At 44.9% G+C, this 72,089-nt stretch overlaps 4 long non-coding RNA genes across 4 annotated transcripts; 3 read left to right on the top strand and 1 right to left on the bottom strand.

The window, feature by feature from the left end:
* Positions 1–59,518: 59,518 nt before the first annotated feature.
* On the bottom strand, positions 59,519–60,739 carry LOC143818421 (uncharacterized). Its single transcript, XR_013224532.1, has 4 exons — positions 60,695–60,739; positions 60,538–60,605; positions 60,370–60,454; positions 59,519–59,650 (listed from the first exon to the last, which is right to left on the bottom strand). It is a non-coding gene; the product is annotated as an uncharacterized LOC143818421 (long non-coding RNA).
* Positions 60,740–61,793: 1,054 nt separating this feature from the next.
* LOC143818420 (uncharacterized) lies at positions 61,794–63,552 on the top strand. Its single transcript, XR_013224531.1, has 3 exons — positions 61,794–61,854; positions 62,922–62,985; positions 63,108–63,552. It is a non-coding gene; the product is annotated as an uncharacterized LOC143818420 (long non-coding RNA).
* On the top strand, positions 62,176–62,604 carry LOC143818419 (uncharacterized). Its single transcript, XR_013224530.1, has 3 exons — positions 62,176–62,305; positions 62,395–62,462; positions 62,546–62,604. It is a non-coding gene; the product is annotated as an uncharacterized LOC143818419 (long non-coding RNA).
* A 3,738-nt stretch (positions 63,553–67,290) lies between the features above and the next one.
* Positions 67,291–68,352, top strand: LOC143818418 (uncharacterized). The gene is made up of 3 exons (XR_013224529.1): positions 67,291–67,357; positions 67,441–67,525; positions 68,245–68,352. It is a non-coding gene; the product is annotated as an uncharacterized LOC143818418 (long non-coding RNA).
* The last annotated feature ends 3,737 nt before the right edge of the window (positions 68,353–72,089 follow it).

Genomic DNA, 72,089 nt, shown 5'->3' with positions numbered 1-72,089 from the left:
CATCATGCGACATTTCTCCTCCATGTGCGAGCGTTTTTCAAGGCTATATTTATATATATATATAGAATATAGAGAAGCATCAAGCTAAATCAGTTATTCCATGCAAAGAACTAACATCCATCTTCTCTCTTCACACAGGTAAAAAATTCCCTCCGCTTGCTGTCTCATCTCCTGCAATATATTCTAATGATACAAATTCCCTCTGCTTGCTGTCTCATCTTCTGCAATATATTCTAATGGTACAAGATCCCTCTGATTGCTGTCTGTCATCTGCTGCTTTACCATCTATAAGCATATGTTAATGTGCCTGCTAAATCACTGGTATAATTCATTTTGTGCATTGTACTTAAAACTCACTGTTGCATATCCATCACTGGGATCAGTCTAGATGTTATTTGGTGGAAGGTGCTATAGCAAATAGATGAGAATAGAGCTAGACCTAATGTCTTTGATCATCTAATCACCCCCTGGTGTGCTGGCCCCAGCTGCCACATTATCCCCAACCAGTTCCCACAATCCATCTTTCCTGAGCCTGGATTGTGGTCTATAAATTTAGAAACATAGTTAGATGTGCACGCATGTGGGGGTGCACGCAATCATCCCCAAAGCAAAGCATGCCAGAAGATAGGCATCAAGATAAAGCAGTTATTTCATGGCCGTTAGTCAGGGCAGGAGTCAGGTAACCCATACTCTGCTCTCCCTTCTATCCATATGCTTTATTCCTATCCTCCTATGTTCCCTTGCCATCCACTTCACCACACCATCCCCCCTCCATCATTACTCATGTACTTCAGCTCCTCTCTCCTTTTCTCTCCCATGTACAGCTCCCATGCACTTCTCACCTTCCTGAAAAACCTCAGCCCATCTTGCCCAAACACACTGCACAAAAAAGCTTCGTACAATTCCAAAAACTACATGCTCTTTATCTTCCTACTCTTACTGATTTGAGGGGACATCTCCCCAACCCTGGTCCACTATCCACTAACCTCAACACCTACCCTACCTCAAATCGAAACCTTACTATCCTTACTAATATTAGTTGCACTCCTTCATCTCTTTCTTTTAACTGTGCCCTTTGGAATCCACAGTCTGTATGTAACAAGCTTCATTTCGTACACAATTACTTTCTGAAACACTCTCTTAATCTGTTGGCCCTCACGGAAACCTGGATTCTGACACTGTAAGTCAGGAAAATAGCGGTCTCTTAGGAGCGCTGTGAGGGCAGCAAGGGAATTGAAAAGGGAAAGCAGGATTCAACGCAGCTCCAGCCGTGCACCTTCGAGAAGTAACAAATGAAACTTGAAAAAACAAGCACGGTCACAGGAGCGCTGAAATGAAGCCATGAAAATGGAAAGCAGGATTCAATGCAGCTCCATCCATGCACCTTCGAGAAGGAACAAATGAAACTTGAAAAAACAAGCACGGTCACAGGAGCGCTGAAATGAAGCCATGATAAAAATATTGGTGTAAACCACAACGTGTTTCAATGGTACCCCATCTTCATCAGGTGGTTGTGGTTTACACCAATATTTTTGTCTTGGCTTCATTTCAGCACTCCTGTGACCATGCTTGTTTTTTCATGTTGGATTCTGACACTGTCTCTCATGCTGTGATTTCCCATGGTGGCTTACAATTCTCATATTCCCCGAGACGCACAAACGAACATGGTGGTAGAGTCGGCATACTCCTGTCTCCACAATGCCCTTTTCAGGTCATCCCCCAGTTCCATCACTCTCATTCCCTTATTTTGAGGTCCACACCACCAGGCTTTTCCGTCACCTCTCCCTGAGAGTAGCGGTCATATACCAGCCCCCAGGCTCGCCAACCCACTTCCTGGACCATTACTCTGCTTGGCTGCCACACTTCATGTCCTCTGAACTACCAATCCTTACCCTGGGAGACTTCAACATCCCCATTAACAGCCCCACTTCCACATCTGCATCCCAGCTTCAATCACTAATCACTTCTCTAGGCCTCTCACAGCTCTCAACCTCTGAAACACACAAAGACGGTAACACCCTTGACCTGGTCTTTGTCCAGCTCTGTTCAATCTCCTACCTAGATAACTCATTGCTTCCCCTCTCTGACCACAACATTCTCTCCTTCACGCTCACATTTCCTGGCCCACCCCATTACACCCCTACTTACCACACATTCAGAAATCTACTATAAGCTAATCTAAGCTATTAACCCTCACACACTTTCAGACTCCCTACACTCATCATTGTCCCCAATCTCATCTTTTTCCTGTCCTGATCTGGCTGTACATCACTACAATGACACTCTTAGAAGCACCCTTGACCAAGTAGCTCCCCTCACCCTCAGAACCGCCAAACGCAGAGTAAAACAGCCCTGGCTCACATCAGACACCCAATTTCTCCTGCGATGCTCTAGGTGTGTTGAACACTTGTGGAGGAAAAGTCACACACCAGAAGACTTCATACACTTCAAATTTATGTTAAGAACCTATAATTCTGCCCTTCACCTTACCAGACACACCTACTTCACCACCCTGATCTCCTCACTATCCAACAACCCAAAGAAACTTTTTGACACCTTTCACTCTTTCCTCAGGCCAAAAGCACAAGCCCCTATCACAGACATTTGTGCTGATGACCTGGCCTCTCACTTTATAGATAAAATAGATAATATCCATCAGGAAATCTGCTCCCAGCCACTAAGTGCTGTGACTCCCATCTCTCCCTGCATTTCCTTTGGCTCACTCTCCACATTTGATCCCATCACAGGAGAAGTCTCCAAGCTCCTCTCTTCTTATCATCCAACTACATGCACTACTGACCCCATTCCCTCTCATCTCCTCCAGTCTCTCTCTCCAGTCGTCAAAACTCACCTAACTACAATCTTTAATCTCTCTCTTCTGACATTTTCCCCTTGTCCTTCAAGCACTCTATCATTACTCCATTACTAAAAAAAAACCACCCTCCACCCATCCTGCACAAACAATTACAGACCAGTCTCAAATCTCCCCTTCATCTCCAAACTCTTGGAGCGCCTGATCTACTCCCGCCTTACCTGTTACCTCTCCAGTCATTTCCTCCTTGACCCTTCACAGTCCAGTTTCCGCCCCCTACATACGACAGAAACTGCACTCATCAAGGTGACGAACAACCTTCTGACAGCAAAATGTAACTGTGACCACTCTCTGCTCATTCTTCTTGACCTTTTTGCAGCTTTTGACACTGTTGACCACCCTCTCCTACTCTATAGGCTCCAGTTACTAGGCATTAAGGACACTGCTATCTCCTGGTTCTCTTCCTATCTTTCTGACTGCTCCTTCAGTGTTCTGTTCGCTGGCTCCACTTCATCTCCTCTTCCTCTCACAGTTGGGGTACCTCAGGGCTCAATCTTTGGTCTCATTCTCTTCTCCCTCTACAATTGGACAGACCATCAGCAGATTTGGCTTTCAGTACCATCTTTATGTTGATGACACACAACTATACACGTCATCTCCTGACCTTACCCCCGCTGTACTACAGAACGCCAGTGACTGTCTTTCTGCCATCTCCAACATCATGTTCGCTCTCTATCTGAAACTGAACCTCTCCAAAACTGAACTTCTTCTTCACCCGCCATCTACTGACCTCCCTAAATCTAACATTTGCCTCTCAGTGGGTGGCACCGTAATAACACCCAGGCAGCAGGCATGCTGCCTGGGTGCTATGTTTGACTCCGATCTCTTCTTCACACCCCATATACACTCTCCTGCCCGCTCTTGCTGCTTACACCTAAAGAACATCTCTAGAATATGCCCTTTTCTCACCATGGAAACAGCAAAAACCCTCACTGTTGCCTTGATCCACTCCTGCCTGGACTACTGCAATGCTATATTAATTGGCCTCCACCTTACTTGACTTTCCCCTCACTAGTCTATCCTTAATGCAGCTGCCAGGGTTGTCCATCTAGCTAATTGGTATTCAGACATGTCCTCTCTTCGCTAGTCATTATACTGGCTGCCCATTTATTAAAGAATCCAATTCAAAGTACTTGTTCTCACCCACAAAGCTCTCCACAGAGCGGCACCCCCTTACATCTCCTCCCTCATTTCGGTCTATCAGCCTTACCGACCACTGCACTCGGCAAACGACTTTCGACTAACCTCTGCACAAATCCATACCTCTCACTCCCAACTCCAAGACTTCTCCCTTGCTGTGCCAATCTCATGGAATGCTCTACCCCAAGATATTAGGACCATCCATGTTAGGTGTTGAGTTCCCGCAACTGCACAGGGGAATCTCGAACCATCTCCTCTGCGGTCTCCCATTCTCCTCCAGCCACAGTGGAGCCTGCTCAGCAGAGATGTTGGTCCAAGCGTCTGGCTCAAGCTGAGACTGTGTGGCTGGTTACTGTTGTCCTTCCAGGCTCAGCCATTGTAACCAGTACTGATCAGCGGCGAGCAGGCGTCCCTGGGACTAAGTCCTGCTTTTCTTCTTCTGAGCATGCCCAAGGGATGACCTCTCATTGGAGGTCGGGGGTCACATGTTCAGGTCCTGTGGCAGCTCCTATTGGACCACTAGGAATGTCCTGAAGAGCTTCCGCTATAAAAAGTTTGCATGGCCACATGTAGTATAAACTTATTAATGTGCGTGTGGATGTATGCCTGTCGATGGATGAAAGCGCTGAATCATTCCCATTTATAGTGTTGTTGACTGTTCGCGAATGGTGGAAGCTACCTAGCGCCTGACAGTGCTATCCTGCACAGCTAGCACATGATACAGCGTCTGATAGCAGTGACTGCAGTGAGGCACCGTGCGCTAATAGAGCGCTTTCCTGGCCCAAGTCTGGATGGTTAGTGGCATCCACCAGAGCGGCACTGCACGCAACCTTGTGCAATAAATTATTTGTTCTATTTATCTCTGACATTCCAGTAGTGGTGTCGAGCGCAAGAGGTCTAGAGGAACTCTTTCCCTGAGTCTTGGGACAGAGTTCTGTGACTCTTTGCTTGCGCTCTTTGTGCGGTACCGTGGCCCTGTGACAAAAAAGGGTTCACTTCCTACATACCTGTTGAAGCTAACCTGTGTGTGTATCCACATTATACCGCCATATAGTCGTCATTACTCAGCAGCAGGTTCCATCTCTGCACGATGGACCCCGGGCTGCGAACGCACCTTATACCATCCTTATAATTATTTGGTGCATTCTGCTAGCCCTAACAATCCACAATTTGCATAGTTTTAGGCGCTCCCTCAAAACACATTTGTTCAGAGTGGCCTATCATGTTCACTAATCAAAGTCATTTTATGTTTGTGTGTGTGTGTAGCCCATTCACTACTTCCATCTATCCCACACCCCCTGATGATGGCTGGACCATCATTGTATATACATCATTATAAATACACCCCTGTACTTTGTATCTCCCCCACCTCATTGTAGATTGGAAGCTCTCATGAGCAGGGTCGTCTTATGTTGCTTTGATTATTGTATTGTTAACGTTGTTACTTATGACTGTTGTGTTTGAAACTGTTAAACTGTAAAGTGCTGTAGAATATGTTAGTGCTATATAAATAAAGATTATTGTTGTTATTATTATATGCTGTATATACAGTGAATATGGAAAATACTCAGACCCATTTAAATTTTTCCCTCTTTGTTTCATTGCAGCCATTTGGTAAATTCAAAAGAGTTCATTTTTTTCATTAATGTAAATTATGCACCCCATCTTGACTGAAAAAAAACAGAAATGTAGACATTTTTGCAAATTTAATAAAAAAGAAAAACTGAAATATCACATGGTCATAAGCATTCAGTCCCTTTACTCAGACACTCATATTTAAGTCACATGTTGTCCATTTACTTGTGATCCTCCTTGAAATGATTTAACTCCTTCATTTGAGGCCAGCTGTGTTTAACTAAACTCATACGACTTGATTTGGAAAGTCACACACCTGACTATATACAACAGAATTTCTGGAGTACTCAAGGTTCCTAAGAGCGAAGTGGCCTCCATAATCCTTCAATGGAAGAAGTTTGGGACCACCAGAAGTCTTCCTAGACCTGCTGTCCAGCAAAACTGAGCAATCGTGGGAAAAGAGCCATGGTGAGAAAGGTCAAGAAGAACCCCAAGATCACTGTGGCTGAGCTCCAGAGAAGCAGTAGGTAGAGTAGGTAGATGGGAGAAAGTTCCACAAAGTCAACTATCACTGCAGCCCTCCACCATTGGGCCTTTATGGCAGAGTTGCCTGATGGAAGTCTCTCCTCAGTGCAAGACATACAGTATGAAAGCCCACATAGAGTTTGCTAAAAAACACATGAAAGACTCCAGGACTATGAGAAATAAGATTCCCTTGTCTGATGAGACAAAGATAGACCTTTTTGGTGTTAATTCTAAGTGGTACGTGTGGAGGAAACTAGGCACTGCTCATCACAGAAGCATCATGCTATGGTGGTGTTTTTCATTTGCAGGGACAGAATGACTGGTTGTCATTGAAGGAAATATGAATGTGGCCAAGTACAGAGATATCCTGGATGAAAACCTCTTCCAGAGTGCTTTGGACTTCAGACTTGACTAAAGGTTCATCTTCCAATAAGACAATGACCCTAAGCACACAGCTAAAAAACACAGCAGTGGCTTAAGAACAGCTCTGTGACCATTCTTGACTGGCCCAGCCAGATCCCTGACCTAAACCCAATTGAGCATCTCTGGAGAAACCTGAAAATGGCTGTCCACCATCCAACCTGATGGAACTGGAGAGTATCTGCAAGGAAGAATAGCAAAGGATCCCGAAATCCAGGAGTGAAAAACTTGTTGCATCTTTCCCAAAAAGACTCATGGCTGTATTAGCTTAAAAGGGTGCTTCTACTCAATACTGAGCAAAGGGTCTGAATACTTATAACAATGTGATATTTCAGTTTTTTAAATATTTCAGTGTTCATTAATGTGAAAAAAATTAACTTTTTTGAATTTACCAAATGGCTCTAATGAAACAAAGAGTGAAAAATTTAAAGGAGTCTGAATATTTTCTGTACCCACTGCATATATACATACACAAAATAATCTTTTTTCTACTTTTTAGATTTTTATTTTATGAAACACATACACAAAGTCCCTAAACCTGTACCAACAATAATTTCCATAATAACACTAGCCCTAACTAACTATTTGTAAACCATTTGCCCCACTAACTAACACCCTACACCCAACTAAAGCTACTGTCAGTTTAACAGACGGACAAAAAAATGGCTATGGAAAAATCATATATATATATATATACATATATATATATATATATATATATATATACAGTATATATGGAGCGCCCCCACCGCCGCAGGGCCGAGGGGTACCCGGTACCGGGCCTCTGAGTCTCTGCTCTGGGGTTGTCACAGTGGCTAGGCCCGGTCCGTGGCCCTGCCTGTCAGGGGGGGTCGTCCGGTGAAAGAGTGGTGAATGATGGTGGTGGTGAGGCTGTGGTGCGATGCAGTAAATAACGAGGACACCAGGTTGCAGTCTCCTTACCTCTTTACTGAAGATCTCTGGATCCTCAGTCCGGAATCCGGATAACCAGGCTACGCAAGTCCGGCCGGTCCAATGGCACCTCCAGAGTTCTCTTAGCAGGTGGAAATCTGTGCCTTCCTTCTAGCGCTATGTGTTGCGGTCCTTCCCTGCTGTGCTTACAGAAAGTCCCCACAACTGTTGTGTCTGTTTCTTAAGTTCCTTCACAACTCGATTAGATGATGTTCTGCTAATCCTCTGTCCCTCCCTGGTGTTCTGGTTGGGACGGCACCCGTTTGACGGGTAGGGTCGGAGCTCTTCCGGGACCCTAGAGTCGCCCCTCTCCACAAGTTGCCCCCCAAGACTGCATAGGTGATTTAAGTTAGACAGCCCACCTTAGACTGACTGCCCTGCCGCTGTTTAGAGTGTTGCTTGAAGCTGGATGTTGAAATACCCTCTCGGCGTTCCGGCCACCGGTAGTGCGCCTCAGTAGGGTGTTGCTTCGGTCTTACAGCACGACCCCTACTGGTGTTCTCCTATTGCTTGATCTTGTTTCTCACTCAGCACAATCTATCTCGCTTCTGGTCCTTCCTTGGGCACCGCCGCTATCCTGAGCAGGCACGGTCCTGTTACGTTCGTTCAAGTTGCCAAGCCTCTGTCAGGATCCCACCCCTGACAGAGACCCTACTGTATCTTCCCCCACAACACCCTCTGCCACAAGGTGTTGCCTGGTTCCAACCCAGTCAGCTTTCTGATCTAACTTCCTGCCTGATCCCCAGTTTACCCACTATGGTGGGGAGTGGCCTAGTGAATAGAACCCTTAGCTCCCCCCGGAGGCCTGGCTGTGAAATGTATTGGTGTCTATGATACCTGATCAGATGAACTCCTTCAGTGCCATCAGACGCACCATAGCTCCCCATAGTGGCGGAGCCACAGTACTGCAACGACCAGGACTCTGGGGCGCTGCATATATATATATATATATATATATATATATATATATATATATATATATATATGAATTAAACAGGATATGGGGAGAGGGACAGGGAGACTAGGATGGCATTGGGGGTGGGAGGTAAAATGGATTCTCAATTTCACTTTCTAACAGGAGCACAGCTCTGTTCTATAACAATGTCACAAACAGAGAGACAAAATAAAGCTGTGTTGCAGTTTTCCCTCATTTGAAACATTTCTGTGATTGGAAATTTAAAATTAATATCCAATCACAGCATCATAGATGCAGGGATATTGTTATTTTTCCCTAGATCTCATCAAAACCTTCCAAATGTTTTGATTGTGGCATCTGGAGGTTTAATCAGCAAGGGCAGTGCTTGGCACCGCCCCTGGATGTCCAAGCACCGCCCCGGCTCTCATAGCAGGAGCTCGGCAATTAGCAGCGCCAATCTTTTTTGTGGTTGTGCGAGAGGTGCTGATATTTCAGCACCTCCTGCACAATTATGCTAATCACAGTGATCTGAAAGCGGGGACCGCTGACATGCCTCAAAGTTTCACAACCCAAGCATACTGGATGCTAAGGAACATACTACACTAGAAAAACTTCTTTCAGTTGATATTTTGAAACATATCAACAGTCAGTCTTTGATTTTGGAAGAAATTGTACTTGAGTGGATGGACAAAATGTTTCCAATGCCAATCTGTGCAGGGTCCGCAATTCGAGTTTTTAGGTAGACTGTATAGTAGAAGCACTCTGAGCCAAGGCAAACCTTGAGGTGGGAATCAGGTGGAAGGACAAAAAGCGCTTGCCATTTTACACACAGAACAAACAAATAAAATGACACTTTGTAGTGCTATAACATGTAAAAATGAAATATATGAAATTTGAACTGCATTACTGCTCTACCTCATAAGAAAAAATGGTGATGCTTGACATATAATCTGGTCAGTGTATCCATGCCCATCAGCCAACAACAAGGTGATCTCCAGTTGCTGGCAACATATCTAATGTGAATCCACTCCTAGGCTGAAGCCTGCAATTATGGGTAAGTAGGATCCTCCTGCAATTAAAACCACCAAGGGCTGTTGGGTGTAATGGTCGGTCAGAGAGCCAATATACAAATAACAAAAGACCTGTTAGCAGAATAATGGTTGATAAGATAACGATGTACAGTTCAGGTAATCAGAATAGGAGGTTGCTGGCTTCGTCAATGCACAATGCGGGTAAGCACTTCATGTAACATAGCGCTAGACATTTGGGCAACACATGGGTGCAATTACTATTTAGCAATAAACGTGTCTCTGGGTATTACATTGTGAATGTCAGTCTGCACCTTGATGCGATTGCCTCTGCCTTCCTATGTCATACTATTTACCTGTTTCATCTCCGTGGTGTGCTGGCTATGTCTCCTCCTCACTGTATCTTTGATTGACCTTTCATTGTAAGGTCATATATGTTTGTTTGTATGATGAATCAATAAAGGAACTTTCTTTTATTTGTTAGTGGTGTTTTTCGTTTACTCCTTTTTTTGTGTTCAATGCTGCACACGCTGTTGTTGGAGGAGGATTTACAGCACCTGAAAGGTCTGGTGGAAAGTAATACATGTGGGCTTCTTGTGTGTGAGAGGTTCTGCAAGAGGAAAATAAGCCGTGAACATCCAAGCTCTTATAGACTAGAAACTATGGCTCGTTATCAACACTTGAAGCAACATCACCTGTTAATTTGGCAAAGAGAAGCCCAGACAGCAATCGGTGCAAACCTTAAGTTTTCCTCCTCACACTTTGCACCATGCTTGTGTTTGTGTCAGCCAAGCCGCACCCTTAGGTAGCACATGTTTGGAGTCATCCTCATTATCATCATCATTATTTTCCTCCTCTACTGCGTGTGGTAAATATCTTTTGAGTAATGTTGTCAATAACATTGTGGTACAATCACTGGCTTACCAGCTTTATTTTTTTGAGAATTAATGGTGAGAGCTCAGCCTTGATGGAAGATACCATGCCACCATTATCGCTCAATAAAAAGAGCCGCCTACTGTCTCTTTTTATGTGCAGAAAATGTAGACTGTTCTCTAGACTTGTCTTTGAGCTCCAAAATGCACTGCATTATACATGCCTATGGACAGGGACAATACATGAGTTTCATACCTCTCTGAGTGAATATTTTTAGCAACAGAAATGCACCACATCTGGGACAGAGAGTGATGCCTCTGTGACTGATAGCTACATCTGTTTCCATCGCCAGGTGGCAGTTATCTGTCTACTACATTGCCTCTGAATCCTGATCAACTCATATGACCTCATCACCAATAAACACAGGGCAAATCATTGATTTGCTGTTCTCATTCTTTTTGTCTATAGAAAGCAAAGTGTTGCCAAGCAGTTTCCTAGTTTAAAAGCTTGGAAGGAAACCACCACCCTGTGAACTGAAACATGGAATTGTCATGAAGAACAAGTCCCAGAACATTTTGGCTGCCTTAAGGTGAGGTCAAATAATCCACACCCCATATATATCCCTTGTCCTAATTCAATAGTGGAAGATTTTTTGCAACTATACAAGCTTGAAAAACCAGAAAAGTGTCATCTCATTTAAGTAGGTCTTATGTGGTAAGTGAAAAGAATTTAGGCACATCCATCCGAGGATAAAAAATCAGATGGATGTGCCTAAATTCCTTTCACTTACCTCTTTGTGCTGACTCTGCCAGCTGTATACGGCACCATCTGTTTGAGATATACAGTACGGACAGCAACATTAAACCGCATTTTTTTCTCTGACCTTTAGGTCTTATGTGGTCAAACATGCCCTCCTGGCTTTGCAAAAGATGCTTCAAGAGCACCGCATGGTTTACGATGCCACAACCTGCTGGAATTCTCTGCAGTATATGTTGAGGCATGATACATCATGTAGACTTCAAAGTGGAGCATGGGTTGCTTGAAGACCCAACATTGGCAGCTATTGTGAGGTATGTGTCATCTACTGAAACCCTTTGAAGAGACAACAAAATTTGTCAGTAGAGACATGTATAGAATCAACAAAGTAATTTGATTCATGTTTATCCTGGAAAAAATCAGTCATCAACATGCAAGAGGAGATAGAGAAAGAACACCAGTTTGCACCTGTTCAGCATCATGCTGTGTTTATTGAGGACTCTAAAGGTCCATGTTACATGCTGCAGGATTTGGAGGAAGAAGGTGAGGAAGAGGAGGTGAATGTGGAGGATGATCTAGACGTAGTGCAGGTCAGGTATGAGACATACAGTCAAAACAAAAATGATAATGACGATGACTCTTGCCATGACAACTAGTCATCTCAGTTGAGTTACAATAATAATACAACGAGGCCCTCTGTCATTCTGACAGTCATGGAAAGCTGTATGCCACAATGTTTTGTGGAGGACAAGTGAAATGTTAACATGAAGAAAAACCTCCTTGTTGCAGAGAGGTCAAAACAGTACACAATAGTGAGCTGATCATCTTTTTTAGCATCTATAGATTTGCCTTTCCTCAGTGATTTTCTTGATCTTTTCCCCTTGCCCTCTAATTTTTCATACATACTTATTGCATATTTAACACTGTCAGCAATTTTCTCCCCTGCTCTCCTTCTCCAAACAAGTTTTCTGTGTCTGCCACTTCACTCATGTTTTATTTTTTTTTCAACTTATCTCTTTCATTCTTATAGACGTTAGTACATTTATTTTTTTCTTTTTCTCTTTATTATTGTCTGCTATCTCTTTCCACCAGTATTTCAATTTCTTTCTTTCTCATTGCACGTCAGTAGTGTAATTTCAAGCAGTGTACGATGCCATGGGCTCTTTATAAAGCTCAAAATACAGCTACCATAGGATCAAACAGCTTTAGAAAGGGCAGGAATGTAACAAGGAGACATAGAAAGTGACAGAACCGCTTAGACAGCGTGTGGTCTATAGGATTTTGCTTTTTTAATTTCCAGCCAAAAGACAGGTACACTTTAAACTTTTGACCAAATACATCAAATCTTTTTCTCTTGTAGTGTTTTTTTACATTAATTTTGCAATAAACTTAAAGGGTACCTATATTTCAGATAAGATTTCAGAATAAGGTGTTATGTGTTCTGACAAAGTCACTGGCAAAGTGCTAGAGGGGAGATACGATTCACTGAGGCCACTAGCTTCAGTGATTTGAAACCCAGAAGTTTCCTCAAGCACACTATGTGTTGAGAGGGGTTTATCAGCCATCTTAAGTGCTGAGTTTTTGGACAACCATAGAGAAGGTGGGAGAGTGAGTTCAGGAAGCAGGGATGAGGTATAGAAATATCACATAAACAGAGAAGAACATATATTCTCTTGTACTCTTGATGTATGCAAAGTTTGTTAAAAGTGCAGTTACTACCTAACCAATGTTGCATCCTATTTCATGCAATTGTCACATTTATAGCATTGAGCCCTGAACCGAATCCTGATAATGCACATATTTAGCCACATGTTAATATTTATATCTTGGCACTTGATGAGATTTACACCATTTTTATATTGAAAAAAAATAAAGATCATCGTGCTGCAATGCAGATATCTGAGCCTGCGAAGTACCTGGGGTACATATATAGTAACCAAGGCGCTTGCTTGGCTAGGCTTGAAAGGATGCTGGTGTGCTGCACCTATGTATGGATAGTGGGCGTGTGGAGAGGTAAAGGTGTGGGGAGCGTCGCCTGTGGTGGCGACTCTCGCAAGATCCGGAGGAGGATCCTGATAAAGAAGGACCGCTGTCCTACGAAACGCATTGGTCGACTGCTGTCCTCTCCACGCACCCGTCCTTGCCATATGTGATGTCACGTTCCCTCGGCAACGAGCAAACTTGCTTCACTGAGGGGCTTCAGGCTGGAGCCTGCCGCCAGTTTTCTGACCTGGTACACATGCACCTTCCTCTTCCGGATCCCGGGCTTGCGAGAGTCGCCACCACGGGAGGACGCTTCCCATACCTTGGCCTCTCCACGCACCCACTATCCAGCCATCGGTGCAGCACACCAGCATCCTTTCAAGCCTAGCCAAGTAAGTCCCTTGGTCACTATATATGCACTCCAGGTACTTCGCAGGCTCACATATCTGCATTGCAGCATGGTGATCTTTATTCTATATTATTGCAACCACATTTACTGGACAGGCTTTGCACAGAACCTGTTCCTTTCACCTGCAGCCGCAAAGCTCTAACTCTGTTAGTGCGCCAGTGTATCTTCACTTTTCAGTCACACCCTAGGTGCGCCAGTGTGCTTTTCTAGTATATTTAAAAAAGAACTCTACACATGTCCTGTTTTAAAAACTGGAGTCATCTGTAGAATTAGTTTTTCTTCACTACAATCCTTTTGCTCTTTTACAATTATCTCACAGATTCACCATTTCCTTTAACCCCTTCCCGACCTGTGACTCCACATAGGCGTCATGAAAGTCGGTGCCAATCTGACCTGTGACGCCTACGTGGCGTCATGGAGGGATCGCATCCCTGCAGATTGGGTGAAAGGGTGGAAACCCTGATCTGCCCCCCACTGCCACCGATCTCCTCCCCAGTCCTCTGTCCTGTGCTCTGCTCCCCTCCGTCCGCCTGTCCGCTCCCCCATCCTCCTGTCCACTCCCCCCGTGATCCGAAATCAAACCCCCCCGTGCTCCGATCCCCCCCTGTGCTCCGATCCCCCCTGTGCTCCGATCCCCCCTCTCAAACTTACCGAGCCTCCCGGTGTCCGTCCGTCTGTTCCATGAGCGCAGCCATCTTCCAAAATGGCGGGCGCATGCGCAGTGCGCCCGCCGAATCTGCCAGCCGGCAGATTCATTCCATGTTAATTTTGATCACTGTGATAAAACATAACACAGTGATCAAAATAAAAAAAATAGTAAATGAACCCCCCTTTATCACCCCATAGGTAGGGACAATAAAAAAAATGAAGAAAATATATTTACTTTTATTTTTCCACTAGGGTTAGGGTTAGAACTAGGGTTAGAACTAGGGTTAGGGTTAGGGCTAGGGTTAGGGTTAGGGTTAGGGTTAGGGTTAGGGTTAGGGCTAGGGTTAGAATTATGGTTAGGGTAAGGCTATGTGCACATGTATTCTGGTCCTCTGCGGATTTTTCCACAGCGGATTTGTTAAATCCACAGTGCAAAACCGCTGCGGATTTCTCGCAGATATGCCGCGGTTTTTCTGTGGATTTCACTGCGGTTTTACAACTGCGGTTTTCTATAGGAGCAGCTGTAAAACCGCTGCGGAATCCACAGAAAGAAGTGACATGCTGCGGAATGTAAACCGCTGCATTTCCGCGCAGTTTTTTCTGCAGCATGTGCACAGCGTTTTTTGTTTCCCACAGCTATACATTGAACTGTAAACTCATGGGAAACTGCTGCGGACCCGCAGCTGCAGAAACGCTGCGGATCCGCAGCATTTTCCGCAGCATGTGAACATACCCTTAGAATTAGGCTATGTGCACACGGTGCGGATTTGGCTGCGGATCCGCAGTGGATCGGCCGCTGCGGATTCGTAGCAGTTTTCCATCAGGTTTACAATACCATGTAAACCTATGGAAAACCAAATTCACTGTGCCCATGGTGCGGAAAATACTGCGCGGAAACGCTGCATTGTATTTTCCACAGCATGTCAATTCTTTGTGCGGATTCCGGAGCATTTTACACCTGTTCCTCAATAGGAATCCGCAGGTGAAATCCGCACAAAAAACACTGGAAAAACGCAGTGCCTTTTACCTGTGGATTTTTCAAAAATGCTGCGGAAAAATCTCACACGAATCCGCAACATGGGCACATAGCCTTAGGGTTAGGGTTGGAATTAGAGTTAGGGTTGGATTTAGGGCTAGGGTTGGAAATAGGGTTAAGATTAGGCTTGTGGTTAGGGTTATGGTTAGGGGTGTGTTGGGGTTAGGGGTGTGTTGGGGTTAGGGTTGTGATTAGGGTTGGGTTAGGGTTGGGATTAGGGTTAGGGGTGTGTTGGGGTTAGGGTTGTGGTTAGGCGTGTGTTGGGGTTAGGGTTGTGATTAGGGTTATGGCTAGAGTTGGGATTAGGGTTAGGGGTGTGTTTGGGTTAGTGTTGGAGTTAGAATTGAGGGGTTTCCACTGTTTAGGCACATCAGGGGTCTCCAAATGCAGCATGGCGTCACCATTGATTCCAGCCAATCTTGCGTTCAAAAAGTCATATGGGGCTCCCTCCCTTCCGAGCCCCGATGTGCACCCAAACAGTGGTTTACCCCCACATATGGCGTACCAGCATACTCAAAACAAACTGGGCAACAACTATTGGGGTACAATTTCTCCTGTTACCCTTGCGAAAATAAAAATTTGCTTGCTAAAACATCATTTTTGAGGAAAGAAAAATAATTTTCACGACTCTGCTTTGTAAACTTCTGTGAAGCGCTTGGGGGTTTAAAGTGCTCACCACACATCTAGATAAGTTCCTTGGGGGGTCTAGTTTCCAAAATGGGGTCATTTGTGGGGGATTTCTACTGTTTAGGCACATCAGGGGCTCTGCAAATGCAACGTGACGCCTGCAGACCATTCCATCAAAGTCTGCATTTCAAAACGTCACTACTTCCCTTCCGAGCCCCGTCGTGCACCCAAACAGTGGTTCCCCCCCACATATGGGGTATCAGCGTACTCAGGACAAACTGGACAACAACTTTTGGGGTCCAATTTCTCCAGTTACCCTTGTGAAAATAAAAAACAGTGGACTAAAAAATCATTTTTGAGGAAAGAAAAATGATTTTTTATTTTCACGGCTCTGCGTTATAAACTTCTGTGAAGCACTTGGGGGCTTAAAGTGGTCAATGCACATCTAGATTAGTTCCACGGGAGGTCTAGTTTCCAAAATGGGGTCACATGTGGGGGAGGTCCAATGTTTAGGCACACAGGGACTCTCCAAACGCGACATGGTGTCTGCTAACGATTGGAGCTAATTTTTCATTCAAAAAGTCAAATGGCGCTCCTTCCCTTCCGAGCCCTGCCGTGTGCCCAACCAGTGGTTTACCCCCACATATGAGGTATCAGTGTACTCAGGAGAAATTTCCTAATAAATTTTAGGATCCATTTTATCCTTTTGCTCATGTGGAAATGAACAAATTGAGGCTAAAAGAAATTTTTTGCTAAAAAAAAGTACTTTTTCATTTTTACAGATCAATTTGTGAAGCACCTGGGGGTTCAAAGTGCTCACTATGCATCTAGATAAGCTCCATGGGGGGTCTAGTTTCCAAAATGGGGTCACTTGTGGGGAAGCTCCAATGTTTAGGCACACAGGGGCTCTCCAAACGCAACATGGTGTCCACTAAAGATTGGAGCCAATTTTTCATTGAAAAAGTCAAATGGCGCTCCTTCCCTTCCGAGCTCTGTCGTGCGCCCAAACAGTGGTTCCCCCCACATATGGGGTACCAGCGTACTCAGGACAAACTGTATAATAACGTTTGGGGTCCAGTTTCTCTTTTTACCCTTGGGAAAATAAAAAAATTGTTGCTAAAAGATCATTTTTGTGACTAAAAAGTTAAATGTTCATTTTTTCCTTCCATGTTTCTTCTGCTGCTGTGAAGCACCTGAAGGGTTAATAAACTTCTTGAATGTGGTTTTGAGCACCTTGAAGGGTGTAGTTTTTAGAATGGCGTCACTTTTGGGTATTTTCAGCCATATAGACCCCTCAAACTGACTTCAAATATGAGGTGGTCCCTAAAAAAAATGGTTTTGTAAATTTCGTTGTAAAAATGAGAAATCGCTGGTCAAATTTTAACCCTTATAACTTCCTAGCAAAAAAAAATTTGTTTCCAAAATTGTGCTGATGTAAAGTAGACATGTGGGTAATGTTAATTATTAACTATTTTGTGTCACATAACTCTCTCGTTTAACAGAATAAAAATTCAAAATTTGAAAATTGCGATATGTTGAAAATTTTTGCGAAATTTCAATTTTTTTCACAAACAAACACAAAAATTATCGACCTAAATTTGCCACTAACGTGAAGCCCGATATGTCACGAAAAAACAATCTCAGAACCGCGATCCAGAGTTATTACCTCATAAAGAGACACTGGTCAGAATTGCAAAAAACGGCCAGTTCATTAAGGTCAAAATAGGCTGGGTCATGAAGTGGTTAACCGTATCTTTTTTTAAGCAACTGAAGCTGAGCTGTTCACACTCTAGGATTTTTTTTCTTTAACAACAATAGCTATATCAGTGGATATATCAAGTTTGACTCATATTTCATGAAATTCACACTTTCAAGTGAATTTGAACATTTTGAAATTCAATTTGCAGTTTGCAAATAAAAGTGATTTTCACTACATAATTTCTCACACTGCTAAAGTGTCAGAAGGCAGACAAAAGTAATTTTACGCTTCAACCTGGGCTTCCTTATAAAGCCTTGCAGCAATGACATTTTACAGACTATAATACTTTGTACGGGGAAGTGGGGGTATTATCTGGGTCATTTTAGATCACATGTTTCCAGTGGTACACAGTTTAAATGGCAGAAATGTATTCTATTTCCAAAGTCAATGGGTAAGTCTCTCTCATCTGTAGAGTGTATGATCAAACTGTCCCTGGACCTGGGACCCTAACTATCCCTTGTTTAAGGGTACTCTTAATGGTAGAGAGGCAAGAGTCTCCGACCTCACTATTCTCCTGTTAATCCCTTGTCTGTCATTCCCCACACTCCATGGAGCCTGGGAAAGAAATGCAGTGTGGACAAACCATAAAAGACAGGGAGAGCAACTATCATGCATAAGAGTCAATCAACTTTTTGGAAGTGCATCTGAACAGCAAGGTGGATTGCTGTTGAGGGGAGATAGAGAGAAAAAAAAAAAATCTATAAATCTTCAGCACAGCGAGTGTGAGCGAGCTGAATGTGACCTGAGCGTAAGTGTGAACGGCGGTAAGTGTGTGACTTGTGATTCAGTGAGGAGGTATTTGGAAGGCCTTTAACAAATACCTGTGTGAATTTGTGCGAGTTGCTGAATTGGGAGTAGCTATATTCATAAGGAGTTAACTTAGGGTGGGGGCTCATAATTAAGGGGATATAAGGGGCAGCTGTTTGAGGCTCAAGTCCTTTTTGGAAGTGCATCTGAACAGCAAGGTGGATTGCTGTTGAGGGGAGATAGAGAGAAAAAAAAAATCTATAAATCTTCAGCACAGCGAGTGTGAGCGAGCTGAGTGTGACCTGAGCGAGCTGAGTGTGACCTGAGCGTAAGTGTGAACGGCGGTAAGTGTGTGACTTGTGATTCAGTGAGGAGGTATTTGGAAGGCCTTTAACAAATACCTGTGTGAATTTGTGCAAGTTGCTGAATTGGGAGTAGCTATATTCATAAGGAGTTAACTTAGGGTGGGGGCTCATAATTAAGGGGATATAAGGGGCAGCTGTTTGAGGCTCAAGTCCTTTTTGGAAGTGCATCTGAACAGCAAGGTGGATTGCTGTTGAGGGGAGATAGAGAGAAAAAAAAAATCTATAAATATTCAGCACAGCGAGTGTGAGCGAGCTGAGTGTGACCTGAGCGTAAGTGTGAACGGCGGTAAGTGTGTGACTTGTGATTCAGTGACTTTGGAATCAGGGAGTTTCCAAGGGAGGAATTGCTTCTGTTTTTTTTTTTTGGGGTTTAATTAATACTTTGTATTTATTTTTAATTAACGTTTCTGTGTGCTGCAATCCCCATTAGGAAATGTGCTCCACAATTGTTAATGCCATCCAGTGTACATCTTGCCACATGTATGCAGTCCTTGACCAGCCGGTCGAGGGTGCATACTGCTGTGCGAGATGTGAGCACATTGTGCATTTGGAAACCCAGATACTGGATCTAAATGTGCAGCTGGCAACACTGAGATCCATAGACAATATGGAGAGGAGTCTTCTGCTCACAGAGCAGACGCTCAATGGGATAGATGAGGAGGGGGATGGTAGGATGGAGCTGCAGGACAGTGTGGCAGTTAGCTGGGTGACAGATAGAAGGCGGGGTAGAGGGAAGAGTGCCAGGGAGGCTAGTCCTGATCTGGCACACCCCAATAAGTTTGCTAAGTTGGCAGATGAGGGGGGTGCCAGTACAGGGGTAGCACTGCTGCAGCCAGGCATGTCCTCTGAAAGCCGGAGGAGTGACTGCTCCAGTAAGGGGGGAAATAGGAGAGCAGGGCAGGCCAGACAGGTGCTGGTAGTGGGGGACTCAATTATTAGGGGAACAGATAGGGCAATCTGTCACAAAGACAGGGATCGTCGGACGGTGTGCTGCCTACCTGGCGCTCGAGTCCGACACATCGCTGATCGGGTGGACAGATTACTGGGAGGGGCTGGTGAGGACCCAGCGGTCATGGTGCACATTGGCACAAATGACAAAGTTAGAGGTAGGTGGAAGGTCCTTAAAGATGATTTCAGGGAATTAGGCTGCAAGCTGAAAGCAAGGACCTCCAACGTGGTATTTTCCGAAATACTGCCTGTACCACGTGCCACGCCAGAGAGGCAATGGGAGATTAGGGAGGTTAATAAGTGGCTCAAGAATTGGTGTAGGAAGGAGGGGTTTGGGTTCCTGCAGAACTGGGCCGACTTCTCAGTTGGCTACAGGCTCTACGCTAGGGATGGGCTGCACCTCAATGGGGAAGGTGCAGCTGTGCTGGGGGAGAAAATGGTTAGAAGGTTGGAGGAGTGTTTAAACTAGGGAATGGGGGGAGGGTATTCATTTTATAGGAGGGGAAGATAGTGCAGATAGAGACCTGGGCACAAATAAGGAAGTTGGGGGTGGCGGTGGCATGGGGGGTGGGGTTAGAACAGTTAGTAATTTAAGAAAGAATAGAGGTACAGAGAGTAACATCAAGTGCATGTATACTAATGCCAGAAGCCTCGCCAACAAAATGGATGAATTAGAACTAATGTTGTTGGAGCATACTTATGACATGGTGGGGATATCTGAGACGTGGCTGGATGAGAGCCATGACTGGGCTGTTAACTTGCAGGGCTATAGCCTGTTCAGAAATGACCGTACAGATAAGCGAGGGGGAGGGGTGTGTCTATATGTAAAATCTTCCTTAAAACCCATCCTGCGTGATAATATAGGTGAATTTAATGAAAATGTAGAGTCCCTGTGGGTGGAGATAAGGGGAGGGGGAAAAATAATAAATTACTGATAGGGGTTTGTTATAAATCTCCAAAACTAATGGAAGCAATGGAGAATATCCTCGTAAAGCAAATAGATGAAGCTGCGACTCAAGGAGAAGTCATTATTATGGGGGACTTCAACTACCCTGAAATAGATTGGGGAACAGAAACCTGCAGTTCCAGCAAAGGTAATCGGTTTTTGACAACTATGAGAGACAATTACCTTTCACAACTGGTTCAGGACCCAACAAGGAGGGGGGCACTGCTAGACCTAATATTAACCAACAGGCCAGACCGCATATCAAATATAAGGGTTGGGGGTCACTTGGAGAATAGTGATCACAAAATAATAAGTTTTCATGTAACCTTTAATAAAGATGGGTAGTAGGGGGGTGACAAGGACACTAAACTTCAGGAGGGCAAATTTCCAACGGATACGAGAGGATCTTGGTGCAATTAACTGGGACGATATCCTGAGACACAAAAATACACAAAGAAAATGGGAGACATTTATTAGCATCCTGGATAGGACCTGTGCACAGTATATACCGTATGGGAATAAACATACTAGAAATAGGAGGAAACCAATATGGCTAAATAGAGCTGTAAGGGGCGCAATAAGGGACAAAAAGAAAGCATTTAGAGAATTAAAGGAAGTAGGTAGTGAGGAGGCATTAAATAAATACAAAAAATTAAATAAATTCTGTAAAAAGCAAATCAAGGCAGCAAAGATTGAGACAGAGAGACTCATTGCCAGAGAGAGTAAAAATAATCCCAAAATATTCTTTAACTATATAAATAGTAAGAAACTAAAAAATGACAGTGTTGGCCCCCTTAAAAATAGTCTGGGTGAAATGGTGGATGAGGATGAGGAAAAAGCCAATATGCTAAATGACTTTTTTTCACCAGTATTTACAAAAGAAAATCCCATGGCAGACAAAATGACTAGTGATAAAAATTCCCCATTAAATGTCACCTGCTTAACCCAGCAGGAAGTACAGCGGCGTCTAAAAATAACTAAAATTGATAAATCTCCGGGCCCGGATGGGATACACCCCCGAGTACTGCAGGAACTAAGTACAGTCATTGATAGACCATTATTTTTAATCTTTAAAGACTCCATAATAACAGGGTCTGTACCACAGGACTGGCGTATAGCAAATGTGGTGCCAATATTCAAAAAAGGGGCAAAAACTGAACTCGGTAATTATAGGCCAGTACGCTTAACCTCTACTGTGGGTAAAATCCTGGAGGGCATTCTAAGGGATGCTATGCTGGAGTATCTGAAGAGGAATAACCTCATGACCCAGTATCAGCACGGGTTTACTAGGGACCGTTCATGTCAGACTAATTTGATCAGCTTCTATGAAGAGGTAAGTTCCGGACTGGACCAAGGGAACCCAGTGGACGTAGTATATATGGACTTTTCCAAAGCTTTTGATACGGTGCCACACAAAAGGTTGTTACATAAAATGAGAGTAATGGGGATAGGGGAAAATATGTGTAAGTGGGTTGAGAGCTGGCTCAGGGATAGGAAACAAAGGGTGGTTATTAATGGAGCACACTCGGACTGGGTCACGGTTAGCAGTGGGGTACCACAGGGGTCAGTATTGGGCCCTCTTCTTTTTAACATATTTATTAATGACTTTGTAGGGAGCATTCAGAGTAGAATTTCAATATTTGCAGATGACACTAAACTCTGCAGGGTAATCAATACAGGGGAGGACAATTTTATATTACAGGATGATTTATGTAAACTAGAAGCTTGGGCTGATAAATGGCAAATGAGCTTTAATGGGGATAAATGTAAGGTCATGCACTTGGGTAGAAGTAATAAGATGTATAACTATGTGCTTAATTCTAAAACTCTGGGCAAAACCGTCAATGAAAAAGACCTGGGTGTATGGGTGGATGACAAACTCATATTTAGTGGCCAGTGTCAGGCAGCTGCTACAAAGGCAAATAAAATAATGGGATGTATTAAAAGAGGCATAGATGCTCATGAGGAGAACATAATTTTACCTCTATACAAGTCACTAGTTCGACCACACTTAGAATACTGTGCACAGTTCTGGTCTCCGGTGTACAAGAAAGACATAGCTGAACTGGAGCGGGTGCAGAGAAGAGCGACCAAGGTTATTAGAGGACTGGGGGGTCTGCAATACCAAGATAGGTTATTACACTTGGGGCTATTTAGTTTGGAAAAACGAAGACTAAGGGGTGATCTTATTTTAATGTATAAATATATGAGGGGACAGTACAAAGACCTTTCTGGTGATCTTTTTAATCATAGACCTGAGACAGGGACAAGGGGGCATCCTCTACGTCTGGAGGAAAGAAGGTTTAAGCATAATAACAGACGCGGATTCTTTACTGTAAGAGCAGTGAGACTATGGAACTCTCTGCCGTATGATGTTGTAATGAGTGATTCATTAATTAAATTTAAGAGGGGACTGGATACCTTTCTGGAAAAGTATAATGTTACAGGGTATATACACTAGATTCCTTGATAAGGCGTTGATCCAGGGAACTAGTCTGATTGCCGTATGTGGAGTCGGGAAGGAATTTTTTTCCCCATGGTGGAGTTACTCTTTGACACATGGGTTTTTTTTGCCTTCCCCTGGATCAACATGTTAGGGCATGTTAGGTTAGGCTATGGGTTGAACTAGATGGACTTACAGTCTTCCTTCAACCTTAATAACTATGTAACTATGTAACAATAGGAAGGAGGATAGGGAGGAATAAACTAAATGGGATCAGGGACCAGGAGATAAACACACAAGTACAACAGAATACCTCTGCAACAACTTTCTCCAAAACACTTAGCTTAAGCACACAGCACAGGGAGCTGAATTTCCAATAGCAACAATGCATTCCTATTCAGCACAATGTATAATAAGAGCAAGAAAGCACAACTTTCATTGGCAAGGCAGAGAGGGTCTAGCCAGGTTTTATAGGAAGAGCTAATGACCAGATCAGAGGCAGCTAAAATGGAGCTGTATGTTTCTGACCAGCATAGAAAGGATTGGTAACCTGCTCAGCACCAAAGGAAACCAAATTAATTCAATATGGGATCTAAACACACAGGCTAAATGGAAGTTATGTGATTAACAATATGCAGTGATCTTTTACCCCTGATCTCCCAGGTTGGTGTTACACACTCGTGACAATCAGGAGTGGAACTTATAGAGAAAAAGTATAAAAGAAATAAGTGTATCACTTCTGTATTTTTCTCTCTCTCCTGATTTTGGCTTACAAATACTGATATAAAATACTGATCAAATGCTGATTGTGTGAATGTAGTATACAAAGGTAAAGTTTAGGTGCACACTAAATAACACAACCCAATGGGGTACAAAAAGAAAGATGTTTACAATTCTGAAATTTTAACTTTATGTAGGGTAGGAATAACTCTTTTTTGAAGTGAATACACATACAAATGAGAACACTGGGTACTAGTAGTAGATCAAACATGACCACATAACAATAAACAGTATTTCCAAAACATTTGAAAGCAAAATGAAATTAAAGAAGTAAAGGCAATCCAAAGTAGAGTCAATGGACGTAAATTGGTTCACTGTGTTCTAGGATAAGCCAGCGTGGTGACTCAGACTTAATGTGTTTAAGTCATTACATATTCATGTGAATTAACAAAGAGGGGTAATAATAGAAAAAACGTGAAGAAGTTAAAACCACAAATACATGCAAATAAAAAGGGATGTGGGGGAAAGGATGTATGGGTAAGAGGGTAAGGGTAACGTCGGAGAGGCTCATGAAGTAAAGACTTAGTTCTCCCTTATAAGGTCATGGTAATGGGTGGAAAATTTAAACTCCAGCAAGTAGAACCATGTTTTATAAAATTTAGAAGAGAATTAGGGGCTGAGACCTCAGTCTGGTTCTATATATTAGGTTCAAAGCTTTGGTTTTATTATCCCTTGCCTCTCTACCTCTCATAAATCCTGTCTGATCTGGAAGGTTAATATCTGATAATAGTGGATATAGTCTGGATGCAATTAATTTTGCAAACAGCTTAATATCTACGTTAAGAAGGGAAATCGGTCTGTAGCTTGCACATTGGGATGGGTCTTTCCCCTCTTTGTGTATAACTGATGTGTGCTCACATAGAATCTCATGGGAGAGAGGATCCTTTGGATAAAGCTTTGAGACTAGAGATAAGATGGGGAAAAAGGGAATCTAAAATCAACTTATAATATTGTAAAGAAAACCCTTCCCTGATTTAGTTTCCCTTACAGCTGTTTGTAGTTCCCCTATAGTAAATGGTAGTTTGAGGGAATCTGTTGCAGCTTGGGTCAAAGAAAAAAAACAAGACTCTGAGTCCTCAATGCTTGTTTGAATGCTTGATTTAAAGCTTGCAATTTGTTACCATCTTTTCAGTTAGCCATTAAAAGGTATCAACCACTGAGGACTCTCAATTCTAAACATTTTTGATTTAAAGTCAGCACTTTTGCAGAATGATTAGTTGCACCTACTGAATATAGTGAAGAGTAGAAATTTTAAAACGTTTCCACAATGTCATTAAGGAGGGATTGAAGGGATATATGTGTTGGCTGTATTCTCAGGGCTCTAACCAGAGACTTCCCACTTTCATTGCTGTGTTCATAATAATGATGACGGCATTAGTGAGTTTAGCTTTTGCTTTGTGCATGAGTAATGATCCCAGAGATTCACGTTTGACTTTCAGAGACCTTTTTATGTCATCAGACGGAGAGTGTTTGTATAATCTCTCTAAGTTTTCGATCTCTCCCAACAGACCAGTGATCTCCTGAGCAAATTACTTTTTTACAGGACTCATGCTTAATGAATATATCTCTAATCATGGTCTTGTGTTCCCCCCATAAAATACAGGGGTCCATTCCCTCAACAGAGTTTTCTATGAAATATGTGTCCAGAGTTTTGTAAATCTGCCCTCATACAGGGTCATCAAAGAGGGTTGAATTGAGATGCCAATGGTATTTTCTGGCCCTAAAGGCAAGAAAAGCTACTGATACACTAACAAGAGCGTGATCTGAGTAGATTATATTATCTATATTGCTTAATAGTAGCAAAGACATGCCCTTATGTCTTAACAAGAAATTGTCAATTCTTGTATACTTGTCATGGGAGATTGAGTAGAAAGCGAAGTCTCTGTCTGTCAGGTAGAGGAGTTGCCAGGTATTAATCAATTGGTGTTCCTGCAGGCTTTTCAGCATATAACACGGTGTGGGTCACAAGAAGGAGGATACTCCCCTGGAGTTATCTATAGAAGGATCGAAGGCTATATTGAAGTCTCCCTCCAGTATTAATATTCCTTCTGCAAAAATCACCACTTGGTCTAGGTATGCAGAAAGTTCTGTGTCCTGTCCCGAGTTGTGTAAATATAGGGAGGTGAACTTAACCTTGTTGCGACCTATGAGAACTTTGAACATTAGAAGACAACCTTCTCCATCTGTACAAGAATCCATAAATACCCATGGAACTAAGCAAAATATGAGTAGGGAGGAAACCCTGGACTTAGAGTCTGGAGATGGACTGTGGTAAACCGTAGGAATCCTATGATTAGGGATCTTATAAGGAACATTTTGAAAGTAATGTGTTTCCTGCAGGAAAGTGATGTGTAGTCTTTTAACGTTTAAAGAACCCACCGTAAGCTCTGAACAATGTTCATGTGTCATTGTGTATTAGGTTGGGATAGGTAGAGAGACTGGAAGAAAAGGGGATAGACAATGGAATGGGGAAAGACTTAAACAATAGACAGACAAAAAAATAAGAATAAACACCAAAAGAATAGATAGAAATGTCATAAAGGAGAACAAAGCTAACGCTAATTGCCCAGTAGATATTCCTGGGCAGCCTCAAAAAAATTGGAGGTTAAGGGGGTGTATAGAAGATACACTTGTGCTCAAAGTTTACATACCCAGACAGAATTTTTGTTTTCTTTGCCTTTTTTCAGAGAATATGAATGATAACACCAAAGCTTTTTCTCCACTCATGGTTAGTTGTTGGGTGAAGCCATTTGTTGTCAAACTAGTGTGTTTTCTCTTTTTAAATCATAATGACATCCCAAAACATCCAAATGACTCTGATCAAAAGTTCACATACACCGGTGATTTTGGCCTGATAACATGCACAGAAGTTGATACAAATGGGTTGGAATGGGTACTAAAGGTAGCATCCTCACCTGTGACCTGTTTGCTAGTAATCAGTGTGTGTGTGAATAAAATCATACATATCAATACAAAAATCACCGCCAAAACCCATTTCTCCTATTAAAAAATTATAATTTCCTTGTAATAGTCAGAAATAGGCTTATTCATTTGAGAGACATTTCACAGTTTATTATTAACCCCTTTCTGACGTTGGGAGTAATAGTACGTCCACGTCAGACTCCACCCTTTGATGTGGGCTCCGGTGGTGAACCCACATCTTTGCAAACACATGTCAGCTGTGCCTGGAATATCTGCAAGTGGAATCGCGATCCACCCGCGTCTATTAACCCTGACAGCGGCATTTACCATGCATTTCTGGCAATCACACCGAAAATCAGCCCATTGGTGACCCTGTCACGTGATAGCGGATCACTGGCTTGACAACAAGAGGTCTCCTGTTGGTCGGCGCTCAAAGCAAGTGTGGTATTCTGCCATATGTAAGCAATCTAATCATCACCTGCATGTAGCAGAGCCGAGTTATGGCAGCTTCTAGTATCCCATAAAGACTACTGAAGCTTGCCAAAAGTGAAATAAAATGTTTTAAAAAATATTAAAAAAGTAAAAAAATATAAAAGTTCAAATCCCCCCCCTTTTTTGCCCCATTCAAAATAAAACAATAAAAAATCAAACATACACACATTTGGTATCACTGCGTTCAGAATTGCCCGATCTATGAATTAGAATTGAAAACGATTAACCTGATTGCTAAATGTCATAGCGAGAAAAAAGTCAAAAAGCCAGAATTATGTTTTTTTTTTGTCGCCGCGACATTGAATTAAAATGTAATAGCGGGCGATCAAAAAATTGTTTCTGAACCAAAATTGTATCATGAAAAACATCAGCTCGGCGCGCAAAAAATAAGCCCTCAACCAACTCAAGATCACAAAAAGAGATGCTATGGGTATCGGAAAATGGCTGAATTTTTTTTAACAAGTTTTGGATTTTTGTTTCACCACGTAGACAAAAAATAACCTATACATGTTTGGTGTCTATGAAGTCGTGATGACTTGGACAATCATAGTGGCAGGTCAATTTTAGGATTTAGTGAGCCTAGTTAAAAAGCAAAACAAAAAACCACTGTGGGATTGCACTTTTTTTTGCAATTTCACCGCACTTTGGTTTCTTTTTTCCGTTTTCCAGGAAAAGATATGTTAAAACAAATAGTGTCATTAAAAATGACAACTCTTCGCACAAAAAACAACCCCTCACCTGGCCATATTGACAGAAAAATAAAAAAAGTAATGGCTCTAGGAAGAAGGGGAGCAAAAGACAAAATGCAAAAACGAAAATACCTCCAGTCGGGAAGGGGTTAATTGACCTACTATGAACTGGAGAAACTATCAATACCATATAGAGAAATTAAACAACAAATAGAAATAGCAACATGACAATCCAGATTTGTATCTGATAAATATATGAACATACCTCTCCTCCTTTCTCACGATGACAAAGGTGTCATCTCTGGGTCTTCGTGAGACCCTGTTGAATAAGGTAATGGTCAAAGATTTAAGATCCTCCTGGACTCTATCCTCTGGTAATCACTTAATATAAATATTGTTTCTTCTTCCCCTATTATCTTGGTCATCTAGGAGGGTCATGTTCTGTGCCTGGAAGTTGCAGGTTTCATGTTTATCTTCTAACCTTTGGATCTGGTAAGAAAGGTCCTTAGAGATACCCTCCGTGACTGTTGTCATAGAGGCCAGATGGTTGATTTGCTGTCGTAAAGAGTCAATGGCTTGTTGATGTGAGGCCTCAATCCTCTGTGCTGAGGAGTCAATATCTTGTTTCGTTGGTAAAGCCTGAATTAATTCCGGGAATCCATTAAGATCCAGATGCATCGAAGATGAAGACATGTGTCCATGTTGAGTTGGAGGGCAAAGCTGGCGTATTTGTGTAGACAGCGGTGTCTCTAATCTCTCCATGTCACAGGATTGCTCAGAGTTCTCTGGAGATGGTGAGGTAGAGTGTGACTCCTTTAGGAAATCATTTGATGCTTTATGGGAAGTGTCTCTGGAACCCTTGATATTACCCCATGAGCTGATTGATGAGTCGGGCATTGGTGCCATCTTAGGCTGGTTTCACATTTGCATTTAAAAACGCAGCGTTTTAAAAAAAAACGCATGTGGTGAAAAAACGCATGTAAATGCGTGCAAATGCTGCGTTTTTTAAACGCATGCGTTTTTGCATGCAGAAAAAAAACGCGGCGTTTTGCCGCATTTACATGCGTTTTTTCCTGCATGCTGAGAAGTGTGTGACAGCTGCCAATCATCAAAATCAACTAGAAAACCCACTATAAACAGAAATAGCTAGGGTTAGGGTTAGGGTTAGGATCCCTAGTAACCCTAGGGAACCTAACCCTAACCCTAACCCTAGGGATCCTAACCCTAACCCTAACCCTAAGGGTTAGGATCCTAACCCTAACCCTAAGGGTTAGGGTTAGGATCCCTAGGGTTAGCGTTAGGGTTAGGATCCCTAGGGTTACTAGGGATCCTAACCCTAACCCTAACCCTAGGGATCCTAACCCTAACCCTAACCCTAGGGATCCTAACCCTAACCCTAACCCTAGGGATCCTAACCCTAACCCTAACCATAAGGGTTAGGATCCTAACCCTAAGGGTTAGGGTTAGGATCCCTAGGGTTAGGGTTAGGGTTAGGATCCCTAGGGTTACTAGAGATCCTAACCCTAACCCTAACCCTAGGGATCCTAACCCTAACCCTAACCCTAGGGATCCTAACCCTAACCCTAACCCTAGGGATCCTAACCATAACCCTAACCCTAGGGATCCTAACCCTAACCCTAACCATAAGGGTTAGGATCCTAACCCTAACCATAAGGGTTAGGGTTAGGATCCCTAGGGTTAGTAACCCTAGGGATCCTAACCTTAGGGTTAGGGTTAGGATCCCTAGTAACCCTAGAGTTAGGGTTAGGGTTTTCTTGTTTTTTCTTGTGTTTTCTTGTGCTTTTTTTTATAGAAACGCATGTGCTTAAAAACGCATGCGTTTACATAGACAGCAATACATTTTTTTGCCGCGAAAAAACGCATGCATTTTTTGGCGGCAAAAAAACGCCACTAGAAATTACTACAGGTTGTATTTCTGCAACAAAACGCAAGCATAAAAAAACGCATGCGTTGCCAAAAACGCATCAAAACGCATGCAAAAAAACGCATGTGTTTTTAATGTTAAGTATAGAAAAAAAACGCATACGTTTTTTAGCGCTAAAACGCAGCGGCAAAAAACGCAAGTGTGAAACCAGCCTTAGGTAAAGAAGGGTTTGCATGTTGGTATTATTCTGCACTTCTTCAGCACATGAAACTGGTATGGTAGATTTTATGTCCAGGTCTTTGCTTTTTCCAGGCATCCCCAGAGTAAATGAAAATATACTAAAATAGTTAGTCTTTGTCAGTGTCAGAGGCAGTAGGGCATAGGTGGCTTATTCTCACTCCATCATGTCCAATTCACATCAGCCCCAATTATTTCCAAGTTTGATGCTGTAGTGCTAAGACTGATATTAAATTGTAAAGATTGATATCAGGGATTGTGGGATTCACCTTTGGACGTCTATTAGAGCTGGGAACCGTAAAGTCTTCTTATATTATATTATATTATGTTATTACTTTTAGTATAATTTTAGAGTGCTATATTCTGATATAAACAATACATTGCGTTAGCACACTTAGTGTACTTGTTTTTTAGTGAGTCTCGTGTATTCAGAAAGTCACAACCAGATGTCAACAGACGATTATGAACAAAATAGTTAAATGTGAAAACATAATTGTAAAATTAAAAAGATGATTAGTGATCCACTATTATTACAACCCTTTAACAGTCAGTAGCATTTCTGCTATTATCAGGCAAGGGCAAGATGAAGACTGGTCATCAGTAAAAGAGAGGCCCTCGCTGTAGTTGGGCATACGGCGGGGCAGGAATGTAAAATGGTGATGTTTTTTCTATCATAAACAGTGTTGATACAGTAACTGTGTTCAGCCACCGGAGGTCACCCTTGAGTAATAGTCAGGATAATTACAATGTTGTCGCAGTAATTTTGTTCAGCCACCGGAGGTCACCCATGAGTAAAAGACAAGAAAATTCTGGAAACAGGACAGTTACCTCAGGGAGAGTTTCTGGGCGTTTGAGAAGAAGCAGCGCGGTGATGGAGAGTGGGGAATCCAGATCTTGAGGCATTCCTGTTTGGGACTGTGTGATTTCAAGAAAGCTATTCTTGTGAGTAAACAGAGAAGTGTGACCAGTCACCGACTGTGTAGTTAGCTAGGGATAGCTAGATAGGAATCACAGCCTATTTAAGGACACTCTTGTATTAAGAATTGCCTGATAACTAATAGACACTGTGTGGATTCATGCGCTTCACAATTCTGGCTGTGGGATATTCCTGGAATTATTTGTGAACTTTATCTGGATCTGCAACAGAAGATTTGGTGGCTCAAACACCTATTTAATCCGCTGCTGGATGTCTGCATAGCAAGTTCAGTTATTTACCGTTGAAGCATATATTGTGAAAGAGTACACTCTGAGCACTCAACAATAAGACAGTGCACTGCGTATACACTGAGTATATACTGTGATGTATATATATATATATATATATATATATATATATATGTTGGGAAAAACCGGGTACCCATGATTTATTGTAAATTAGGCGGGAGGCGGGTGTAAGATTGTATTCCTGAGAGGACCACGTGTCACAGGCACAGTATAACCCCGTGTAGGCCCGTTACAGTTAAGGGAGGGAGTGGTATAGTTGTGGGGTAGTCGGATTCCTGTCTGTGAAGCTCGCACTTGGGGTTTCTCAGGCTGCATAACTTGTATTCTGTGAGTTGTGGCTGTTGTGGCTCATATTGTGTTGGGAGAGAAAATTCTGTCATTTTTGCATAAGTTATAAATATAAGTTGGTTTAATATCATATTGTGCTCTGAGTCATTCATAGCAGCGCCGTATTCTGTTCTCGAGCAGCGACCGGCATAACGGTCGTTACAGTGTCTAAGTGAAAGATGTGTGACTAAAACAGGAACTGAGGAGATTTATTCAGTGGATCTCAGAGCTCTCACCAGTAGCGGGAGGTTATTCAGCATCAGCATATAGTTCTCTGCTTTCAAGATTCTGTTATGACAGTGAGAGGGAGAAGAGGAGGGCCACAGATGGCGGAATTTGGGGCCAAAAAAATAGGAGTGATGTAAGGCCCAGAAATTGCCAAATAATTACTGAAGCTGTGAAAGAGACATAGCCAATCTCTCAGGGCAGCAGGCTATCATTGCACCACTGGCTTGGTTGAATGGGAGCACAGAAATCACTCCCACACTCGCTCTGGAAGTCGGGGAATCCCAGCCCTAATCTCCTCCTCTGTACTCTCCCATAGCACATAATGTCTTTTGTGTGCACAGCATGACCTTCATAAGACCTCGGCCAACCTTCCCTATACTCAGCTCCATTCACTACACAGTCAGGAATCTCACCAGCTGCAACTCTTGGTTGGTGATGGATGTTTTCCTGCATCAGTCTCCTGGGGTCAGAAGTCTGCAGCATTGCCTGCCCTCCCCTCCTCCACAGGCTCCTCATGAGTTTTTACAGCAGGCCTTTGACCTGTTATCTAGTGGTCTTATCTTAAGGTACCTTCACACGAAACGACTTTGTAACGATATCGCTAGCGATCCGTGACGTTGCAGCGTCCTGGCTAGCGATATCATTTAGTTTGACACGCAGCAGCGATCAGGATCCTGCTGTGATATCGCTGGTCGCTGAATAAAGTTCAGAACTTTATTTGGTCGTCCGATCACCGTGTATCGTCGTGTTTGACAGCAAAAGCAATGATACCAGCGATATTTTACACTGGTAACCAGGGTAAACATCGGGTTACTAAGCGCAGGGCCACGCTTAGTAACCCGATGTTTACCCTGGTTACCAGTGTAAAATGTAAAAAAAACAAACAGTACATACTCACATTCGCATCCCCCGCCGTCTGCTTCCCACACTGACTGAGCGCCGCAAAGTGAAAGTGAAAGCACAGCACAGCGGTGACGTCACCGCTGTGCCCTGCTACTGCCGGCGCTCAGTCAGTCAGTCAGTGCAGGAAGCGGACGCCGGGGGACGCGAATGTAAGTATGTACTGTTTGTTTTTTTTACATTTTACGCTGGTAACCAGGGTAAACATCGGGTTACTAAGCGCGGCCCTGCGCTTAGCAACCCGATGTTTACCCTGGTTACCTGGGGACCTCGGCATCGTTGGTCGCTGGAGAGCGGTCTGTGTGACAGCTCTCCAGCGACCAAACAGCGACGCTGCAGCGATCGGCATTGTTGTCGCTATCGCTGCAGCGTCGCTTCATGTGAAGGTACCTTTATTCCCAGATAGGAAGGGGGTCCCAGGAGAGATGTTGAGAAGGTTGAGGGATTATTTTTAAAGCTGGGCAAGGTTTTTTTTTTTAAAGCCTAGAGACAGGAGCTCATTGATGCATGTCTTCTCCTGCTCCTGCCTCATCCACACCCCCCAAGAATAACTTTTAGGCAAAGCTTTTCATATACTGCTTCATTTTTTTTTATCACGGCACAGGTAAAAGTCACATGAAAATAAACAGAACATTTTATTTTGTGCTTTATTTTGGTTCTGTAGACTGCAATATTTCATTGATTTATTTTCATCTGAAATGTGCAGAGAAGACTGCACTGCTAAATAAGTAGTTGACATGGGAGTTGAGAGGGAAAATCCTTAAGGCCATGCATTAACCACTAAGGGAAGAAAAGATACAAAATTCAAATGTATTATTTCTGTTTCTCTCAGTGATTTTTTTTAGCACAAAACAAACCTTGATAGCATAGTTCACTTTATCACAAACAACTAAAAAGTAAAAAAAAAAAAACCTTATTGTCTAAATAAAAAATCTGTTATATCAATACAGTGGCATGTGAAAGTGTGGGCTCTCCTGGTCAAAATTACTGTTATTATGAACAATTAATCAATTTAAAGATGAAAATATCTCTAAAATACCTAAAATTAAAAGATGACACATTTCCTTTGTATTTTAGAAAAATCTACTATATACTTGTCTAAGGGTCACTTCCGTCTTTCTGTTCTTCTGTCCTTCTGTCTTTCTTTCTGTCACGGATATTCATTGGTCGCGGTCTCTGTCTGTCATGGAATCCAAGTCACTGATTGGTCTCGCCAGCTGTCTGTCATGGCTGCCGCGACCAATCAGCGACGGCCACAGTCCAATTAGTCCCTCCCTACTCCCCTGCAGTCAGTGCCTGGCGCCCACTCTATACTCCCCTCCAGTCACCGCTCACACAGGGTTAATGCCGGCGGTAATGGACTGCGTTATGCCGCGGGTAACTCACTCCATTACCACCGCTATTAACCCTGTGTGATCAAGTTTTTACTATTGATGCTGCCTATGCAGCATCAATAGTAAAAACATCTAATGTTAAAAATAATAATAAAAAAAAAAATCATTATGTACTCACCTTTCCCGCTTCTCGCGACGCTCCGGTGACCGCTCCATGCAAGCGTCAGGTTCCGGTGGCAAGGATGGTCTGCGAGAAGGACCTGCCATGATGTCACGGTCATGTGACTGCGACGTCATCACATGTCCTGCGCGCCTGCGCGAGAAGAACCTGCTGTGACGTCACGGTCATGTGACCGTGACATGGTCATGTGACTGTGACGTCATCACAGGTCCTGCGCGCCTGCGTGAGAAGGAGGCGACAGGACTACAAGGGGCCCTGGAAGGTGAGTATATGTTTATTTTTTTTTTTTAACCTGTGACATACGTGGCTGGGCAATATACTGCGTAGCTGGGCAATATACTACATGACTGGCCAATATACTACGTGGCTCTGTGCTGTATACTACATCACTGTGCAATATACTACGTGGTTCTGTGCTGTATACTACATGGCTGGGCAATATACTATGTGGCTGGGCAATATACTACGTCACTGGGCAATATACTATGTAACTGGGCAATATACTACGTGGCTGGGCAATATACTACATCACTGGGCAATATACTATGTCACTGGGCAATATACTGCGTAACTGGGCAATATATTAAGTGGCTGGGCAATATACTACGTAACTGGGCAATATACTACGTAGCTGGGCAATATACTATGTGACTGGGCAATATACTATGTGGACATGCATATTGTAGAATACCCAATACGTTAGAATCGGGCCACCATCTAGTAAATATATATATAGATATATTCTTTTGCATCAAGAATTGGTTTAAATTTCGCTGAATCCATTCTTCCCTCTACCCACTAAATGTTCCCTGTGCCATTAGCTGCAACGCAACCCCAAGGCATGATTGATCCACCCCCAATGCTTAATAGTTGGCGAGATGTTCTTTCCTGAAATTCTGTGCCCTTTTTGCTCCACACATACCTTTGATCATTGTGACCAAAGTGTTCTATTTTAACCTCATCTTTACACAGGAATTGTTTCCAAAATGTATCAGGATTGTCAAGATGTTCATTTGCTTACCTCTGATGCTGAATTTTATGGTGAGGCAGAAGAGTTTTTTTCTGATGACGCTTCCACGAAGGTTATGTTTGTGCAGGTGTATCTGAACAGTATAATGTACCACAACTCCAGAGTCTGCTAAATCTTTCTGAAGGTCTTTTGCAGTCAAGCAGGGGTTATGATTTGCCTCTCCAGCAATATTATGAGCAGCTCTTACTTAAATTTAACCTGGTTTTCCAGATCTTATCTCAGCCTCCACTGTTCCTGTTAACTGCTATTTCTTAATTACATTTTGAACTGAGGAAAAGGCAAGTTTAAAATGCTTATACTACCTTTATGAAGTACAATTGATTAACCCCTTAACACCCAATGACATGCATTGTCTGTCATTGGGTGCCTCTCCCTGTTTGTTGTGAGCTCCCTCACATTTTTCCATACATGTCTGCTGATTTAATTGGTGGACATGGGCCCTAACAGCTATGGGTGGAATCATGATCCACTTGCATTTAACATGTGTAGAGACCGCAGGTAAAGAAGGATGCAGGGACAAATAGGAGCCAGAAAGCAAATAGCGTTTTTAACTTTCTTTTTAACTTCCAACCAAAAAGATAACAAACGTTTTCCACGCAGGGAACTTATATACAAGAACACAATCTCGCAGTAAATCCCAATTATTATATGGCCGCCCTGAACTACACCCGTAGAACGCGGCAGCGCCTCACTAGTGACTCCCTACTAAGATAAAGTCAACAACGGTCACTTATCAGTGCTGGTTCAGCGATGTAGTCCTGACGGGGAGGCTCCGACAACGCCGTAGTCCTGATGGCGGAGGAAGGAGGTGTCTTCTGGCGACGGGCCCAGGCGTAGAGTCGAGTCCAGAATGTCTTTTGCGGTGCTGCGTTCCCTCCTGCAGGCGGACGTTGATCCGAGGTAACAGCCTCCCAGTCCAGAGAAGAGTCTTTTTGAGGAGGATTAGGATAATAATCAGTATCAGTCACAGCTGAGACGAAACCATGCGAGTCTGTAGCACTCTCTGGCAAGGTGTTCTCAGGGAGCGCGGTAATACTGTCCCTGAGCTGGTCAGCACTACCCCTCTGCCTGGGGGGTCGCTGACGACGAATGCGTCTCTTTTTGGGGGCTCCAGTAATTGCCCGCAGTGTCTGTTGCACGTTTTCCCCCTGCTTCCTGCAAGTCTCACTGCGGCCTGCACACTCACAGCAACTGCGCTGCAGTTTCCTCTCCTCAGAGATTTCCCGCGCTTCTCTGCCCCTGCTTTCGCGCGTTTTGCTTTTTATCCTCTCCTCTCCCTGCGTCACTCTGCCTCCTGTCACATGAGCCTGGCTTCCCATGCACCCCTCAAATCCGTCCCCCGGAACCCCGACTCCCGGCAACAATGGTTCCACCCGTCTACACAGCTCACCAGGTCCCTGTCCCCTACATTCCCCCACCCTGTATGCTCGCCAGTCCCTGGGCGAGGCCTTCGCACTGACAGGTCGCCCACCTGACGGATTGTTCCACACTTGGGTCTGTCTAGTGTGTAAGTCAGGACTGTAGCGAGTTGGGGGTCTACCGGCAGTAGAACGTTCAGAACGTCGTGGCTCGGGTCCTTGTGTAGGGGGGTGTTGGGGGAATGTCGTCAGCGGAAGGGTGACTGGTCAGGGGTAGTGTAGTAGTCGAGATAGGGGGAGTATTTTGACGCCGTTCTTCTTCTTCATCATCTTCTTCATCCCACCAATGGTTGTTGGGGGACTCAGTCGTAGGTGGCTCTTCCCTGATTGCGGATTCCGGGGTGTCCGAGTCAACAGAGCGACACAACCGGAGCATGTTGCGATGAAGAATGTGTGTACCTGTACTTCCGAGGGCCTCAGACTGCACTTCATATACAGGTCCATGCGGGTCTATACGGCGAAGCACCCGGTAGGGTGTTTTTTCCCAACGATGGTCTAACTTGTTTTGCGGTCTTTGCTCTCGAACGAGTACTCGATCACCTGGCCGGAACTCTGGGGGTTTTGCTGTAGGGGTGCTCCGATGCTCCACTTCCCGAATTCGAGTGTGTACCAGTCGGTGTAAGGTCTGCAGCCGATGCCGATGATCACGCACCCACGAAGCCATCCCTGTTCGGGGGCCTTCTTCCTCCGAAGACAGTTCCAGATCTGTCATGCCTTTTCCTGGGCGCCCAAAGACCACTTCATACGGGGTGCGTCCTGTGACTTGATGAACTCTATTGTTGTAGACCCACACTAGGTCAGACACGTACTCCGGCCAGCGGGCCTTCTGATCTTGTTCTAGCACACGCAGCATTTGAAGCAAAGTCCGGTTAAACCGCTCACAAGCCCCATTTCCCTGGGGATGATACGGTGTGGTGCGTGACTTATCAATGCCGTAGAGGCGATGCAGCTCTTCCATGACCTTGCCCAAGAAGCAGGCGCCTTGATCCGAATGTATTCGCCTCGGACAGCCGTAAACTTGAATAAAGTTCTTACAGATAGCGCTCGCCGCCGACTCAGCTGTCTGATCACGGGTAGGGATGACTACCGCGAATTTTGAAAAATGATCTACCATAACGAGGCAGTGTTCGTAGCCTTGATGCGCTGCTCCAATGGTAATGTAGTCTATCATTAATACTTCAAAAGGGGCAGACGTCGTGATGCTCTGCACAGGCGCCCTTTCCTCCGGTGACTTGGTTAGCTCACATTGTCGACATTGTCTACAGGCAGTTTGTACTTCCGCAAGCAGCCGAGGATGATAGAACCGAGTTTGCAGCCACTTAAACGTCCTCTTCACTCCGAAGTGTGCCCCGGACTCATGAGCTTCTTTAGCAACTGCGGCCACCACAGGCCCTGGTAAGACCATCTGCCAGGTCGGCTCAGAATCTGCCAGAGCCATGGTTAAGTGGCATAAGAGCCCGTCCTGAAGAGTTAGGCGCTCCCACTGCCGCAGAAGAAGGTTCAGATCTGACGGGAGAATTTGTCCAGGGGTTCTCACGGGCAATAGACCATTCGTTATCCACTGTCGCAATGGAGCTAGTTCCTGGTCTTCCTGTTGTAGCCGTATCCATTCGTCCCGACTCTGAACCAACAGTCCTGCAGCCGTTCCGTTCCCGGTCTGTTCCCGGCTCACAGCCGTCTGAGCAGCGCCCCCGATGGCGTAGGGGATTTCTTCTCCCTCCAGCTCCTCATCTCGGTTAGTTCTTGGGGGATTTTTCCGCAGACGAGATAATGCGTCAGCATGAACATTCTCCGCTCCTCGCTTGTAAAGGATACGGTATCTGTACTTGGCCATCCGGGCTACCCAGCGCTGTTCTAGGGCACCCAATTTCGCATTTTCCAGATGTGCCAATGGGTTGTTATCCGTGCGTATCAGCACCTCGGAACCGGCCAGGTACTCAGCGAACCGCTCCGTCATAGCCCACACCACGGCCAGCAGCTCCACCTTGAAAGAACTGTAATTGTCTGGGTTCAACTCAGAGTCATGAAGAGACCGACTCGCATAGGCGATCACTCTCTCCCGCCCATCCTGAACCTGAGACAACACAGCCCCCAATCCCTGAGAGCTGCCGTCGGTGTGTAGGATGAACGGTTGCGAAAAGTCCGCATAAGCCAACACCGGCGGCTCCATGAGAGCTGTCTTCAAGTCCCGGAACGCTGCTTCTTGTGGCTCCTGCCATTGTATCTTCTTTCCCCGTTCCTTGGGGGAGCTTCCTTTCAGCAGGACTTGTAGATTGTGAGAACGGCGAGCAAAATTCTTCACGAAGCGCCGGTAGTACCCAGCGAGGCCCAAGAACGCCCGTACATCTTTAGCGGTCTCCGGTGTGGGCCACTCCTGGATTGCAGCAATCTTCTCCTGCGATGGCCGGACTCCTTCGGCGGACACCACATGCCCCAGGTACTCGATCTGTTCCCGGAACAAGTGACACTTCTGGGGCTTCACCTTAAGCCCGTATTTCAGCAACCGGTCTAGTACCTGTTCCAGTCGGCACAGATGTTCCTCGAATGTTGGGGCGTAGATGATGATGTCATCCAGATAAATGAGAGTGGCCTCGAAGTTCAAATCCCCCAGACACCGCTCCATTAATTGTTGGAAGGTGCCTGGAGCGTTGGCCAGCCCAAACGGCATTCGATTGAACTCAAATAGTCCCATGGGAAGGATGAACGCTGTCTTAGGACGATCTGCTTCTGTCATCGGGACCTGCCAGTATCCGCTGGCTAGGTCTAAGGTGGAAAAATATTTGGCCCGACCCAGCACAGAGAGAGACTCCTCGATACGGGGAAGTGGATAAGAGTCTCGGACGGTGCATGCATTTAGCTTACGATAGTCCACACAGAACCGGAGCGTGCCGTCCTTTTTCCGCACCAGCACGATCGGGGCAGCCCACGGGCTCTGACTCTCGCGGATCACTCCCTTTTGTAGCATCTGGCCTAACAACGTCTTTACTTCCTGGTACATCTGCGGGGGAATCTGTCTGTACCGCTCCCTGATGGGCACTGTATCTCCGGTCGGAATTCCATGTTCGATGGCCGTGGTACAGCCAAAATCATCTTCATGTTGCGCAAACACTTCAGCATAGTGTCCAAGGAGCCGCTGCACTCGCGAGACTTGTGATGGATCCAGACCCGGTAATTCTGCTCGCATATGTTCCAGAATAGTTTGACCTTTTCGTAACGCTATCAGCTCAGGATCCTGTGTAGACCGGACACTGACCATCCAGGGATCAGGGGAATCCACCTTTAACTGTAAAGTATCTGGAGGAGGCATCACTTCTAACGGTCGTAACACTTTGGCCATCTCACTTCGGACCCGTAGCACGACATCGTGTTCGTCCACATTCACACATCGCACTGGTACGGCCCCATTTTTAACAGTAGCCAGAGATCGGGCCACCAGCAGTCCTGTGGGCAAAGGGGACGTAAAGGTGGGCTCAACCTGCACTTGCACTCCTTCCAGAGGGATGCGAGCTCGGATGGGCAGGGATATAACAGTCTGTCCTGGGGGAAACGTCACTTCTGCTGTCGGGGAGGTGATTACTTTCCCTAGTATGTCTCCCTCCTGAAAGGTCTCTTGCACACGGACTTCCCTCACTAACTGTCTGAACACGGAGCCTTGAGGTGTACTGGTCCCCCACTGATTGAGTGTCTCTTGTGTGGTCTCCCCTAACAGCAAACTGCCAAAGTCCTTCAATACATTCATCCCCAAAGTCACGATATGTTGTGGGCTGGGATCCCCCCGTGTCAACACAACCCCCCGGCGGCCCAGGTCTTTCCCACATAAAGATATTTGCATCCAGGTGACCCCTTCCACTGGGATGGGCAGCTGATTGGCGGCCTGCAACCGGATTACGGGGCCCCATTGGGGTCTGACTGACACAGGGAAGTGTTTTCTAAAATAGGCCTCGGGCATAGTCGTGACTTGAGATCCGGTGTCCACCAGACAACGTACAGCCCGCCCTTCAAACTCTGCCCAAACCAGGGGGCAGCTGGCAACCAAATTTTCGGGACTTTCACCACCCATCCGCGGGGATTCTGACTCCGAGCGTCGTCCCCTTAGCTCGGAGTCCTCTAGTTTAACGCCCGCCGTGACGAGGCCCTCCCTCTCCGGGGGCACTCCCGTGCGAAATGTCCTGCCTCCCCGCAACCATAGCAAGCACCGGAGACCGGATAATATCCTGAACGAGCGCCACGAGCTGGACTCCCAGACCCTTGCCCCCGGGGTAGCTCCCTTGGGCTTCGCGCATTTTTTTTTACTTCGGCCAGTTCGTCTCGGATTTGTTTGAGCTCCTGCCGCATCTCCTGAACCCACGACGGCTCACCCCCTCCTGGTGCAGCGGTCTGGATAACCCGAGCCTCTCCTGTCAGGACCGTCACCCCCCTCTCTTGCTCCCGGGTGCGGGCCTCATTGCCTATGTCGGAGAAAGTCAGGCGCGGGTCGACCCGCACTCGTTCACGTAGAGCCTGTTTGGTCAACTCATCCCGCAGTCCCGTCACCAGTTGGTCGCGCAGGGTCACGTCGACATGTCCCATCCCCATACCATCTTTCCGCACGATTGCAATGTTTAGCTCTTGCAGAGCATTCATGTACTGAGTGACAGTCTCGCCCTCTTTTTGTCGCCGTCCAAACAACCGGGCCCGCAGCTCTCCCACGTCGGTGGGATCCCCGTGCGTCCCCTCTAACACATGTAACACCCCGGTAAAAGTATTCCGCTCTGTGGGGGGTCTCAACATCACTGAATCTCGGGCCTCTCCGTCTAATGCCATAATGGCTACCTCAGCTTCCAGGGCCGGGGTCATAGGATGCATTCTCAACAGCCCCCTCATCCTCTCAGTCCAGCTCCACAACAACATGTTGCTCCCATTAAACTTGGGCAAATTGTTTAACATGGCCCCCAATGAGAGAGAAGCTCTAGGCCCAGCCCCATCCTCCGTATCTTCTGGCTCCTTCTTTGGATCCTGCATCCTGCCGACTACGCCAAATGTAGAGACCGCAGGTAAAGAAGGATGCAGGGACAAATAGGAGCCAGAAAGCAAATAGCGTTTTTAACTTTCTTTTTAACTTCCAACCAAAAAGATAACAAACGTTTTCCACGCAGGGAACTTATATACAAGAACACAATCTCGCAGTAAATCCCAATTATTATATGGCCGCCCTGAACTACACCCGTAGAACGCGGCAGCGCCTCACTAGTGACTCCCTACTAAGATAAAGTCAACAACGGTCACTTATCAGTGCTGGTTCAGCGATGTAGTCCTGACGGGGAGGCTCCGACAACGCCGTAGTCCTGATGGCGGAGGAAGGAGGTGTCTTCTGGCGACGGGCCCAGGCGTAGAGTCGAGTCCAGAATGTCTTTTGCGGTGCTGCGTTCCCTCCTGCAGGCGGACGTTGATCCGAGGTAACAGCCTCCCAGTCCAGAGAAGAGTCTTTTTGAGGAGGATTAGGATAATAATCAGTATCAGTCACAGCTGAGACGAAACCATGCGAGTCTGTAGCACTCTCTGGCAAGGTGTTCTCAGGGAGCGCGGTAATACTGTCCCTGAGCTGGTCAGCACTACCCCTCTGCCTGGGGGGTCGCTGACGACGAATGCGTCTCTTTTTGGGGGCTCCAGTAATTGCCCGCAGTGTCTGTTGCACGTTTTCCCCCTGCTTCCTGCAAGTCTCACTGCGGCCTGCACACTCACAGCAACTGCGCTGCAGTTTCCTCTCCTCAGAGATTTCCCGCGCTTCTCTGCCCCTGCTTTCGCGCGTTTTGCTTTTTATCCTCTCCTCTCCCTGCGTCACTCTGCCTCCTGTCACATGAGCCTGGCTTCCCATGCACCCCTCAAATCCGTCCCCCGGAACCCCGACTCCCGGCAACAATGGTTCCACCCGTCTACACAGCTCACCAGGTCCCTGTCCCCTACACATGCACATGGAAGAAATGTGTCACAATCCACGCCCATTGATGCCCTTGTCACATGACCACAGGTCGCAGATGGATTGGCATAAAAACCTGGGGTCTGCAAGAGACTAGTGATGAGCGAATATACTCATACTCGAATGCTCCAGATGCTCAACTAGCTCAAAGGAAGGTCAGGTTTATAGCTTCTCTAATCAGCCAAACTGTTTTCAGTTGTGCTAACATACTTGCACAAGGGTTTCCAAAGGTATTCTAACCATTTATTAGCCTTCTTACACATCAAACACAAAGTACCATAAAAACACTGGAGTGATGGTTGTTGGAAATGGGCCTCTGTACACCTATGAACATATTGCATTACAAACCAGATGTTTGTGGCTAGAATACTCATTTACCATGTTAACAATGTATAGAGTGTATCTCTTAATCATTTAATGTTAGCTTCATTGGAAAAAACTGTGCTTTTCTTAAAACATAAGGACATTTCTAATTGATCCTAAACTTTTACTTTTACACGGTAGTGTATATGTGTGTGTTTATTTATGTATATATATATATATATATATATATATATATATATATATACTGTATATATATATATATATATATATATATATATATATATATATATATATATATATATAACCAAGCGCTTCAAGTGAAAGATGGGTGTGAACGGCACTGAATGCTGTACTTCACATAGAGATATATAGGTATACTCGATCCTTTGTAGATCAGGACGTTCAGAGGTTAGCTACTGACATGGGTGGTGCACAACTTATAAAATAGAAAATCCATGAAGTAAATGAGAGAAGAAAAGTGGCACTCACCCTTCTGTGCAGTATAAGGGTTGTCCTTTATTTGCGATTAGCAGATTGGACGACGGCCGTTTCACGCTCTTGCGCTTCTACGGGTCCATGCATACACATGGACCCGTAGAAGCGCAAGAGCGTGAAACGGCCATCGTCCAGTCGTTCACTCCCCGCACCCCTCTCCTCACCAGCCGCCGCAGAACATGTCTGTAATCTGTTAATCGCAAATAATGGACAACACTTATACTGCACAGAAGGGTGAGTGCCACTTTTTCTTCTCTCATTTACATATATATATATATATATATATATATATATATATATATATATAATTCCCCCAGATGTATTCCACATGAATCAAAAGCCTTCTCCTCCAGCATGCTGTCTTAATTGCCATAAGGCAAAGAAAGATCCAGCCATGTGCTAGTCGAACAGGTCTTATCAGGATGGAGGGGTTGTACCTTAGCCAGTGGACAATATACTGATGACATCATCCCTCAAACCAGGGGCTGGACATTCCTCCTTTTTGGCTGGACATAAATCTCAAAAGATGTGCTTTTGGCTCGCTCTTCTTCCTGCTTCCCGCGTGCAAAGCCTCTGTTCCTCTCCCTACCTCTATACCTATGTGTCCCTGTCTGCTCTCTCTCCTCATCAGCCCTACTTTCCTGTCTTTTCAGCCCCACATTTTCCTACCTGCTCCACTGCTGTTCTCCCAACAGACAGCATCTGCTTCATAGCAACCTCTTTCGTTCTTTCCACAGCTCCTGCAGCCCTTCTCCCCACATCCTCCCTCCATAGCCCCTCTGTGCCATCTGCTGCTTGCTACAGCAGCGCCTCAGCTGACTGCTCGTCCAGCTACCAGCCTCATCCACACAGCCCCCATTCTGCTCCTCACCTACTGCTTCAGCCTTAGCCCTGCTCACATGCTGCAGCAGCCTCTGCTCCCTCCTTCAGGATCTTCAGCCACAAAAAGTACCCAGGATTCCCATCAAGTGGCTAAGTTTCATTATTAATATTGTCAAAGGGACAGCTAGTGATAAGTGGGTCGGCTATTAATATTGTATGTATTGATGAGCGAGTGTATTTGTTACTATTTGCTATTCATATGGATAGTACGGAATTCGGGTTACTCGCAACATTGCAAGTATTTTTGTACTCGCTTTGCTATATTTGGATGTCCGGCTGTGCAGTTTTGGAGCATCCTTTGCAGCCACTAAACATGCTGGGCTTCTTAACCAATCATAGTAATGCCACAGATTGGCTGGCCGCCCAGCCTAATAGGGTCTATTTAAGCCTTGCCGCCACCATTTTGCGCACATTGCATCTGGAGCCTTCATTCTACAAGCCTATGGAAAGATCGCTCAGCTGCTAAGGAGAGTATTTCGGCCTCTTGATAACATAAAAGCCCTTTACAGGGCTACCTGCAGTGTATACCAGGTCAGTGTAGAGTAGGGAGAGAGAGATACTTGAGCAGGGACAGTTTTTGCCCTGCATGTTGGTATGGAGACAGATTTCACAATGGGTGATACTACCCAGCCCAGCCAATATTCTGAGGCAACATTGGGTGGTGAGGAAGGAGATGAGGAGGATGAGGACGGAGAGGACTTGTTTTTCTGTGCTACCTAGCTGACTCCTAATGCTACAGAGGGGACACCTAATCCAAGTTTCATGTCTGTGCAGCCTGGATGGACTGGAAAGGAGGAGAAGGCGAGTCAGCATGAGGAGAGGATAGGTACTGTTCATACTGTTGGGGAAGCACAATATTTGCCTTTTTGCAGTTTTGCTAATATGGCACAGTTAGTGTGTAAGTGTCTGTGGCAAGACCCTCACATTAAACACATTTTCTACAGCAACCAATACTGGTTGGCCACCTTTCTCGATCTATGATACAAGGATAAATTTCCTTCTCTCCTTTTGGAGTCACCAAAGAGTTTTAAAATGGAATTGTTCAAGAGGGCCGTTGTAGATCAGTTGCTGAAAACATCACTGTCAGACAATGCTGGTGGCAGAGGTAGCAGCTGTTTTCAACACCAAGGGATAATGGGGAGAGACACAAACACCAGGTCCAACAAAGGTGGGGAAAAATGTGCACAAATTGGGCAATTTTCAATAAACCAGCACAATAGCAAGGGTTATCTGAGCCTGTAACAATGCCAAGGAGGGATAAGTTGCATAACATGGTCAAGGGGTACTTAAGTGACCATACATGCGTCCTTTTTGATGCTTCAGTTCCCTTTAATTATTGGGTGTCCAAGCTGAACACTTGGCCGGACCTCTCCTTATATGCCTTGGAGGTGCTGGCCTGCCCGGCTGCTAGTGTGATATCAGAGCATGTTTTCAGCTTTGCTGGGTCAATCATCACTGACACTGTCACGCCTCTCCACAGAAAATGCAGACACACTTACTCTGATTAAATTCAACAGGGACCAGATATCTCCACAGTTAGCCATCCCTCCAGATGACAGCAAGCCTACCTAAATTCACCAAAAATGCTGATGCATGCTACTGATGTTAACGTCAACCACTTCCCATAAAAAATAATGAAAAATGCACATGGCACTCAAGGTTCCTGTGTGGTGCTCAATTCGGGTTTCCAGCCCCTCAATCCAATACTCAAAAAACACTTGGCACTCAGAAGAATATTTTGCAAGTTGATTATTCCATTTATTTGTGCATCCAGTTTAGAAAATGAACGTTTTCGGTCCATACATCAGACCTTCATCAGAAATGCCTTTTTTAACAAACTGAAATACAGGTAGATAATACAATAAAATGAATGTCAATCTACAATAAATCACAATATACATGGTGCACAACAAAAAGGACAATAGAATTATAATGATATGTTTCCAGACCAAATCCATCATGTGACAGACCGAGTGCACGCAACCGTGGCGGCTGGAGAAATTCCGGGTTGGTGGTCCGTGAGTTGTAAGTGCTTTCAATTATCGAGAGCTAGATAACAAGAGATAAAAAGACTGTACAGCTGTACGTGCAGATCAGGAAAAGAACCAATGGCACAAAAAGTGGAAAGTTATGGCTTATGACGGTCAGTCCTGTCAGTGGACTATAATTGTGGTAGAGGTCCATATTGCCTCAAAAGGATACTAGGTGGAGGATAAATCCGGGTGCTTGCACAATGTGTTGTGCTCTACAGTGGACCAGTGATAGCCTACAAAGCAAGTGTGACAACATATCTTGATTAACAGATGATGGTGTCTATGCTGACAAGAGCACTTGTCATTATGTAAATACTGTACGTGACCCGCCTAGATACTGAGTTGGTGGTCCTAGGCACATTAGGCGAAAAGAGAGGAGGTGAAAGATAAAAGGATGAGAAGAGAATATATATGTTTCTCTAAAGCCAAGTGGCATCCCCACTTGTGATGTGAATAAATAAATGCTAGGCCGTAATTTATAACAGTGTGAGGAGGTCCTGAGAACAATAGTAGAATAATGTTACCTGGTAGATTTAATGTGGAAGGGTATATCAAGGCCTAAACAGGCCAAAGCTGGGTGACCCAGGATAAGGCAGAGAGGCTGACAGCCTATAGTATATAAGGGAGAATATGTATGATAACTCCAATGCATATCTACCAGTACTATACAGGTATGGATAAAGGATAATTACCAGGTTGCCTCACTATGCCTGAAGAAGTGCTGCTGGGTGAAGGCGCCAATCCGCTGCTATGGGTAGCGCTGGAGGGAGGTATAAGAGGAAAAAATCCTAAATATCATGTGAAGGTATTGGCGGTGGAGAGCGTTGCCTCTAGTCGGCCCGTGGTTACCTTGAAGCGCCGGCTACGTGGCGTGAAGACTGGAAATCCCGGGCACCGCTGTGTAATAGCGTTACTTCCGGGTATAAAAGCCCTATGTGATCGGGTCATGTGACCCGCCGCGTCATGTGACCGCGGTGTGTCTAACTGCGCATGCGCGCATCTGATACTGAGAAAAAGCAGCAGTGACTGCTTAGGATGTGTGTAAGACTATTGCGCATGCGTTGGGGCCAAAAAAGCGGTGACTGCAGGGGATGTGTGTTAGACTATTGCGCACGCGCTGGGGCAAAAAGAACTGTACATAGTGGTTACCAGGGCGACATGTGCCGTCCAGGTAAAAGCAAGGAGAATGAGCATAGAAAGAATGAAAAAAGTAATGAATAAAATTGAGATAAGGAGTAAACAAGACAGAATAACAGCGCCTATATAGTGCCGAATCCCTCTAGGTGCTTGTATACTCTACCATCTACGGTGCCATAGGTGACCGCCAGTGCCACGTGTGTGCCGTGAGCCTATCGGTTCTAGGAAAAAGGAAAAGACATAATAAGATTAGACAGATTAATTAAAACAACTATATACATATATTGCCATAATAAGGAATTGCATACACGTTATGTATATAAACAATTACAGGAATGCTGCTACTTCAAATTCCCTGTTAAGTCCCTTGGGCTCTAGGGTCTGTAAGGTAAAAATCCAGAACGCTTCCCTTCTTTTGAGTGTTTTTATACGATTCTGACCTCTTCTCTGGGGATCTATCTGCTCTAAGACCTGAAAACGGAGTTGGGAAATGTTGTGATTTTTTTCATTGAAATGGTAGGGAAGTGGTAAATGCGTCTTTTTACACCGGATGGTAGATTTATGCTGGGACACTCTGTCCCGGATGGCTTGCGTGGTTTCCCCCACATATGCCAGGCCACAAGGGCATTTGATGACATAAATGACGTATGTGGATTCACAGGTGTAAAAACCTTTAATGGGCAGGGCTTTACCCGTTTGTGGATGGAAAACTGCGGGGCCTTTTTGAACATTGCTACATTGTAGACAATTGAGGCATGGGAAGGTACCCTTTCTTTGTGTTTGAAGGAACGTTTGTCTGGCCACGGTTGTCTCTGGACCTATGTCGGCTTTGATCAATCTGTCTTTCAAGTTCTTAGCGCGTCTAAAACATGAAAGAAATGGAGACTTAAACTCAGGAATAAGTGGATAACTTTTGGATAAAATATTCCAATGTCTCCTAATGGTGGATTGTACCAAGCCCGAAAAGGGGTGAAAAGTTGTAACAAAAAGAAATTCTTTTAGTAACAAAATTGGGCCTCCTATGTGATGTATTAGATCTGGCCTGGGAGAGTATCCCCTGTGGGTAGCCCCTGTTCGAGAATTTCTGCTCCATTTCTGTTAATCTAGTCTCCTTTATGCTATCATCGGATACAATTCGTTCTACCCTTTGAAACTGGGACTTGGGGATGGCTTTTTTTGTTGAGGAAGGGTGACAGCTACTGAAATGAAGTAGGCCGTTACGGTCTGGGGGTTTTATATACAGGTCAATGGCAAGAGAACCATCCCTCTCCTTGTAAACCAAAGTGTCCAGGAAGCTGATACGCTTGGTATCGTGTTGTATAGTAAATTTTAATTCTGGCCATATGTTGTTTATATGGTTATCAAATGCCACAAGTGACTCCATTGGTCCCTCCCATATGCAAAAAATGTCATCAATGTATCTCCGCCAGATTTTGCAGTGACTGATGAACAGAGGGTGGGAAAACACGTAGTCCATTTCGAAGGCTGCCATATAGGCCACTGCGAAAGGAGGCGCAACATTAGAGCCCATGGCTGTGCCCTGTTGTTGAACATAAAAGGAGTCCTGGAACATGAAATAGTTCTCCTTTAAGACAAGATCTAAAAGGTCAGCGCAAAAATGACGTATTTTGAAATCCACTCTGGCTTCACTTAGAAGCCTGTCTGTGGCCTGTAGCCCCTTCTCGTGGGTTATGGACGTGTATAAGCTATTCACGTCCCAGGTAATCAAAAGGCATGTTTGGGATAACGGGCCCACGGATTTGATAGTGTTGATGAAATCATTAGTATCAAGTAGGAAGGACTGCGTGGTCTTAATTAAAGGTGTAAGAATTTTTTTTTTTCTAACACAATGGCCAGTGGTGACAGGACTGAATCTGTTAGGGACACAATAGGTCGACCTGGTGGTTTGGTCAATCTCTTGTGTATCTTGGGTAAGATATAGAAGATAGGGGTGATAGGATCTGTTTTGGTAAGAAAATCCCTCATTTTGCTATCGATGGTGCCTGCTTGTAGGTGTACCTCCAGTACCTGTTTGATTTTATTTTCTATACGGTTTAGGGGATTGTAAGATATCTTTTTATAAACCGCCTGATCACCGAGCTGTCTAAACACTTCCTCTAGGTAATCTGATTTGTCCATAATCACGGTGGCTCCACCTTTATCCGCTGGTTTCAAAATGAGTGATTTGTCAGATGCTAACAGTTCAATGGAGAGCTTCTCAGACTGTGTCAAGTTAGTCTGAAAATGGAATTTTCCTTGCTCCACTTCTCGATAGAAACGGTGGATATCCCTTTCGACTAGAGAGACAAATGTTTCCACTGGAGGACTGTTCCTTGGAGGCATATACGTACTGGGTGATCTTGTGATAGAAATATATATATCATGTAGATCTCACTTGCATGTATACTCCTCTATAATCAAATATATACTTATATGCTCACAGCTAATATATATATTATAATCAATGGTTTAAAATGGCTGACAAACTGATATAAGCCAGACAGATTATATGGGGTTTTCCACCCCTAAAAGCAGAAGAGAGTCAGATGTTTGGTGACTGCTGGTCAGGTGTCTCCACTTTGTCCTAGACAGAGAACTCGAGTTTAGTTGCTTGATCAGCAGTCATATGAGCATTAATCACAATATTCCATATATGTTTAGATAACCAATGACAGAGGAGCTAGACAATATGATAATTAACTAACCACCCCTGACAACCCCTAACCACTCCTTTCTATGTGAAAATATAAAACTATGTATGTACAATAAAGTATCAGTATTGATGGAATGTTGTTCTGTCACAGTTGTGTACAGTCCATTCTTGATGAGCGCTCAAAATACTCAGTCTAATTGGGAGCGGCCACAGCACACACAGGGATATATTTATCCAACCCTAATATTTCCATAACAAATGGCGCCCAACGGCTCGGATGAAACGCACGGGATCCTTCTGACTGGAGATACGGAAGTTGTAGCGTGGCCTGGCACAGGGGCAGGAGACTGCGCAGCTCCATAAGTAAGGTAAGAAAATGTTATCATCTTACCTGAAAGTCCCCTGTGCCCAGTCCTTGTCTATGCCTCTTGCCAGTCAGATGTGGTCACAAATTCCCAGGTAGTGTAAAAAATCCGTAGCCACGAATCCACCCTGGGAGGTGTCTGCTGTGTACCGTGTATATGTATTTGTGTAAAATCCGAGAGAAGAAGGAAAAAGTGACTTTTGTTTGTGGTTGCTGAGAAACAGACCGCAGGAGGTCAAATCGCTCGATAAGTTATTGCAGGATTCCCGTGCATAGGAGGAACACGCAGAGTTCCGGGGCAGGTAGTCCCATGTTCCAGGCACGGGTAGTGATAACTTAAGAGGGCTACTGCAGATTCCCGTAGTGCCGGCGATCCAGTCAGGACGTCCGGACCGGGGTGGTAGATTTCCCGCTTGTTGTGCTTCTCAAGCACTCAGGTGGCCCGGGCGCAGGTGCGTCCAGTGCGATTGGCAGTAGTCTGTTCCCAGCGCAGCCTGCATGTGTCACAGAATTTAAAAGGGCATCTCTCGGATTGTCTATCTGTCTGTTTGTGTCATGTACTATTGCCGCTTTAAGAAGCAGAAATAGTTCTCTTGTCCGAACTTCCTCTTTCTCCGTGCTGTTTAGCAGAGAGATATGCATTGTAAATCAATTTTTTTTTTTTTCTCTGACTGTTTTCAGCTGCAATGCTGGGTATGTGTAGTTTTTTTGTGAAGAAGTGAAATTTAAATTGTATCTATCATTTTTTGATGTGACCTAAAGAGATTCTAAAGGAAAAAAAAAAAAAAAAGAGAAAAGCCGTTTTAATTTTTAATTTTTTTTACTCTCTTAAAGGGTCTTTCTTTTTGCGGCATTTTAAAGTTTTTTAATTAAGTTTTCCTCAATCTTCAATCTCTTTACCTTTTTATTTTTTATTTATTTATTTTTGAAAAAAGTTTTTTTTTACTCTTGTATCAAAGTTTTGAGTTTTTGGTTGTGAACTAAGTTTTTGAAGGTTTTTCTTATCGTTTTGAGTTTTACTTAGTGTTTTATATACTCATTTTTAGAAGTTTTTTTTAGTACTGTTTTCTTTTCTCATTTTTGTGTGTTTTTCATTTTCATTTTTTGCTTTTGCCATGGGGAATAGAGTGGCCGAGCAACAGGAAAGTCAGTAGATAGTGACAGAATACGAAGGTGTTAAGTATGTGAAGATTTTTGGAAGGTATAAAGTACGTGAAATTCATTAGAATGGCAGATTTCAAGCTGCAGAGTGGCATGACGTAGAAAGGAAAATAAGGGAAGTTACAGTAGCTGATGTTAGATTGCTGAATACTAATACATGGTATGAAGTGGCAGCAGAGCTTACATCGTTTAGGTGGAACAGAAAGTTATGTGAGCAAATCAGGAAGTGATTTTTGTGGGTATGAGACAGGAGAATCTGCGCAGTCTGCTTTTAGCAGAATCCATGGTGTAGGTAGTTATTTTTGCACAGTATGTGGTGCGCCCTGTCTCTCCCTACAGGGAGAAGGCATAATTGCTCCTCTCTATTATTCTTGTTGTTCTAATCTATCCTCTTTTTCCTCTGTCAGTCTTTTCTCTCCGCACTCTCTCTCTCTCTCTCTCTCTCTCTCCTTTCCTCTTCCTCCACATTTTTTCTCTTCTCTCTCTTCCCCTCTTTCTCCACTCCTCTCTTCTCCTCCCTCTCTCCTCCCTCCACCCTCCATCTTCTCCTCCCTCCTTATCCACTCCCCCACCACACCTTTCCTCTCTCTCTCTCCACATTCTCTCTCCCCTCCTACTATTCCTTTGTCTCACTCCTCAACCCCTCCTCCTTCTTCTTCCTCTTTTTTTCCTCCATGTTGCCGGCTGGGCCAACGCCCAATTCAAACAATATGGTGCTTACAGCACAAGGTGTCCCTGGCACAGTCCAGCCATTGCCAGTTGTGATATCGGGGAAAGAAGGTGAAAGCCCCCCCTACAGTGGGCAGCCCCAGACATATCAGGCAGCAGTCAGCTCAGCCCTGGGTGCAGAGGGGGGAGGAGTGATATCAGAACGAGCTCACTGACAGATCCTCCGTTACCTCATTTCACAGTCAACAATATTGTAACCCTTAAGGTTTTACATGAACTTTGATATCACTATGTATTGATAATGTACAGCTTCAGCACCGGTCAGAGCTGCCTACATCCACATTCACACCAACATGAAACTATAATCCTAATCCATCATAGCTTCAGCAAGGGGGGAGACATCCTCACATAAAAAAAAAAAAAAAAAAAGCAACTTCTAAGTCCAAAATCAGTCAGTGTATGACCCCGGTACAAGCCATCACAACTATTCCTCTGATGAAGATGAAGAGGGAACATCATACATGCTGTCTAGTACTAGAAAAGAAACCCACAGGCACCAAGAATGCAGGGGCAGATAGAGGCACCACCATTACACTATGTGCACTGCGCTTCAAGTCAGGTGACAATCTTCCAGACCCAGGGATGCATCCCATGCCATTTTACCGAAGAATGTAGCAGAAGCAGCAAACATATGCAGCCAGCTGGAATGATCTCTGGGCCATGAATGAAAATAGAAGCAGGTGATGCACTCTGGCCAATCATGAAGGAACAATTCAAACCTCCAGCAGAATCAGACGTACATGCTTGGGAGTCAGGGCCACAGCTAATTGAACAACTCAGAGAGTGGGCCAAAGGCAGGCTGGCCGGACAGGCCCTCAGCTTACATGACATGAGCCAAGAAAAGACAGAGTCTGTAAAGAAGTTTCATTGCAGAGTAATGCAAGTATTCCAAGACTTGGGCTTCACCATTCATGACCAGATACACAGGCCTTTGGGCATGGACTGAGACAGCCAATCAGGAAACCACTGATAGTGGCTAGGCCTAGGAACAGGTCAATAGCAGTGGACTGACCCAGAAAAAATGTTTTATGTGCGCCTAGGAGACTGTTTATTGCCGATTGTCACCAAAACTGCCGCCATTATAGCACCACAAAGAGCGCGAAGAAGGAAACGGGTGCCGTGCTGCTGAGAACGCTGGAAGGGGAGCCAGAGGTGAAGACGCTGCAAAGTGCCGACCAACACACCACCAGAAGAACCGCTGCAGACTCCAGAGAGGAGACACCGACCTCAATAAGGTTAGCAAAGGGGAGAAGCTATGTCGGAGCAGGAGGAAGAAGTGATGGCAGATGCAGCCACAGCCCCTGTAACGCCCCAAGACCTTGGGTTGGATGCAGCCGCCGGTCTCATGGCACCCCGGGCCTCGCCACGAATGCACCTGCAGGCCCCGTCTTACCACCGCAGCTTCAATCAGCAGGCCGGACCCCGCTGCCGCTACAGTACCCATCATGCCGTTGTCCACAGTAGCCAAAGGGATTGAGTCCCAACCAGGAGTGCAGAAGACAGCCCCTCTCATGGTGACCACTGACCTGAAAGCGCAACCACCCTACAAAGACAGAAAAAGTGTCAAGTGTTACATCTGTGGCAAGTTTGGCCATTTCCAGAACCAGTGCAAAGCACTCACGCCCCGAAGAGACTGGACCCATGCAACTCAAGAGTTGGTCCAGAAGAAACAGGTCAAGGAAGAAGTGCAGAAAGCAGTGAAGTACCCTGTCCATAGGACAGAGGCAAGCAAGCCAGGCCCGCAAGACACTATGCTCCTGACATGTAAAACTTCATCTGCAGGACCAATACCTCAAATTACCCTTAAAGTGGATGGCGTTGTCAGATCCAAAGTGGTGCAGCCAGAAGTGTGATGACACATGTGGAACTCGCTGATCCCACCTGCCTATCAGAATTCTCTGTGTCTCGCATGGGCATTGATGGTCAAGTCAGACATTCTCAGCTTACAAAGCCACTGAGCGTGTGCACTCAGCCAGGACACTCTATCCTGTCCCAGTTTGTGGTGTAAAGGACCTGCCACTCAACCTGCTGGGAGCGAACCTACTGCAGAAGCTGAAGGCAACCACAGTGTTCCAGGAAGATGGGACAGTGACACTTTCTTCATCCCTGACCCAAGAAGAGTCATGCTGGTGGCCCTACAAGAACATTAAGCAACCAATGAGGCCTACTCAAGGAGGTACTGGACATAGTACCAGAAAGTCTATGGTCTAAGGGACCCCAGCACGTGAGAAAACCTCAAGTTGCCCCAGTACGGGTGTCACTCAAGCCATGTACCCCGTACCCTCGTAAGGCCCAGGCCAGGCCTAGAGTCAAGCTGCCTCTGACCAACTGAAGGTCTACCTGGAAATAGGAATCATTGTTCCTCGCAAATCGCCTTGCAATACCCCGCTTTTCCCCGTCAAGAAAAAGACTGTAAAAGGAGCGCCAGCCAAGTTCAGAATGGTATATGACCTGAGAGCTGTGAATGACACCATAGTGTTTGAAACTGCAATTATGCCGAATCCGCACACTCTGCTCTCGAATGTGCCTGCCACAGCAAAAGTGTTCACAGTGACCGACCTGGCGAAGGTTTTCTTCAGTGTTCCCCCTCATCCGGAAGACCAGTTCCTGTTTGCCTTAATGCACCAGGGGGGACACCACACATGGACAGTGATGCCACAGTGGGCCCAGAACAGCCCTTCACAGTTCACCAAAGCAATGTCCACAGTTCTCACCAACTGAGTCACAGAACAAGCAGAAGTAACCCTGCTACAATACATGGACAATCTACTCCTTTGTGCAGTTGACTTTGACACGTGTAAAGCCCATTCCTTGTATCTCCTACTCTACCTGGCGGAGCAGCACTGCAAGATCTCAAAGAACAAAGTCCAGTGGTGTCTGAAGCAAGTTACGTTCCAGAGACACTGTATTGCTCACCAGGTGAAACACCTGACAGATGACCGGAAGACCACAGTGGAGAAGATGGTCCCTCCGACAACTCCAAAGGTGCTACAGGCCTTCCTTGGTCTAGTTTCATATTGCAGAGCCTGGATCCCTGATGCTTCCGTCCTAATGCAGCCTCTGTGTGAATACGTCAGTGTGACCCCGTTCCTCCAGACAGATGTGGCCTTCAGTTCGTTCAAAAAGTTAAAAGGCTCTGTAGTCTCAGCGCCAGCACTAGGCCTATCTGACTACAAGAAGCAATTCCGTCTCTACTTGATGAGAAGAGAAGGCCTTGCTACTGGAGTCCTGACACAGCTTCAGGGGGGAAAGCAGAGACTTTCGGACTACTTTTCAGCTTGCCTGGATCCAGTTGCAAGGGAAGCCTCTTCCTCCCGCATGAGAGCAGCAGTTGCAGCACACGCCCTCCTGGACAGGACTACTGACATCAGTGGAAAAACCATTGGAAATCCTGGCTCTGCATGACATCTCAGCAATCCTCAACCAAACCCAGCTAAAACATCTCTCCACCGCCAGGCATCTTCGCCTCCAGTGCTCTCTACTCCTGCCCAACAATGTCACCATCTCCAGATGCACAGTCCTCAATCCGCCCACTCTACTCCCACTCCCAAGGGGGGATACAGATACGGATCCTCAGATAAAAAGTCTGATCAAAATCGGCATGATACCTTCTGCAGGGATCTGAATTTGCTCCGGACGGATGACCATGATTGCTTCAGCATCATGCAACAGGAAACAGCAGGACTACCCAAGGTGGCAGAAGAGCCACTGACCAACCCAGAGTTGATCCTCTATGTGGATGGCTCCAGATTTGCAGATGATGAAGGAAGATTCCACACGGGAGGTGCAGCGACCAGCAATCAAGAGATCCTGTGGTCCAGAAGTCTGCCGCCCAGTCTGTCAGCCCAGGAAGCAGAACTGATAGCGCTGATGAAGGCCTACCAGATGGCAGAAGACAAGACTGAGAAAATGTTTACCGATTCAAGGTACTTGCATGGCATAGCACATGACTTCGGACCCATCTGGGCTGCAAGAGACTTCCTCACAGCAAGCGGAACAACCGTGAAGCATCAATGGAGCCATTAAGGACCTGCTGAACACACTTCAACTTCCAAAAGTGGTGACAATGCTAAAAGTCAAAGCGCATGGAAAACTGAACACAGTAGGGGCACGAGGCAACAACATGGCGGATATGGCAGCCAAAGAAACAGTCAAGGGAAGACAATATGGACAAGTGGAAGAGGTCGTAGAGCCGGACGGCTACTACAGGACGGCTGAAGACAGGAAACCTGACAAGATGACATCCTGGGATCTGCTCAAAAAAGTTGCAAGAGCAAGCCCCAAAGGACAAGAAGGAATGCTGGGTGCAGAAGTGAGCAACACATGAAGAAGGAAGGGTATACTAAATGGACTACAAACCCTGTTTACCCCGAAGCATGTACCCTATGGTGGTCCAGTGGGCACATGGGCCCACACACAGATTAAAGACACAGATGAATGATCCGATTGGTGCTTACTGGTTCGCTCCAGAAATCTCCACCCTAACAGCCAAGTTCATAAACAGCTGTCTGACCTGTGGCAAATGCAACCCTGGAAGAATGAAGAAAGTTCCCACACATCAACTTGCCAGACCACTGTACCCCCTTCCAGAGGATCCAGATAGACCACATCCAGATGCCGCCAAGTGGAGGATTCGAATATGCCCTTGTGGTCGCGGACGTGTTCTCAGGATGGCCAGAAGCTTTCCCAGTGAGGAACCAGTCAGCAAAGACTACTGCAAAGAAGCTACTCTCAGAGACGAGATATGCAGCTATGGGGTCCCAGAAGTGATAGAGAGTGACCAGGGACCTGCATTCACAGCAAACCTCACATGAGAGATGCAGTCAGCAGTAGGGTCAGACTTAGGCCTACACACTCCCAATCACACTACTCAGTGTTAGGCACACTCCCAGAGGCCCAGAAAAGCTGTCACCATATGAAATTTTGTTTGTGTCTAGTCCCAGGTTAGGGGTATCCTTTCCCTTAGCAGCTGATTATGCAATATGATACTTTGTCTGCTTATGTAATTGAAATCACCAAGAAACTTGCTAACATCCATTCTCGAGTTTTTTTCTTCATTGCCAGATCCAGATTCAGTGTCCGGTATGCACTCCTAGAAGCCAGGAGACTGGGTGTTGGTGAAAAAGCTTGTAAGGAGAACACCACTCGATCCCAGATTTGATGGTCCTGCTCAAGTGCTGCTGATGACACCAAACTCTGTGAAACTGGAGGGAAGACTCGCTTGGATCCACTCATCGCATGGCAAGAAAGCTCCCCTACCAGAAGATGACACCCAAGCCAGAATGATGTCGTGGATGCCCTGCCTGACCGAACAGATGACCTACCTGATAAAGACTGCACATCGCTCACTACACCTGCTATTGACTAAGAGACTGATTGCAACGAACCCCCGTTAGGGACAGATCTCCTGACCGCCCATTTGCGAAAAGTCTGTATGGAGTGGGGCACAGGCGTTAGGCTTGTGTCAGTTCGCCAACAGCACAAAAGAGTTGCAGCGCTTTGGGACAGGAGGCTAGGATTAGGGCAAGTGATATCTAAGGGGGGCTTGTGATAGAAATATATATATCATGTAGATCTCACTTGCATGTATACTCCTCTATAATCAAATATATACTTATATGCTCACAGCTAATATATATATTATAATCAATGGTTTAAAATGGCTGACAAACTGATATAAGCCAGACAGATTATATGGGGTTTTCCACCCCTAAAAGCAGAAGAGAGTCAGATGTTTGGTGACTGCTGGTCAGGTGTCTCCACTTTGTCCTAGACAGAGAACTCGAGTTTAGTTGCTTGATCAGCAGTCATATGAGCATTAATCACAATATTCCATATATGTTTAGATAACCAATGACAGAGGAGCTAGACAATATGATAATTAACTAACCACCCCTGACAACCCCTAACCACTCCTTTCTATGTGAAAATATAAAACTATGTATGTACAATAAAGTATCAGTATTGATGGAATGTTGTTCTGTCACAGTTGTGTACAGTCCATTCTTGATGAGCGCTCAAAATACTCAGTCTAATTGGGAGCGGCCACAGCACACACAGGGATATATTTATCCAACCCTAATATTTCCATAACAATCTTAATCCCAATTCTTGAAGCACAAGTAAGGGGGAATGGTCCTGACGTGGGGGTTCTCGTACCGGTGGTTGTTCAGAGAAATGGACTTGTAATCTGATGTTTCGATAGAACCTCTGTAGGTCCATACTCAATTCAAAGGAGTTGAATTTGTACATAGGGCAAAAAGACAGGCCCTTTTGGAGTAAGGAAAGTTGGTGTGTGTCCAGGTTCCTGGAAGAGATGTTAATCACCAATGGTAGGTCCTTACCTGAGATCTGGTTGTCATCTGGTTTGTGGAGCCCCCGGCGGCATTGGCCCCCCCGCCTCGTTTTCCTTTTGGACGGGTCCGACCGTTCCCTAAAAAAGAGTGAGATGTAGAGGAATATGACGTGCCAGAGCGACTGTCGGTGGAGCCTGAGGAACTTTGGGAACTGCGTCGTCGATTGAATTGACGGGTACCACGCCATTGGTAGACGCGGTTCTGGAGGTAATCCTCCGTATCCCTCAAGAATTTCGACCTCTTCTTCTTCTCCAATTCCACCCTGTGTGTGCGTAATAGATCTTGGTTCTTCGCCTTGAGTTCCAGGAACTCCTCCTGGGGCATGGTGCTGGTCAATTGACTCTCGATGGCCGTTACTTGGGACTTGACCGACTCCAGGTTCTTCTGCAGATAGGATAAAGTCAATGTCATTAGATCTGCAGAGCATTTGTTCAGTATATGCTCAAACTTTGTGCAATAGTCCTTATCGTCCCTGAAGAAAGTTGGCTGTAAAGAAACCCTCAGACCCCTCGGGATTCGTTGGACCCGAAGGTATTCTGCCAGGGTTATAATATGCAACTCCAAATTGATGGCTCTTCTGGACTCACGTTCCAGATCCCGATTTTTAATCTCCTGGGTGGGAGTTTGCAGAAAGTCGCTCGGTGCGGTAACTTTAGCAAGAATCTCCGCCGCTTCTGCTGCGTTAAATGAAAAAGTCTTGCTGGACATTATCCAGGGTGCACGTGTAAGGATACTGTAGATAATGAAAAATGCACACGACACTCAAGGTTCCTGTGTGGTGCTCAAGTCGGGTTTCCAGCCCCTCAATCCAATACTCAAAAAACACTTGGCACTCAGAAGAATATTTTGCAAGTTGATTATTCCATTTATTTGTGCATCCAGTTTAGAAAATGAACGTTTTCGGTCCATACATCAGACCTTCATCAGAAATGCCTTTTTTAACAAACTGAAATACAGGTAGATAATACAATAAAATGAATGTCAATCTACAATAAATCACAATATACATGGTGCACAACAAAAAGGACAATAGAATTATAATGATATGTTTCCAGACCAAATCCATCATGTGACAGACAGAGTGCACGCAACCGTGGCGGCTGGAGAAATTCTGGGTTGGTGGTCCGTGAGTTGTAAGTGCTTTCAATTATCGAGAGCTAGATAACAAGAGATAAAAAGACTGTACAGCTGTACGTGCAGATCAGGAAAAGAACCAATGGCACAAAAAGTGGAAAGTTATGGCTTATGACGGTCAGTCCTGTCAGTGGACTGTAATTGTGGTAGAGGTCCATATTGCCTCAAAAGGATACTAGGTGGAGGATAAATCCGGGTGCTTGCACGATGTGTTGTGCTCTACAGTGGACCAGTGATAGCCTACAAAGCAAGTGTGACAACATATCTTGATTAACAGATGATGGTGTCTATGCTGACAAGAGCACTTGTCATTATGTAAATACTGTACGTGACCCGCCTAGATACTGAGTTGGTGGTCCTAGGCACATTAGGCGAAAAGAGAGGAGGTGAAAGATAAAAGGATGAGAAGAGAATATATATGTTTCTCTAAAGCCAAGTGGCATCCCCACTTGTGATGTGAATAAATAAATGCTAGGCCGTAATTTATAACAGTGTGAGGAGGTCCTGAGAACAATAGTAGAATAATGTTACCTGGTAGATTTAATGTGGAAGGGTATATCAAGGCCTAAACAGGCCAAAGCTGGGTGACCCGGGATAAGGCAGAGAGGCTGACAGCCTATAGTATGTAAGGGAGAATATGTATGATAACCCCAATGCATATCTACCAGTACTATACAGGTATGGATAAAGGATAATTACCAGGTTGCCTCACTATGCCTGAAGAAGTGCTGCTGGGTGAAGGCGCCAATCCGCTGCTATGGGTAGCGCTGGAGGGAGGTATAAGAGGAAAAAATCCTAAATATCATGTGAAGGTATTGGCGGTGGAGAGCGTTGCCTCTAGTCGGCCCGTGGTTACCTTGAAGCGCCGGCTACGTGGCGTGAAGACTGGAAATCCCGGGCACCGCTGTGTAATAGCGTTACTTCCGGGTATAAAAGCCCTATGTGATCGGGTCATGTGACCCGCCGCATCATGTGACCGCGGTGTGTCTATCTGCGCATGCGCGCATCTGATACTGAGAAAAAGCAGCGGTGACTGCTTAGGATGTGTGTAAGACTATTGCGCATGCGTTGGGGCCAAAAAAGCGGTGACTGCAGGGGATGTGTGTTAGACTATTGCGCACGCGCTGGGGCAAAAAGAACTGTACATACTGGTTACCAGGGCGACATGTGCCGTCCAGGTAAAAGCAAGGAGAATGAGCATAGAAAGAATGAAAAAAGTCATGAATAAAATTGAGATAAGGAGTAAACAAGACAGAATAACAGCGCCTATATAGTGCCGAATCCCTCTAGGTGCTTGTATACTCTACCATCTACGGTGCCATAGGTGACCGCCAGTGCCACGTGTGTGCCGTGAGCCTATCGGTTCTAGGAAAAAGGAAAAGACATAATAAGATTAGACAGATTAATTAAAACAACTATATACATATATTGCCATAATAAGGAATTGCATACACGTTATGTATATAAACAATTACAGGAATGCTGCTACTTCAAATTCCCTGTTAAGTCCCTTGGGCTCTAGGGTCTGTAAGGTAAAAATCCAGAACGCTTCCCTTCTTTTGAGTGTTTTTATACGATTCTGACCTCTTCTCTGGGGATCTATCTGCTCTAAGACCTGAAAACGGAGTTGGGAAATGTTGTGATTTTTTTCATTGAAATGGTAGGGAAGTGGTAAATGCGTCTTTTTACACCGGATGGTAGATTTATGCTGGGACACTCTGTCCCGGATGGCTTGCGTGGTTGCCCCCACATATGCCAGGCCACAAGGGCATTTGATGACATAAATGACGTATGTGGATTTACAGGTGTAAAAACCTTTAATGGGCAGGGCTTTACCCGTTTGTGGATGGAAAACTGCGGGGCCTTTTTGAACATTGCTACATTGTAGACAATTGAGGCATGGGAAGGTACCCTTTCTTTGTGTTTGAAGGAACGTTTGTCTGGCCACGTTTTCCTAGAACCGATAGGCTCACGGCACACACGTGGCACTGGCGGTCACCTATGGCACCGTAGATGGTAGAGTATACAAGCACCTAGAGGGATTCGGCACTATATAGGCGCTGTTATTCTGTCTTGTTTACTCCTTATCTCAATTTTATTCATGACTTTTTTCATTCTTTCTATGCTCATTCTCCTTGCTTTTACCTGGACGGCACATGTCGCCCTGGTAACCACTATGTACAGTTCTTTTTGCCCCAGCGCGTGCGCAATAGTCTAACACACATCCCCTGCAGTCACCGCTTTTTTGGCCCCAACGCATGCGCAATAGTCTTACACACATCCTAAGCAGTCACCGCTGCTTTTTCTCAGTATCAGATGCGCGCATGCGCAGTTAGACACACCGCGTTCACATGACGCGGCGGGTCACATGACCCGATCACATAGGGCTTTTATACCCGGAAGTAACGCTATTACACAGCGGTGCCCGGGATTTCCAGTCTTCACGCCACGTAGCCGGCGCTTCAAGGTAACCACGGGCCGACTAGAGGCAACGCTCTCCACCGCCAATACCTTCACATGATATTTAGGATTTTTTCCTCTTATACCTCCCTCCAGCGCTACCCATAGCAGCGGATTGGCGCCTTCACCCAGCAGCACTTCTTCAGGCATAGTGAGGCAACCTGGTAATTATCCTTTATCCATACCTGTATAGTACTGGTAGATATGCATTGGGGTTATCATACATATTCTCCCTTATATACTATAGGCTGTCAGCCTCTCTGCCTTATCCCGGGTCACCCAGCTTTGGCCTGTTTAGGCCTTGATATGCCCTTCCACATTAAATCTACCAGGTAACATTATTCTACTATTGTTCTCAGGACCTCCTCACACTGTTATAAATTACGGCCTAGCATTTATTTATTCACATCACAAGTGGGGATGCCACTTGGCTTTAGAGAAACATATATATTCTCTTCTCATCCTTTTATCTTTCACCTCCTCTCTTTTCGCCTAATGTGCCTAGGACCACCAACTCAGTATCTAGGCGGGTCACGTACAGTATTTACATAATGACAAGTGCTCTTGTCAGCATAGACACACTCATCTGTTAATCAAGATATGTTGTCACACTTGCTTTGTAGGCTATCACTGGTCCACTGTAGAGCACAACACATCGTGCAAGCACCCGGATTTATCCTCCACCTAGTATCCTTTTGAGGCAATATGGACCTCTACCACAATTATAGTCCACTGACAGGACTGACCGTCATAAGCCATAACTTTCCACTTTTTGTGCCATTGGTTCTTTTCCTGATCTGCACATACAGCTGTACAGTCTTTTTATCTCTTGTTATCTAGCTCTCGATAATTGAAAGCACTTACAACTCACGGACCACCAACCCGGAATTTCTCCAGCCGCCACGGTTGCGTGCACTCGGTCTGTCACATGATGGATTTGGTCTGGAAACATATCATTATAATTCTATTGTCCTTTTTGTTGTGCACCATGTATATTGTGATTTATTGTAGATTGACATTCATTTTATTGTATTATCTACCTGTATTTCAGTTTGTTAAAAAAGGCATTTCTGATGAAGGTCTGATGTATGGACCGAAAACGTTCATTTTCTAAACTGGATGCACAAATAAATGGAATAATCAACTTGCAAAATATTCTTCTGAGTGCCAAGTGTTTTTTGAGTATTGGATTGAGGGGCTGGAAACCCGACTTGAGCACCACACAGGAACCTTGAGTGCCGTGTGCATTTTTCATTATCTACAGTATCCTTACACGTGCACCCTGGATAATGTCCAGCGAGACTTTTTCATTTAACGCAGCAGAAGCGGCGGAGATTCTTGCTAAAGTTACCGCACCGAGCGACTTTCTGCAAACTCCCACCCAGGAGATTAAAAATCGGGATCTGGAACGTGAGTCCAGAAGAGCCATCAATTTGGAGTTGCATATTATAACCCTGGCAGAATACCTTCGGGTCCAACGAATCCCGAGGGGTCTGAGGGTTTCTTTACAGCCAACTTTCTTCAGGGATGATAAGGACTATTGCACAAAGTTTGAGCATATACTGAACAAATGCTCTGCAGATCTAATGACATTGACTTTATCCTATCTGCAGAAGAACCTGGAATCGGTCAAGTCCCAAGTAACGGCCATCGAGAGTCAATTGACCAGCACCATGCCCCAGGAGGAGTTCCTGGAACTCAAGGCGAAGAACCAAGATCTATTACGCACACACAGGGTGGAATTGGAGAAGAAGAAGAGGTCAAAATTCTTGAGGGATACGGAGGATTACCTCCAGAACCGCGTCTACCAATGGCGTGGTACCCGTCAATTCAATCGACGACGCAGTTCCCAAAGTTCCTCAGGCTCCACCGACAGTCGCTCTGGCACGTCATATTCCTCTACATCTCACTCTTTTTTAGGGAACGGTCGGACCCGTCCAAAAGGAAAACGAGGCGGGGGGGCCAATGCCGCCGGGGGCTCCACAAACCAGATGACAACCAGATCTCAGGTAAGGACCTACCATTGGTGATTAACATCTCTTCCAGGAACCTGGACACACACCAACTTTCCTTACTCCAAAAGGGCCTGTCTTTTTGCCCTATGTACAAATTCAACTCCTTTGAATTGAGTATGGACCTACAGAGGTTCTATCGAAACATCAGATTACGAGTCCATTTCTCTGAACAACCACCGGTACGAGAACCCCCACGTCAGGACCATTCCCCCTTACTTGTGCTTCAAGAATTGGGATTAAGATCACCCAGTACGTATATGCCTCCAAGGAACAGTCCTCCAGTGGAAACATTTGTCTCTCTAGTCGAAAGGGATATCCACCATTTCTATCGAGAAGTGGAGCAAGGAAAATTCCATTTTCAGACTAACTTGACACAGTCTGAGAAGCTCTCCATTGAACTGTTAGCATCTGACAAATCACTCATTTTGAAACCAGCGGATAAAGGTGGATCCACCGTGATTATGGACAAATCAGATTACCTAGAGGAAGTGATTAGACAGCTCGGTGATCAGGCGGTTTATAAAAAGATATCTTACAATCCCCTAAACCGTATAGAAAAGAAAATCAAACAGGTACTGGAGGTACACCTACAAGCAGGCACCATCGATAGCAAAATGAGGGATTTTCTTACCAAAACAGATCCTATCACCCCTATCTTCTATATCTTACCCAAGATACACAAGAAATTGACCAAACCACCAGGTCGACCTATTGTGTCCCTAACAGATTCAGTCCTGTCACCACTGGCCATTGAGTTAGAAAAAAAATAATTCTTACACCTTTAATTAAGACCACGCAGTCCTTCCTACTTGATACTAATGATTTCATCAACACTATCAAATCCGTGGGCCCGTTATCCCAAACATGCCTTTTGATTACCTGGGACGTGAATAGCTTATACACGTCCATAACCCACGAGAAGGGGCTACAGGCCACAGACAGGCTTCTAAGTAAAGCCAGAGTGGATTTCAAAATACGTCATTTTTGCGCTGACCTTTTAGATCTTGTCTTAAAGGAGAACTATTTCATGTTCCAGGACTCCTTTTATGTTCAACAACAGGGCACAGCCATGGGCTCTAATGTTGCGCCTCCTTTCGCAGTGGCCTATATGGCAGCCTTCGAAATGGACTACGTGTTTTCCCACCCTCTGTTCATCAGTCACTGCAAAATCTGACGGAGATACATTGATGACATTTTTTGCATATGGGAGGGACCAATGGAGTCACTTGTGGCATTTGATAACCATATAAACAACATATGGCCAGAATTAAAATTTACTATACAACACGATACCAAGTGTATCAGCTTCCTGGACACTTTGGTTTACAAGGAGAGGGATGGTTCTCTTGCCATTGACCTGTATATAAAACCCACAGACCGTAACGGCCTACTTCATTTCAGTAGCTGTCACCCTTCCTCAACAAAAAAAGCCATCCCCAAGTCCCAGTTTCAAAGGGTAGAACGAATTGTATCCGATGATAGCATAAAGGAGACTAGATTAACAGAAATGGAGCAGAAATTCTCGAACAGGGGCTACCCACAGGGGATACTCTCCCAGGCCAGATCTAATACATCACAGAGGAGGCCCAATTTTGTTCCTAAAATAATTCCTTTTGTTACAACTTTTCACCCCTTTTCGGGCTTGGTACAATCCACCATTAGGAGACATTGGAATATTTTATCCAAAAGTTATCCACTTATTCCTGAGTTTAAGTCTCCATTTCTTTCATGTTTTAGACGCGCTAAGAACTTGAAAGACAGATTGATCAAAGCCGACATAGGTCCAGAGACAACCATGGCCAGACAAACGTTCCTTCAAACACAAAGAAAGGGTACCTTCCCATGCCTCAATTGTCTACAATGTAGCAATGTTCAAAAAGGCCCCGCAGTTTTCCATCCACAAATGGGTAAAGCCCTGCCCATTAAAGGTTTTTACACCTGTGAATCCACATATGTCATTTATGTCATCAAATGCCCTTGTGGCCTGGCATATGTGGGGGAAACCACGCAAGCCATCCGGGACAGAGTGTCCCAGCATAAATCTACCATCCGGTGTAAAAAGACGCATTTACCACTTCCCTACCATTTCAATGAAAAAAATCACAACATTTCCCAACTCCGTTTTCAGGTCTTAGAGCAGATAGATCCCCAGAGAAGAGGTCAGAATCGTATAAAAACACTCAAAAGAATGGAAGTGTTCTGGATTTTTACCTTACAGACCCTAGAGCCCAAGGGACTTAACAGGGAATTTGAAGTAGCAGCATTCCTGTAATTGTTTATATACATAACGTGTATGCAATTCCTTATTATGGCAATATATGTATATAGTTGTTTTAATTAATCTGTCTAATCTTATTATGTCTTTTCCTTTTTCCTAGAACCGATAGGCTCACGGCACACACGTGGCACTGGTGGTCACCTATGGCACCGTAGATGGTAGAGTATACAAGCACCTAGAGGGATTCGGCACTATATAGGCGCTGTTATTCTGTCTTGTTTACTCCTTATCTCAATTTTATTCATGACTTTTTTCATTCTTTCTATGCTCATTCTCCTTGCTTTTACCTGGACGGCACATGTCGCCCTGGTAACCACTATGTACAGTTCTTTTTGCCCCAGCGCGTGCGCAATAGTCTAACACACATCCCCTGCAGTCACCGCTTTTTTGGCCCCAATGCATGCGCAATAGTCTTACACACATCCTAAGCAGTCACCGCTGCTTTTTCTCAGTATCAGATGCGCGCATGCGCAGTTAGACACACCGCGGTCACATGACGCGGCGGGTCACATGACCCGATCACATAGGGCTTTTATACCCGGAAGTAACGCTATTACACAGTGGTGCCCGGGATTTCCAGTCTTCACGCCACGTAGCCGGCGCTTCAAGGTAACCACGGGCCGACTAGAGGCAACGCTCTCCACCGCCAATACCTTCACATGATATTTAGGATTTTTTCCTCTTATACCTCCCTCCAGCGCTACCCATAGCAGCGGATTGGCGCCTTCACCCAGCAGCACTTCTTCAGGCATAGTGAGGCAACCTGGTAATTATCCTTTATCCATACCTGTATAGTACTGGTAGATATGCATTGGGGTTATCATACATATTCTCCCTTATATACTATAGGCTGTCAGCCTCTCTGCCTTATCCCGGGTCACCCAGCTTTGGCCTGTTTAGGCCTTGATATACCCTTCCACATTAAATCTACCAGGTAACATTATTCTACTATTGTTCTCAGGACCTCCTCACACTGTTATAAATTACGGCCTAGCATTTATTTATTCACATCACAAGTGGGGATGCCACTTGGCTTTAGAGAAACATATATATTCTCTTCTCATCCTTTTATCTTTCACCTCCTCTCTTTTCGCCTAATGTGCCTAGGACCACCAACTCAGTATCTAGGCAGGTCATGTACAGTATTTACATAATGACAAGTGCTCTTGTCAGCATAGACACCATCATCTGTTAATCAAGATATGTTGTCACACTTGCTTTGTAGGCTATCACTGGTCCACTGTAGAGCACAACACATCGTGCAAGCACCCGGATTTATCCTCCACCTAGTATCCTTTTGAGGCAATATGGACCTCTACCACAATTATAGTCCACTGACAGGACTGACCGTCATAAGCCATAACTTTCCACTTTTTGTGCCATTGGTTCTTTTCCTGATCTGCACGTACAGCTGTACAGTCTTTTTATCTCTTGTTATCTAGCTCTCGATAATTGAAAGCACTTACAACTCACGGACCACCAACCCGGAATTTCTCCAGCCGCCACGGTTGCGTGCACTCGGTCTGTCACATGATGGATTTGGTCTGGAAACATATCATTATAATTCTATTGTCCTTTTTGTTGTGCATCATGTATATTGTGATTTATTGTAGATTGACATTCATTTTATTGTATTATCTACCTGTATTTCAGTTTGTTAAAAAAGGCATTTCTGATGAAGGTCTGATGTATGGACCGAAAACGTTCATTTTCTAAACTGGATGCACAAATAAATGGAATAATCAACTTGCAAAATATTCTTCTGAGTGCCAAGTGTTTTTTGAGTGTTCCCATAAAAAATAGTTTCCTCCCTTCGTCAACCATGACTCAGCCCAGGGCTACTTTGTACAAACCCTATGCACATTGTGCAGTGGAAAAACCAGGACAGTATTCCTTGTTATGACCCCAATGGCGAGGGTCTCAGAGGAACGTGGAAGTCTGCAGAATACAAAAATCCAGCTCATAGGGCAGTGGTAACTGGGTTGACCATATATCTACTCCTAACGCCAACACTAGAAGTAGCCGGGGATCATTCCTACGTTGATTCTAGATGACACGCGCCAGCCGGAGAATCTAGCTACCCCTAGTAGAGGAAAACAAAGACCTTTCTTGCCTCCAGAGAAGGGGACCCCAAAGCTGGATAGAAGCCCCCCACAAATAATGACGGTGAGGTAAGAGGAAATGACAAACACAGAAATGAACCAGGTTTAGCACAGAGAGGCCCGCTTACTGATAGCAGAATAAAGAAAGGTAACTTATATGGTCAACAAAAACCCTATCAAAATCCACACTGGAAATTCAAGAACCCCCGAACCGTCTAACGGTACGGGGGGAGAACACCAGCCCCCTAGAGCTTCCAGCAAAGGTCAGGATTTAGATTTGGAACAAGCTGGACAAAAATACAAAACCAAAACAAATAGCAAAAAGCAAAAGGCAGACTTAGCTGATATAACTGGAACCAGGATCAGTAGACAAGAGCACAGCAGACTAGCTCTGATAACTACGTTGCCAGGCATAGAACTGAAGGTCCAGGGAGCTTATATAGCAACACCCCTAACTAACGACCCAGGTGCGGATAAAAGGAATGACAGAAAAACCAGAGTCAAAAAACTAGTAACCACTAGAGGGAGCAAAAAGCAAATTCACAACAGTACCCCCCCCCTTAGTGAGGGGTCACCGAACCCTCACCACGACCACCAGGGCGATCAGGATGAGCGGCATGAAAGGCACGAACTAAATCGGCCGCATGAACATCAGAGGCGACCACCCAGGAATTATCCTCCTGACCATAGCCCTTCCACTTGACCAGGTACTGAAGCCTCCACCTGGAGAGGCGAGAATCCAAGATCTTCTCCACCACGTACTCCAACTCGCCCTCAACCAACACCGGAGCAGGAGGCTCAGCAGAAGGAACTACAGGCACAATGTACCGCCGCAACAAGGACCTATGAAATACATTGTGAATAGCAAACGACACAGGAAGATCCAGACGAAAAGATACAGGATTAAGGATTTCCAATATCTTGTAAGGCCCAATAAAACGAGGTTTAAATTTGGGAGAGGAGACCTTCATAGGAACAAAGCGGGAAGAAAGCCATACCAAATCCCCAACGCGTAGTCGGGAACCCACACCGCGGCGGCGGTTGGCAAAGCGCTGAGCCTTCTCCTGTGACAACTTCAAGTTGTCCACCACATGATTCCAGATCTGCTGCAACCTATCCACCACAGAATCCACCCCAGGACAGTCAGAAGGCTCCACATGACCCGAAGAAAAGCGAGGATGGAAACCAGAGTTGCAGAAAAAAGGCGAAACCAAGGTGGCGGAACTAGCCCGATTATTAAGGGCAAACTCAGCCAACGGCAAGAATGTCACCCAATCGTCCTGATCAGCAAGTAAAAATTGTTATTTCGTTCTTACGGGGCGACCCTCAGGATTGGGCTTTTTCGCTGGCTCCAGGAGATCCGGCATTGGCTGATCTTGATGCGTTTTTTCTGGCGCTCGGTTTACTTTATGAGGAACCCAATCTTGAGATTCAGGCAGAAAAGGCCTTGCTGGCTATGTCTCAGGGGCAGGACGAGGCTGAAGTGTATTGCCAAAAATTTCGGAAATGGTCCGTGCTGACACATTGGAACGAGTGTGCACTGGCCGCTAATTTTAGAAATGGCCTTTCTGAAGCCATTAAGAATGTTATGGTGGGTTTTCCCATTCCCACAGGTCTGAATGATACTATGGCACTGGCTATTCAAATTGACCGGCGGTTGCGGGAGCGCAAAACCACAAATTCCCTCATGGTGTTGTCTGAACAGACACCTAATTCGGTGCAATGTGATAGAAAAACCGAAAATTCCCTCATGGTGTTGTCTGAACAGACACCTGATTTAATGCAATGTGATAGAATCCTGACTAGAAATGAGCGGAAAATTCATAGACGCCAGAATGGCTTGTGCTACTACTGTGGTGATTCTACACATGTTATCTCAGCATGCTCTAAACGTATAGCTAAGGTTGTTAGTCCTGTCACCGTTGGTAATTTGCAACCTAAATTTATTCTGTCTGTAACTTTGATTTGCTCACTGTCATCTTATCCTGTCATGGCGTTTGTAGATTCAGGTGCTGCCCTGAGTCTCATGGATCTCTCATTTGCTAAGCGCTGTGGTTTTACTCTTGAACCATTAGAAAATCCTATTCCTCTTAGGGGTATTGATGCTACACCATTGGCAGCAAATAAACCGCAGTATTGGACACAGGTTACCATGTGCATGACTCCTGAACACCGCGAGGTGATACGTTTCCTGGTATAAGAGAGATGCCGTAAAGTGGCTACCAGGTACACATAAAATTGGCCTGGCAAACTGTTATGACCCCAATGGCGAGGGTCTCAGAGGAACGTGGAAGTCTGCAGAATACAAAAATCCAGCTCATAGGGCAGTGGTAACTGGGTTGACCATATATCTACTCCTAACGCCAACACTAGAAGTAGCCGGGGATCATTCCTACGTTGATTCTAGATGACACGCGCCAGCCGGAGAATCTAGCTACCCCTAGTAGAGGAAAACAAAGACCTTTCTTGCCTCCAGAGAAGGGGACCCCAAAGCTGGATAGAAGTCCCCCACAAATAATGACGGTGAGGTAAGAGGAAATGACAAACACAGAAATGAACCAGGTTTAGCACAGAGAGGCCCGCTTACTGATAGCAGAATAAAGAAAGGTAACTTATATGGTCAACAAAAACCCTATCAAAATCCACACTGGAAATTCAAGAACCCCCGAACCGTCTAACGGTCCGGGGGGAGAACACCAGCCCCCTAGAGCTTCCAGCAAAGGTCAGGATTTAGATTTGGAACAAGCTGGACAAAAATACAAAACCAAAACAAATAGCAAAAAGCAAAAGGCAGACTTAGCTGATATAACTGGAACCAGGATCAGTAGACAAGAGCACAGCAGACTAGCTCTGATAACTACGTTGCCAGGCATAGAACTGAAGGTCCAGGGAGCTTATATAGCAACACCCCTAACTAACGACCCAGGTGCGGATAAAAGGAATGACAGAAAAACCAGAGTCAAAAAACTAGTAACCACTAGAGGGAGCAAAAAGCAAATTCACAACAATTCCTACTCCAGCCTAACTACTGTTTGTGATTGGAGGCCCTTGGGATGGTGGCTTCCTCTGTCAAGCATGACTCAGCCCATAGGGCTAATTTTTACAAACCCTATGCAATTGTGCAGTGGACAAATCTTGAATGTAGAGTGGTCCTACAAAACTAATATTTGTCATTGGAGGCCCTTATGACAGGTTGTCCCACATTGTGACTGAGACAGGGGACACATATTCAATAGAAATCTTCAGTCAGTCACCCTATCTGTCAAAAAACATTGCTGGTTGTGCAACATTGTGATTGAGATAGGGGATACATATTAAATAGAATATAAAGAAAAGTTAATCAGCTTACCCTTGAATTGTCCACAGCAGGTGCAGTTATCCACGAAGGTGCATGGA

The sequence above is a fragment of the Ranitomeya variabilis genome, chromosome 3, assembly GCF_051348905.1.
Source record: "Ranitomeya variabilis isolate aRanVar5 chromosome 3, aRanVar5.hap1, whole genome shotgun sequence".
In the NCBI taxonomy this organism is placed as follows: domain Eukaryota; kingdom Metazoa; phylum Chordata; class Amphibia; order Anura; family Dendrobatidae; genus Ranitomeya; species Ranitomeya variabilis.
The sequence above is the reverse complement of the archived record's forward strand: the minus strand, read 5'-3'. Positions and strand labels throughout refer to the sequence as shown.